General features: G+C 51.0%; 2 protein-coding genes and 1 pseudogene across 2 annotated transcripts; all 3 read right to left on the bottom strand.

The window, feature by feature from the left end:
- Window positions 1–15,727: 15,727 nt before the first annotated feature.
- LOC116908196 (immunoglobulin superfamily DCC subclass member 3-like) lies at window positions 15,728–29,699 on the bottom strand. The gene is made up of 5 exons (XM_032911478.1): window positions 29,617–29,699; window positions 29,409–29,578; window positions 26,347–26,652; window positions 16,318–16,377; window positions 15,728–15,832 (listed from the first exon to the last, which is right to left on the bottom strand). The coding sequence occupies exons 1-5, from the start codon at window positions 29,697–29,699 to the stop codon at window positions 15,741–15,743; spliced, it is 711 nt and encodes a 236-aa protein (XP_032767369.1). The 3' UTR covers window positions 15,728–15,740.
- On the bottom strand, window positions 20,854–21,259 carry LOC116907723 (annotated as a pseudogene).
- A 5,798-nt stretch (window positions 29,700–35,497) lies between the features above and the next one.
- On the bottom strand, window positions 35,498–68,817 carry Igdcc4 (immunoglobulin superfamily DCC subclass member 4). Its single transcript, XM_032909787.1, is given in 21 exon segments — window positions 35,498–35,923; window positions 36,367–36,531; window positions 37,079–37,307; window positions 37,787–37,892; window positions 39,378–39,515; window positions 39,658–39,828; window positions 39,972–40,099; window positions 40,689–40,872; window positions 42,538–42,639; window positions 42,714–42,950; window positions 44,498–44,671; window positions 46,023–46,160; window positions 46,660–46,824; window positions 47,261–47,674; window positions 48,507–48,662; window positions 49,416–49,556; window positions 50,987–51,123; window positions 56,616–56,757; window positions 57,391–57,481; window positions 57,483–57,745; window positions 68,711–68,817. Coding segments are annotated over 21 exon segments (3,762 nt in total). The 5' UTR covers window positions 68,775–68,817; the 3' UTR covers window positions 35,498–35,506.
- Between the last annotated feature and the right edge of the window lie 1,715 nt (window positions 68,818–70,532).

Below are 70,532 nucleotides of genomic sequence, written 5' to 3'. Positions count from 1 at the left end.
AGTTTATGTGAGTTCTGGGATCTGAGCAGACGTCTTCATGTTTTTGTGACAGACATTTTACCAACTGAGTCATCTCTTCAGCCTCTGTTGTATGTATTTTTACCAGAGGAAAAACACTGGGAAAAGGAGCTGAAGGGGTTTGCAACCCCACAATCACAACAATATTAACCACTCAGAGCTCCCAGGGACTAAACCACCATCCAGAGTACACATGGACAGACCCATGGCTCCAGCTGCATATGTAGCAGAGGATGGCCTTGTTGGGCACCAATGGGAGGAGAGGCCCTTGGTCCTGCCAGTGTAGGGGAATGTCAGTGTGGGGAGGTGGGAGGCAGTGGGTGGGTGGATGGGGGAACACCCTCATAGAAGCAGGGGAGGGGGGAGGGGATGGGGGTTTATGGACAGGAAACCAGGAAGGGGGATAACGTTTGAAATATAAATAAAAAATATAAAAAAAAATACCCACTGGGAAGGATAAATAATTGTTAGTTTAAAATAATTTCTTTTTTTTAAAAAAGATTTATTTATTTTTATGTGAGTATGTGAGTATACTGTCGCTGTCTCCAGACACACCAGAAGAGGGCGTCGGATCCCACTACAGACCATGTGGGTGCTGGGAATTGAACTCAGGACCTCTGGAAGAGCAGTCAGTGCTCTTAACCGCTGAGCCATCTCTCCAGCCCTTAAAATAATTTCTAAAATATTCATTATAAGTTGAAATGGTAATGGTTGGACCTTCAAACAGTCCACAAAACAATATAAAAATTCCATCGATAATTTAAAAATGCTGATAATGTTGACATGAAAACATGTGAGAAATATCAGGTAAAATACAATGTATTAAAATCAACTGCACGTTGGTCCAGCACTCAGTGGGAGGCTTTGGCAGGCAAAAACTCGCTGAGTTTGAGGCTAGCTTGATCTCCATATCAAGTTCCAGGCCAACCTGGGCTACATGAGATCCTGTCTCAAAAACGAAAAAATACAAAAATAAATGGCAACTCCACTTGTGTTTTGTTCTTACTGTTTTGTAAATGTGACTACTAGAGAATTTAGTCACCTGTGGCACTAAAATACTTCCACTAGACAATGAGGCTACTTGGTGCCCACACAAGAGTCCCAACATCTGAGGTTGGGGTTGTCCTATCTTCTTTTTTTTTTTTTTTCCCGGAGCTGGGGACTGAACCCAGGGCCTTGCACTTGCTAGGCAAGCGCTCTACCACTGAGCTAAATCCCCAACCCTGCTGTCCTATCTTCTAAAGGAAGTTTCAGCCCTCAAGCTGTCTGCACATTAAATTAGAATTAGGCCTGGAAGGTGACTCAACGTAGAGGTCCTTGCCACTGAGCCTGGCAACCTAATTCCCATTAGAGGGACCCATAGGGCAAAAGGGGAGAACTAACCCCTACGAATTGCCTTCTGACCTCCACGTGTGCCCCTAGAGCATGTGAGTCCTCACAACGTCATAAATAAATGTAAGAGAAATAAAGAAATAAATTCGATGTAAAAATGTAAATTCTGCTCCTTAAACTCAGTGGCACTTTTCAAATGCTCAACTGCCATGAGAGGGCCATTGGCTACACCACCGGGAAGCCCCGTAGAGCCTCAGCCATCGAGGAGTTCTCCCCAACAGTGTTCCTCTATGGGCAAGCAAGGCCTACTTCTTACTCTCTGCCTCCTTCTCACAGCTGTCCCCTCGAAAAGGACCCCCTTCTCTCCGTCTCCGTCTCTGTCTCTGACTTCGATTCCGTCCCTAACTTGCCCTGCTTCTCTGGCTTGCCCTCCTTTTGGCTGTAGGAACACAGAAACAGGAAGTCCATCCCTGGTCTGTAGACCTCTAGGCCGGCAGCTTCACGCAGCCAGATTCCTTCCTGTCCCAAGTTGGGAATGTTTGCTAAGAACGTTCTGCGTTAGCAGTGCAGACAACATTAAAGACTCTGGAGTCACACGGAACCCAGGTCAAAGTTCAACACTACGATTACATTCGCCCCAAGTTCAGCTCACTATTATGAACCCAAAGAACTTGGGCAAGTGATACAATCTGTCGGAACTGTTTTGTTGGGTTTTGTTGGTTTGTTTGTTTGAGACAGGGTCACACTAGGTATCTCTGATCGTCTGGAACTTACTTCCCAGTGGGAAGACTGGTCTCAAGCTCACAGAGCTAGCCTGCCTCTGCCTCCCATGTGCTGGGGTTAGAACTGTGAGTCACCACACTTGGTTCTTGGGACTTCTATTTTGTCACCTGTAAAACAGATACTCCCCTCACTAGGCTGGCTGCCGCCTGCTGTTGGAGGGAATCAGGAAAACCGAACTAAAAGAGAGCCCGAGGTTAGGAAAGAGCAAGACTGGGGTGAAAGACTCCATCAAGAGTCAAGCATCTTTCCCAGGAGAGGAGGCAAAAGCAGGCACCTCGGGTGCTCTGGAGTTGGTCTGGAGAGAATTTGCAAGAAAATGGTGGTGAGGGTGTGGGTCATTGGAGGTGAGGGACAACAAGGAATTAACCAGAGTGTGGTCTTCTGTCTGACTTATGCTTGGAGGTTTCATAGAGACAAGCTGTCAGTTGGAAGAGGCCGCTGGGTAATCGAGGCCTTGATTTCTCTAGTAAAATGTTTATGAAGCCCATAAACTCATGCCTTTATTGGCCGGGCTCATTCTGGCCTCTGGATGTGGCTCTCTGAGGTGTAGTTAAAACACCTGCCGAACCAGGCCCCCGATGGCGAGGCTGGCCTCCTTCCAGACCATTCATCAGAAGCAGTGGTGAGGCCTAGTGGGATTAGGCCAGTTGTGTTCCACCTCACATGGTCTCTAATCCCACGGGTACCTCTATAAACGTCACGTTCCAAAAAGACTAGGGGAAGGAGGGGGAGATGGTGAGGGTCCTGGGGCAGCTGGGGTATTGCCCACACTGCACTTTACCCATGGGTGGGAAGTACAGGCCTTTCAACCCAGTTCTCCGGCCCAGACTCACCATTCCTACACTCACATGTCCCCACCATCCAGAACCCCCTTAGCCCTTCACTTTGACTCTGTTAAGGGGCAACAGGTACTGGGCAGCGTGGTCACCCAGGGGTAAAAAGCACAGCTCAGTGGCTCTGTGTACTTCACTGTGGCTAAAGCTGGGCTTCTGAATCCCGAGTGCACTAGGAAGCAGGAAGGGGCTGTGAGGATGTTGGAGTAGCAGGAGGGTGGATGGAGCTGAAGCAGCTCCTTAAGACCGCGGTGCTTTAGAAGCTTTGCTGCCCAGCTCTTGCCAGGTGACCCTGCAGAAGCCTGTGCATCCTTCAAGTTGGCCTCCTCAGGCTCCTGACCTCTTCTTGGGCCCCTGAACCCCAGGCCCTCTCTCCCACCTCCTGGCTCCACCACCCGCTCACCAATCCCCCTACTCTGGCCCCAATTCCAACACAAAAGGCAACTTTGTCTTTCAAGTCCCCAGTCATAAATCCACAGCTCACCCCTCTGCAGCCACCTCTGACAAATGGGGGCCTGGAAAGGGGAGTGGTGTGGGATGGTTTGTGTGTGTGTGTGGGGGTGCGTTCCCTATAGGAAAGTCTGTGCTTCCGGCTATTGGCTCCTTCAAGACTGGGGAACCTCCAAACTTTGATACCACGGTAGGTCAAGGGCAGAACGGCGGGGAGACCGGGAGCTGGAGCTTCCAGAGCCCCTAGACTGGGCTTTTACAATCCCAGGAGAATAAAAGTCCTCAAAGCTCTACTTTTAATCACTTAGCCCGGATGTTTGGAGGCTCCAGTTCTTCCCCCGCACTCCTCCTCCGTTTCCAGCCTCCCGGGGAGAGTGTGAAGTGTGCCTGGAGTGAGTGTGCTCGCCTATTAGGTATGTGTGCCTAAGGGTGGATGTGACACATCGTGGTGGCCTCTGGAGCATTAGAGGGTGGAGGGGGAGGGGAGCAGAGGAAATGTAAGGAAGCCCCCTCCCCCACCCCTGCCCCATGTGGTCCTTTCACCGACCGACTAGGGTTTCAAAAGCAAGCCCAGTTTCAAGTACTTTGCCCTGTTTTCATGCTTCGTATCAGGTGAACATACGTTCTGGGGTTTGGTCCAGGAAGTACAGTCGCCTGTCCAGTCACACAGCAGACCTGCTGAACCCACCCTGAGCATTCATTCGACAGATCCACACTGAACAGGAGTGCCAGGATCAGACTCTCTGGCACCTCCGGAGCAAAGCTGCCCACCCCTGGGCACTGTCCTTAGATGTTCTCATTACACTCCGGAAAGAGCCTAGTGAAATCACCAGGCTCCTAGGTGCTATCACAATAACGTGTCTGTGAGGGCTGGCGGGATGGCTGCTCTTCCGGAGAACCCAGGTTTGATATCCAGCACCCGTTTATGGCTCACAATAGTCTCTAATTCCAGTGCCCTCTTCTGGCCTCTGAGGACACCAGACATCTATGTGGTACACAGACATGCATGCAGACAAAACACCCATACACGGAGAACAAAAGATTTAAAAATATGGCTCTAAAAAACAGGTCCATTGAGCTGGGGGTGGGGTGGGGTGGCACATTCCTTTAATCCCTGTACTGGGGAGGCAGAGGCAGGTTGAAACTCTGAGTTCAAGGCCAGTCTGGTCTACAGAACAAGTTCTGGGATAGCCAGAGCTACACAGAGAAACCCAGTCTTGGAACAACAAACAAGCAAACAAGAAAACAGGCCTACTGGAGCTGAAGGGTAGCTATTACACCGGCACAATAGCTACGAGAGGCAGGGACTGTCCACTTTTCTAGGGCTCAGAGAAGTTAAGAATTTGCTAAAGGTCACACAGATAACTGATGAAATTAATGTTTGAACTGAACATGGGCTGACTCCAAATCCAGAGCTCTTTCCCAACATCACAGCTGCCCTCAGTAAAAACCAAAACCAACCAACCAACCAACCAACCAAACAAACAAACCAACAAACCCCCACACATTCACAAGCTGCTCATATATGACTGACATGCCCACAGGAGGACACACCAGGTCTCTATATCTTAGATGCTCCAGCCATGATTCCCGACCCTTTTTTTTTTTTTTTAGAGACAGCCACACACAGCAAGTTCACTTTCATTTAATTGCCCCAGGGTTTGGTGGTTTTATAGAGTGGAACTAATGCAGGAAAGCACCACGATAAGGCAGTGTTATCACCACACTAATGGCCCCTAAATTCTATTAACACAGGTAAATAAATAGCCAAGATGTGCTTGTCCCAGGTGGCTCTTCTCTAAGCAAGTCCAGGGTCTTTCCAGAGTGGGGAGGCTCAGTGGGATCCCCTGTGGGATATACAAATGGAGAAGTATTTTTCCCTGGGGCTGGGAGGACAACTCGTGATGAAATGCCGTAGCTTCCATGGGGTAGCAGTGAGGCCAGGAACTTGGGCTAACTCCTTAAACAACTAGTTACACAATCGTGGTGACGTCAAAGACCTTCTCTGGACCTCAGTTTGGCTTTGTTTGTTTGTTTGTTTTGATTTCCCCCCTTGTGCAACAGGGGAGTTAAGGTTGTCGAGTTCAAAATATCGCCCAGATGTAACTAACCTTCAAGGCACCAAGTGTGGCACAGGTCGGGGTGGGAGTGGCCCTGAGAATAAATCTTTGATGGATTTGAAAATGCCCAGGTCCAGCAGAGCCGCCTCCCTATGCAGACTGTGTGTCTCTGTTAGTGTCAGGGTCACCAATCTTCCTATGTAAACCTGCCGGGTCCCACCATATCCTTAACTTCCGTTGTTCTGGTCTGGACACCGGATCTCTCTCACCTCCCGGAAGGGCATCTGGTTAGGGGGCCCAGGCTGGAGCTATTAAGTAAATTGCTTTCACATGACCACCAGGACAACTCAACAAAAACAGACACTTCCCCCAAATTTCCAGAGCCATATATTAGGATTCACAGGGATTGATGGAGTTAGGTACCAGAGAGGCAGCTGGATCAGGCTGACACAAGCCATGCATCTTTTCAGTTCCAACCTTGGTTTTACTCGTCTGTAAAATGGAAGTGGAGAAGGATAGAGAAATACCCAAGGTATGGACCTAAATATGAAGAAGACAATATCAAAGACTCTAAAATGAGACTGGGGATGGAGCTCTGTCTGCAGAGTGCCGGCCTAGCAAGCACAGAGCTCTAAGTTCCATCCCCGGCATCATGTACTTGCATTCCCTGCATGCAGGAGACAGGGAGGTTGGAAGTTCAAGGTCATTCTCAGCTACATATCAATGAGACCAGCCTGGACTATAAGAGACCTTGGTTTTTGTTTTGTTTTGTTTTCTTTTTTTCTTTTTTCTTTCTTTTTTTTTTTTTTTCCGGAGCTGGGGACCAAACCCAGGGCCTTGTGCTTCCTAGGCAAGCGCTCTACCACTGAGCTAAATCCCCAACCCCTGTTTTGTTTTCTTAAAGACTAGAGAGGTGGCTTTCTGGTTAAGAGCACATACTGATCTTGCAGAGGACCTGATTTTGTTTCCCAGCTTCGACACTGGGAAGCTCACCTGTATCTATAGATAGCTCGAGGGAGACCTCCATGGGCATCTGCATTCATGTGCGCGCACACACACACACACACACACACACACACACACACACACACACACACGCAATTAAAAATTGTAAAAGAATCTAGGACACTAGGTGTTGTCCCTTCCGGATCCAGGAAAGGACACTTCTGCATTGTGTTCTGCAAGCACGATGCTGCCTCCTGGAATCTCTTGTACCTCAACACCAAACCCCCACAGATGGAGACCTGTGGGTCCCCACCCCCAATCATTCTCTAGAACAAGCCTTATCTATTTCCAGGAGGCAGGAGGTCTGTAACTGTGGAGGACCACGGAGTTTCTTAGCTGGTATGGACAGTAGTTGGAGGTCTCCTAACACCTCAGAAACAAACCATCTGCAGAGGGTTTCAAAAGGTTTTCTAAAAAGTCACAGGAATCATGGGACCAGCTCAAATGAAGTCTCTTCTCCCCTGTACACTTCATTAACAGTCTCATTATGTGCCAGTAGACCAGGTTATATACAAAGGAATCACTGATCACCTTTCTCCCTCCATGGCTAATTGGTCCTGATTTACCTCCCTTTTCTTTCCTGCTGCTTTGGCTTAAGGTCCCATCACTTACGACTGTTACTGTAATCCCACGCCCACCTGGACCTTCCCCTTTTCAGTCTTATGTCCCTCCTCCCAAAAGTCACAAAGTTGCTTAGTGTCTCGTAAAGCTTCTCTCTCCCTCCCTCCCTCTTTTTTAGACAGTGACATCTTTTTTATTTTTTAAAGATTTATTTTGATTAATGTATCTGCATGTACACTTGCATGCCAGAGAGGGCATCGGATCCCATTACAGATGGTTGTGAGCCACCATGTGGTTGCTGGGAATTGAACTCAGGACCTCTGGAAGAGTAGCCAATGCCCTTAACAGGTGAGCCATCTCTTCCTCTCCGTCCCAGTTAGTGTCTATTTGTTGTGTTTTATGAGGAAACTCATTGGCATTCAGACATTCATGGTCTTCATTATTATAGAGTGATGAGTGTCTCATCTCTCTATGCTCAAAAGATAATTTCATGGTCACGTGATTTGTACTCGATCGTGTTAGTTTTCCTTCTCTGAATATACCGTGTTTGTTTTGCTTTTGTTTGTTTTGTTTTTCTTTCTTTCTTTCTTTCTTTTTTTTTTTTTTTTTTTTTTCAGAGCTGGGGACCAAACCCAGGGCCTTGCGCTTGCTAGGCAAGCGCTCTACCACTGAGCTAAATCCCCAACCCCTTGTTTTGTTTTTCTTGAGGCAAGGTTTCTCTGTGTAACCCTGACTGTCCTAGAACTCACTCTATATAGAGCAGCCTTGAACTCACAGAGATCCACCTGCCTCTGCCTCCCAAGAGTTTTGAGTTTTAAAAAAGATTTATCTTTACTTTTTATGTGTGTATTTATTTTATGTGCATGAGTGTTTTGCCTGCATGAATAGGCGACTTCAGAGGCTAGAACGGATCCCATGGAACTGGAGTTGAGAATGGTTAAGGTACTGGGAATCCTCTGCAAGAGCACCAAGTGATCTTAAGCACTAAGCCATCTCCCTAGCAACCCATTTTCTGCACCCAGCTCCCCACACTTTAAAAAGACATGGTCTCTCTGTGTAGATCTCAGAGAGATCCAACCCCTTGCTTCTGCCTCCTGAGTGCTGGTGTAAAAGGCGCAGCCCCAGGCCCAGGCTACACTATGGATGCTCCCATTTCTTTGCTTCTCCTCTCCATTTGGTCTGGAGCCCTTTCATGCTCTCCCCCTGCAAACACTTCCGCGTTCCACATCTCCCAAAAGAAACATTGCCTACGGCTCCCATTTAGCCCTTATCAAACCATCTTCCTGCCTCATCAAACTATCTTTCTTCCTATTCACCTGTGGACTGTGGTTCCCACAAGACTGGAGAGCAGACTAAGCTGCCTTCCTATTTCTAGCACCATGAATGGACACGAGGTAAATAATAAGTCCTCATAAACTGTGGTCTGTTCTGAATGGTCCAGAAGGCCAGTTGTTCCTACTTATTTTATTTTGAGACAGGGTCTCCTGCATGGCAGGCTGGCCTGAAACAATGTAGCAGAGGTCGACCTTGAACTTCTGATCCTTCGGGCTGCACCTCCCAATTGCTGGGATTACAGATAAGGGCTATGGCACCCAGTTGATGGAGTACTGGGATCAAACCCAGGGCTGCATGCACACCAGGCAGACACTCTACCAATTGAGCTAAGTGCCATGCCTTTCCTCATCTTGTCTTCTGCCCAAGTCCTCACCTTTGCACAACTTCCTCACCATTAGCCCAAGCTTCTTCAGTGAGAATTAAAAAGTCGGACAGAGCGCTGTTATGGGTTGGAACAACCTAGAGTTCTGCCTAACAATGCAAATGCCAGTGTCCCACTGTCAGAGACTCCTTGGTCTGGGGTGGATGAAGGAGGACAAGAATCTGTTTCTATTCCAGGAGACCACTCACATATTTAGCTAGCTTTGGGCACCTCTGGCCCCGTGCAGGTTCTTGAGAACAGCGACAGGGGCAGATTCTCAGCCCAGCCCCCCAACCTCTTCCTGGAGGCCGGCTGGTCCTAGTATTCCGACTCCAGTGCCCTAGGCGAGGCGAGGTGCGGAGGGCAGCAGGCGGTGGGAGAGCCTTCAGAGCGCAGCCCCCGCGGGGGCCCGGTAGAGGCATTCGGGGGGCGGGCGGGCAAGGTCAGGGCCCGAGCCAGGGGCCCTGAGAGCCTCGCTCGCTCAGCGGCAGGAGTAAGTGGGACCATCTGCTTCACTCCTCCGAGGTCATTGCTTTGTGTCAAGCTCCCCATCCCCCTCGCTCCCCTCCCTCCTTCCTCCCCCTTTGCCCTTTGACTCCCGGGACTCAAAGGGAGAGAAGCACTTGAGGTTCTGATGAAAGTGGGAATGTGATGGGGTGCGACACCAGCATCCGCGGCACCGCTCAACCGCAGCCCGGAATCTCCGCAGCCAGAGCGCAAGCCGCGCGGTGCATGATCTCGGTGCGCGGTGTAGGCGCGGGCGCCGGGCGCTCCCGCAGGAGGCAGGCCCGGTTCCCACAGCCCGCCGGGCCGGCCGGGCCCCTTTGAAGTGGCCGCAGCTGCACACCCCGCCCCGCGGCTAATCCCGGCCGACGCGGGCGTCCTCGTCCCCCCCGCATAGCAATAGTGTCCGCGCTGAATGGCACTGGCTAATTACCTCGCTCGCACCACCGCGGGTGAATGAGAGAATCCGACATTGTGCAAGGCGAATGGAGAAAATAAGACAGCCATTGTCCTCGCACGCCAAACGAGGGTTTGATGTCGCTGGGGCGAGCGAAGCACCATTTCCCGCCACCCTATCCCTCTCCAGTGGTTCGAATTCCCCAACTAGGCCTGGCCCCTTGCTCCCTCTCGTAAGGTGAAACTGAGACAGCAATTCCTGTCCCCCAAAGAGAAGATGGACGAGAGGGGAGCACCCGCTCCTGCTCCCACTACTCCTGGCTCCTCAACCAGCCTTCTCAGTTAGCAATCACCTCCTCTGGTCTCCCAGTGCCTGAGTCTGAAAGCCAGGAAAGGCCTGCATTCACCAGGCCCTAATTAGATTTCGTAAGAACACATGAAACCATTGGAGGAACAGTGAGGAAAATTGTCCGCTTTGGGGTCCACCTGTGGGTCACCAACTGCATGCACCAAAAAGTTTAGAGAATGCTTGGGAGAGATAGGGGAATGAGCCTGCAGGGCAGAACTCAGTAAAGCCTAGAAGAGACAGAAAAAAACCCTGCAGGATGACGTCTGGAAGGCCAGGAAGCAGGATTTGAATCAGGTGCACTGAAACCACAGTTTTGAGGCAAACAACCGTCTTCCCTAGTAGGTTGGTGGGTTGGTACCAGTGCAGTGTGGACTCCAGCTACAGATAGGAGAAGACAGACTCCCCATCAGAAAACCCTCGAGCCTAAGTCATTTCGTCCTCTATTAAGGTAGTCAGCTCAGCTAAGAAATCAATCAGAACCAAAGGAAACTGATACAGACAGGCAAACTGGTGGTCCTGCTGTGTAAGATGTTTCACGCTGCACCTTTTCTTCATCAATACTAAACAAGACAGGGATGGGTCTTCCAAGTAACACAGACAATCCAACTTCCATATCAGGGGTGACTTTCCTCCACCCTCTCTTCTGCCCGGTTTTAGTGAGCACCATCTTGTAATACACACCAGAGAATTCTCCCTGCATGTGCAGGAGTTTCTAATGCTCCTGTCATGGCAACATCGAAGGCCCCTTGCTGGCAGCCACAACCAACCCCTTAATCGGAGAAACCATCTACTTTGGGAAATAGCATTAAAGAATAGGGCTTGGGATGTAGCCCAGATAACAGTATGTACACACACAAGGCCCTGAGTTCAAATCCCAGTACTACCGAGCAGCCAGGAGGTGGGAGGATCAGAAGTTCAAGGTTATTCTCGGCTCCGTAGTGAGGCGCAGGCCAGCCTGGGCTGAATGAGACCCTGTCTCAGAAGAGGATGGAACAACATTGGAAAGAATGAGTGAGAGCCACCACACAGTCCCTTGTGTTTAACATCACCAAGTGCTGGCTGCAATCACAAGGGAAAGCACGCTTTCAAATTTTAAGGGAAGCTCATCGTTTTCCTTACTCGGTCCGAAGCGAAGTTTATTAGAACCCTGTGCCTAGCCCAGATGTGATCACAATGTCTTCCTTCATATCTCTAAGTAAATCTTTGTCATGGGACTCCTATTTCTTCTGCCTGAGGCTGTATCGGACCTTTTAAGCCTGCTGCTTGGCTTCATGACACCTGCTGCTGTGAACTACTCACTTACTTGAAAGGTCTGCCGGTTAGTCAATTTAGAGAGCAGCAGAACAAAACAAGGAGATAAAGCAGAGTCTCTGTGTATGGGGTAGAGGCGGGCGGTCTGGAGCTGCCCCCACCCGACCCATCCCCCACCCCCTTCTCCTGCCTCGAGTGAGTTCTTGAGCCCCTTCATAGAGCCACAAGACTCTAAGAGATGACGCTTAGCGCTGTTTCCTATAGAGAAAAAGAACTTATCCAAGGAAACAGCTATTAGTAGCAGATCAAAGACCATTTTTAATTTGATAGAGGCTACTACCTTCACATTGTGTATGTGTGCATGCATGTGTGTACATGTGTCTGTGTGTGCAGATGCATGTACAGGCTACCGGTTGAAGGTCAGGTGTCTTCCTCGATCGTTCTTCAACCTATTTTTATTGTTGTTATTGTATTTTTAGATTTTTATTTGTGTGTGTGTGTGTGTGTGTGTGTGTGTGTGTGTGTGTGTGAGAGAGAGAGAGAGAGAGAGAGAGAGAGAGAGAGAGAGAGGTGTATGCACATGCTATTGGAGGCCAGAGGAGTGTGTCAGATCCCCTGAAGCTGGGTTAAAGGCCGTTATGAGCTACTTGGCCAGGGGAAGTAGGTGCTAGGAACTGATCTGGGGTCCTCTGGAAGAGTATTAAGTGCTCCTAATGGCTGAGCCATTTCTCTAGACCCTGCCACATTCATTTTTTGCGACAGGCTCTCTGGCTTACCTAGAGCTCACCAACTTGGCTAACTGAAACATTGCCCAGAAATCCCCAGAGGGCCTCCTGTTTCTGCCTACCCAGCACATGGGTGCTGGAGATCAGAGCTCAGGTCCTTAAGCTTTCATGGCAAACACTGGGTAAGCCATCCCCCCAGCCTCTAACCTTTATCTTTCAAGACTCAAGTGCTCAATCAGAGACCACATTCATGTGCATATGTGTAGTTTGACCAGATTTCAGTGACAGTGCTGAACGCTCAATCCTCAGGTATAATTTGGAAGACGGTCCTCAATTCAGAAGCAACAGGAACCTCCAGCTCTGAGGACACTCTTTATTATCTGGTGCCAATTTCATCTCCTATCTTACCAACCCAAATAAGTGACTTGCAAGAAAACCCTCCACAGGCAAGCGCTCTGCGAGGAGGAAGACAAGGATAACGACCATTGCCACAGCAACACCCGCCCGTGGGATGCTTCAGCACCACTTTGGTTGTGATGTTTATAGGTGGCAGGAAGGCAGCGGCCATGTATATGCATGGTCCTTCCAAAGAGGAGGCCCAGGAACTGGAGGTAAGGGGAGCTTTTTAGCATAGAGTCTGTCCCGTTACTCCTTTTCAGGTTGAAGATAGTAGCCTGGCGTCCTGGAATGCCTCTGCTTCCCTAGGAGATAGTCTCCAGTGGCGGCACACAAGTGGATTCTCGCTAAGACTCTAGGTGACTAGCATGGGCATTAAGGGTAGAGTCGAATGAAGAGAGATAGATAAAACTCTTTGATCATCTTTGAGTCCCAATTCCACCCTCAAGTATCAACTCCAGACCATGCACAGAGGGCGGCTACAGGAAGGAAGGATGCTCTCCTCTAAGTGTCTGCAGATCAGAGGGAGAGCTGAGTCCTGTGCACCTGCCCCAGAGAGACTGAGGCTTCTGAAGCCTCCAAAGAGCAAATCAGTCCCCACAGATCCTCAGAATCCCCCTCAGAATGACGTGATAAAAGCAGCAGCAGGCTGTGCTGGGTGGTACATCCTTGTACCTCAGTGCCTGGAGTTGTCTCAAAAGTAAAGCTATCAGGGCCGGGGCAGTTGGTGGATTGCTTGCCAGCACAGAGGAGGTCCTGGGTTTGATCTCCAGCATTATATAAACCAGAAAGGTGGCACGTGTCTATAATCCCAGCGCTCTGGGATCAGAGGTTCATGGTTATCATTGGCTGCATGTCAAGTTCAAGGCTAGTCTGGGATGCATTAGACCCTCTCTTTAATAAAATAAATTAAAAGAATACATTCAATTAAAAAGCAGTATCATTTTATCTCATAAAGTCTTAATCCCAGAAGCAGCAGGCAACGTTGCTTGTTGTGATCTTAATTTTTGTCACAGTTTGATGAGAGAATGATTGACTTGGGACTCCAAGTCGGGAACAAAGGAAGGGGCAGGAATCCAAACAGGCGCAATGCTGGGCTTATTCCATATATTCCCATTACTGGGTGACCTGAGACAACAGAAACAGAACATCCTGCAGGGGAGACTACATGAGACAGGGCTTCTCTGGGCTGCTAGAGGAGTGTGACATCACTATCAGGGATCTCAAGAAAACCAAGGTGAATCGGATTGTTGTCGAGTGACATTCCATGCACGCTGGGATGTGAGAGGCATGGTGAGAATCCCCCAAAGGAAGGGAGAAAATAAGCCAAATTTGAAGGTGGCAGAAAAAGATGCAGGACTTGTTGTTTATCCCAGGGTTCCAACTCTCTAAGGTCCTATTCAACTCTGGCTCTGAAATTAAAACTCAAATCCCACTTGACCAATCAGCACATGGGAAAGAACATCTGGTCCCTTGCTATTCCCCGTCACAGCTGTACATTCAGGACGCGGGACAAGGTTCTCTCATTTCCAGGGCAGTGATATGAGGGACAGACTAGTCGGGAGTCTGAGAAGCGGGCAGGCAGGGGCGGTGTGAGTCGGACCTGCGACCTTCCGTTCTGATGTACTCTGGCAACATCACTGTCACGATGACATGCTCCCCCACATTTGAGTCTGCTCTCCTACAGCCTCTGAGATTTCTGCTTCTTCCCTCCCAATTTCAAACTGCAAATAGATCGTCTGGCCCAGCCCCTTGGTCAGAAATCCTTGGCCAAGCACAGTGGGAAGAATGGAGCTGGGAGCCCAAGGCCTTATCTCTCCTCCACTTTCTCCTGTAGTTCCAGATTCCCAGACTGCGTGGAGGTTAAGTTTTTAGAGTTAACAAAGGCAAAGTGTCCCTGCTGAAAATGACCACTGCCAACTACAGGAATAGGGACCCTGAGACACTGGGTCCTGGATCTCCAGAGCCAAGGAAGGAAACATACACAACAGCGCACACATACGTTGCATCTGCACAGACCCTTACTATTGCAAGGGTGACTTGGCTGCAAGGGGCTAATCATCTACAGAGATGGGAAGATGGAAGTTGGGAGGAGCACAAAGGACTGCACATGGCCAGCAGAGTCACAAGTACTGGGCCCACGAAACCTCACACTCGCACAGGTGACTTCAGACTGAACACTGGGCAGAACCAGAAGTAAGGGGTCTTTCTGCCCAGTGCTCAGTTTGAAGTCACGTGTCTAGGAAGACTGGAGCCCCGAGCACAATGGATGTCAGTCATGGCTCCCCGCTCTTACTTCCCACTCAAGAGACACAGTGACGGATCTGTTTTGGAGCCTGTCAGCCACAGCTCCTCATCACTGATAAGGATCTCTGCCCTGTGCCCTTCCAGCAGTTAGATACCTACTGCCCTTCCCTATGAGTAGGATGCGGCATTCTTCAATGGGGCTAAGAGGGCAGAGGGACCACCACAGACTTCCCTCCAGATGAGTGGGAGGGGATGTTCATCTGGCCTCCACAGCGGGCTGGGGGAGACTATAACCTTGGACAGAGGTAGGCCGCTAACTCCTGGAATCCTTGGGCCATCAAGCCCCCAGGATTGTAGTTACTGCCTTGGCCAGGGGACAGCACAAGGACAATCAGCGGCTTCCTCCAGGCTGATTATGGCTTCTTCCCTGACACCCTCCTTCCCCTCCCCCTCCTGCCAGGACCCCTGGGGAGAAGGAGCCATCACAAACCAAGCCAGTTCCTCTCCTGTGATTTGTTCTGAATTTTCAAACAAAGAGTAATTATGACAGATGCCGAGCAATCAGCATCATTATGCGTGGGGAACAAGAAAGTGAAAGGGAGTCCAGGGAATCCTGTTTGGGGGGGAGGGGAATTTGTCTTCGCTCCTCAGGAACTGGCAACTCCCACCTCTACCTCCAGCAGCCCCAGCAAACCTCCTAACTTCCTTCCTCCATGCACTGCCGGGCCCCTCCACGAAGGTAACCAACGTTCAGGCCTACCTGGGAGTTCCCAGCAGAGGCTCAGAGCAGGGGAAGAGGAATGACCTTGGCTGGGGCTCTAAGCTGTTGTTCTCTGGTTCATGGCCCTCTACCCACGCTATGGGTGTCTGCTGTGTTCCAGTGGACACTGTAGCAGGCTAACCTGGCTTTGACTCTCAGTTTCCCCACTTCCTCTGTACCCTCTAGTAAGAAAATCAATCATTTTGGACCCCCCGATTTCTGATCTATAACCAAGCACTAGAAATACTAATGTAATTCTTGTGGGAATTAAGTAAATGAGCCCAGAGAGGGTTTATTACAGAGCAGTAGCCTCCATGACCACGACTACATTTTTTTTTATTAATTATTATTAGCTGTTTCACTTGAATGCCAACTCACGGCCAGGCTCCTGTATCCAGTGTGCTTTGGGAACTCATGAAGGAAACCCTCTGCAATACACCACGGGTGTCAGCAGCCCTCATCAGAACTGCAACCATGACGAAAGCAAAATAGAGACATACACGGCCCCGTTTGTCCTAGGGGAGGGGCACAGGGACCTCCCACCCTCTTTTGGAAGTAGGGGCCAATAAGGTTCTTGGAGAAAGCCAGAATTCAGCCTGGTGTCCCATAAATATCTGACATGGAGGAGGCTGGGAAAGACCTGAAGAACAGGGCAGAAAGATGGGGTATGGGAACCTACGTACAGACTGTCCTGGTTCAGGCCAGAACAGTTTGCTGAAAGACTGGGAGGCCCTTGGGTGCCCTAGACACCTCAGCTTTTTTAAAAAAAAAAAATGTTTTAAAAATGTTAATGTGTCTGCCTGTGCATCTGTATGAGTGTATGCCACGTGGGTAGGTGGCCCACAGAGGCCAGAAGAGAATACTGGGTCCCCTGGGACTAGGATGTGAGCAGCCAGATGTGGGGCTAGGAACCCAGTGCAGGTCCTCTGGGAGAGCAGCTAGCGCCCTTACCTTTCCAGTCTCGGTTTTTAAAGTCTGTAAGCCCTAGTGTGGTGATGCTTGCATGTAATCCTAGGAAGACAGAGAAGAAGGCCATGAACTCAAGGTCAGCCTGGGCTGCCTAGGAAGACGCTGTACAACCACAACAGAGAAAGCGAAGCTAGACTCACTCTCTAGTTACGTCTGGTTTTTCTTGGAGACTAGGAAGACCACTCAGGTTACTTTAGGGTCCTTTTCTGTAGCATGCCGTCCAGTGAAAGAGCTACGACTTGGTTCTCTTTCATGGTGGTCTGCCCCTCACCTGCCCCTCCTCTGCTTTTAGGTGGTCTGGTCTCCATCTGCCCACCCCAAGTCCCCAGGGCCTCTTGGTAGTCTCCACTCCCCCACATTCCAGTGGCCTTGGGGGCAGCAGCCAGACCTGAAAGTCCAGTTTCTGCCCATTATCAACTGCTAGCATCTCTTTGCAACCCAACACCAGCATTCCAGAGGGCAGCCCAGGGCTGCCCCACCTCACAGTCAGGGTCAGTGTCCAGCGAGGGGGCAGCCAGGTTCTCAGATTCCTCCCAGTGAGGACTGACCTCTGGGGAGGGCCTGGCTTGTGGAGGAATCTGTGAAGCCCTTCTTTTGGGGTCCTCTTTGAACTGTCCCCTCTTTGGTTCTCTGCAGAGGGGATCTGTTCCCACAGCAGAGGGTTCCCTGAAAGCAAAGAAGGCTAGAGAAATCACTGTGGAGGAAGGTAGGCGGAATGGCAGACCAGGGAAGGGGGAAGGAAGGGCTGAGGAGAAGCCAGGGGGAACTGGCCCTGGGGTTTATTAAAGGCAAACACATCAAAGTCACCTCAGAGGGAGGCAGAGGTGGAGAGTGGATGGAACTTCTAAGCAGCAGAGACAGAGGTGGTGCTGGGAGGTTGGTGGGAGCCAAGTCTCTAACCAGACTCTCCCCTGCATGAACAAGGCCGGCCTGTGCCTAGCGGCAGTCCACCTGCCCCTCAGGGCCCTCTACGGGCCTTTTCCTATCTTCTTAGCACTGGGCTTCAGGTGCCCAGGAGTCCCTCCTTGGTCAGTACACAGGTGAGAGTAGCAAACATCAGAGTTTTAGCAAGTCTAGGGACAGGGCTCACAAAGGAGGGAGAGGTTCCTTGGGAAGAGTTAGCATTTGTCCATAGGCACACTTGGGACGGCAGACAGATTTGGGGACCCACTTAATGAATGAAAACTAGGAGCTCGATGTCCGGGGGAACTATGGCCATGCCCATCAGCTCACAGTCTAAGACCTCGTCCTCTAAAGCAATGACCCATGGCTCACCCACTTCTCCCCACCCACAAGGCCGCAGCTAGAGAAATATAGGGTGTCATAGGTAAACTGTGCACAGGGTGGACATTTTTGGTGGAATTACAAATTCCAGGAGGAGCTGTCTGCTGTCTAGTTTGCCATCCTGAATACCTTTCTGTTCCATTCCACTTTTATTAAGGGGGTGTAAAATAGCCTTCAAGCTACTGTGCGAAAGTCTCTCTTCACACACACACACACACACACACACACACACACACACACACACACACTCACACACACACACACACTCCAGCCTGCAGGAGCTCTGGAGAGGAGAGAGAAAGGCGATACAAGCAGGCCAGGAGTGAAAAAGTCCTTTCTCCCTAGGGGTGGGAAGGGGGCAGAGGGTTAAGGGGGGCTGGGGGCCTGTTTCATTTGCAGGCTGCAAATGCCTCTCCTATTCACGGGCCCACATTCCCAGCCCAGGCGCCTGGCCACTGACAATGAGGGGGCAGGAACAGAGAAGATTTGCACATTGTGTTTAAGGGGCCAGCTGGCTGCCTGCGACAGTGGAGCCAAGGTGTGGGAACCAGAAGCACTCAACTTCCACACTCGAGTCCTGCGGGTGGGGTGAGGGGCAGCCTTGGGCCCTGCACAGACCGGAGGCCTCCCTCCCAACAGGCCGAAGTGCCTGGGGCTGCAGGACACGTCAGGTTAGAGAAGAAGGTCCAAAGCAGGACATCCAAGGCCCTTCTCAGAGGAGCATCGGGCAATTGAGTGGGAGTCACACCCCATCTGGTGGGGTCCTCCGAGCTTCAGTTCCTCTAGAGACGAGCAGCACCCCACGATCCTGCCCTGTATGAACACAAGGCAGATCCAGTCTTCACGTTCATGGCCTCTGTCCCTTGGAACTGTGCTACCAACCCAACAATTTCAGAAATGAAGGAGAGAGAGAGAGAGAGAGAGAGAGAGAGAGAGAGAGAGAGAGAAGAGAAAGAACACACTTTGAGCCCAGAAGAGCACATGTTCGTTTAGTTTTTGCCAAGCTCCCCAGGCAGGGGATGTGAGAAATACAAAAACTGAGAAGTCCCCCCCCCCGCCTCCGCCCCCAGCTTAAAGTCTAGCTGAAGAGACAGATGGGGTGAGTAGCTGTAAAGCAGTTACTTAACGGTCCGAGCACTGCCAAGGCTCTAACCTGAAGCCACAGACCACGACTGTTCCCAGCACAGGAGAAGAAGAAAGGTCTGTAAGTTAAAGGACTGGGGAGGAACCGGGTGTGCCAAGGGCAAGAACAGACAGGGGAAAGGTGCCTCGGAGGCAGCTCTGCCCTGAGAACCTTACACAGAGCGAGGCCTGCACCACTGCCTCAGTGAGCTGTTCACATGCACAGGGCTCCTGGGGTCCCAAGAGGGCCTTTCCACTCCCCTTCTCTTTCTATCACCCCTCGAAACTCACTCAAGAGTGCCAAACAACGATCTACATGTGGGCTTGGGAGACAGTCTAGTCAGTAAAGTACTTGCCTTGCAAGCATGAGGACCTGAGTTCAATTCCCAGAACCTGCTTGTAGAAAAAAATAGACACATCAGTTCTAGTGCTAGGGAGGTGGATACAGGCAGAATCCTGGAGCTCTCTGCCCAGCCAGCCTGCCCTACCTTGAGAGCTCCAGGTCAGAGAGAGACTGTCTCACTACAACAAAGTGGGCTGGGTGTGGTAAGCCACATTTTGAATTCCGACACTAGAGAGGCAGAGGCAGGTGGATCTCAGTGAGTTAGAGGCCAATCTGTTTTACACAGTAAGTTCCAGACCAGTCAAGAACACACAATCTTGTCTTTAAAAAAACAAAACAAAACAGAAAATCTCAAAGTGGATGGCACCTCAGAATGATACCCAAGACTGTCCTTCTACACTCATATGTGCACACACATGCTCACGCACATGCACATACGCGCGTGCGCACACACACACACACACACACACACACACACACACACACACATGATTGGCAGGCAAGTAAAAGGGACTGACCTGCACCCATTTATCACATCATGACAGAGGTGAACTCCCAGTATGTCTATGTGTGGACACTCACCCACCAGTTGACACTTCAGCTTCAATGCCTGTTTCTTGCCCTGACAGTAACCAGATATGTGTGTGAAAAGCAGCGAGGACATTTCCTTGGGTCCCCTCACTGAGTTGCCTTTCAAGGAGAGTAGGAAAGCGTTAGTTTCACACCTGAGCTGGACAATCAATTTCCAGGGGATGAAGACCTTCACAGAGCTCCAGAGCCAAGACCCACTTCCACACCACCCATCCTTTACTCAGGGCCTTGTAAGTACATGGAGTCTCCCACCAAGTGTCGTCCCCAGTAGCTCCTGCCCATACTTCTCCTGGCCCCACCCACACATAGTTCCAGACTAAGCAATCATCAATCATGTGGAGAGAGGATGAGAGTTGGCCTGCCTTCTCTCCCTCAAGCCATCTTGAGAATGATTCAGCTCTTGCAAGTTCCAATGGGTCTGAACTCTGGGTTCCTTCCTAGGAATCACACCACAGCCAAGACTGGAGGCACAGCTCAGAATAGTAATAGTTCGTGTTTCTGGTTCCTCATCAACAGTCTAGAGCCCGAGCTGTGGCCTGGGCTGAGCTCTTCATACGCATATCCTAAGGAATCTGGGGCTCCACGAGCTTAAGTGACTTGCACAAGGTCCCAAAGCCAGTGGGTAGTGTGGGGCAAGGCCCACAGCCACCAAGCCCAGATCTGTTTGCTCTATCAGCCTACATCTGAACTCACAGTTAGGCCTGCCCAGCCTGGCTGGACTGTGGGCATAATGTTTTTGTAGACTGTATAAAGTTTACCCTTGTGCTATTCAAATGCTGATTTCTCTGCCCTCAGATCTTGTTTCCGTCTGGACTCGACATTGTAATGTGTATACCAAGAATCTCTTGCCTTAGGTTTGTTTAAACAGTTCTTACCATTTATTCTCTGCCTTGTCAATAAATGCTGATCACCCAATGGCTGGGCAGAATAGAGGATAGGCCGGGACATCTGTCAGCCAGAGGAAGGAGAATGGGGAGAGAGGGACATTCAGATGAGCCAGGAGAATGGAGGATTTGAAGCCATGAAGAAGGGGTCCAGAGAGGTCACAGAAACACACCTGAAGCCCAAAGAGCCAGATCAATAATAATATGTGAATCTCATGGGATGGGGCTGGGAGGAGACAGATTAGCATAGGAGATTGAGGCACAGTTTTTTTTTTTTCAGTCTTTCACGTGATTTTATTTTCTCCCTTCAACCATAATAATATGATATCTAAATTTTGTCTTAACTGGTGGGTCTGTAAACACAGGCTTATCAATCCCACTTACAGGCAAGGCAAAGGCTGCTTCTTGAAATGGCCCCACCATGGATCCTCTGGTCATCCAACCCAAGTCACCCCCTTGTCTGACTTTATCTTGTGTGGCCACTTCACTGAATCTCATCCCAGACTTTTAACTTTTCCATGGCTTCCATGATTTTCCTATGTTTTTCACATAGAATGCGTCTGACCTTTACTGCATTGCCACCACCTTTAGGACCCTGAGACTTCTTGTCAGCACTGTCACTCCCAGAGGCTGCACCTCCTTTCCCTCCTTTTCCAGAACCACTTTTCCTCTTCGGCAGCATCTTGTAAGCTTGCCGACGAACCTGAGGTACAGTTCTAAATATATCTTAGTTTTTCTGTGTGGTTATTGGGGACCAGCATAAGGTAAATAACTATAGCTGCTGGATTTCTAACTGCTAATATTTCTATTAAAGATAATTCACTGACACCTGATAAGTATGCATCTGACATAGTGGACAACACATACCACTATCCAAGATACTTGTTTTCCTAGGCATCAAGCCCTTTATTCTACCACCTCAAAGAGTGTTCCCAGAGCCTAGATACAGTGAGGGGAGGGATTATGGCTTTTGTCCAAATGGGTATACAGTGACTCAAAAGGGTTAAGCAACCTTTGCTCAGGGCCTCTGGTGAGTGAGTGGCAAAGTTGGTTCAAGCCTGCCCAGCCTCTGCCCTTGAAGCCCTGGCTCTATGGCCTTCACTAGGCCACCTGCAGTTTCTCAAAACTAGAGAGTATGCTGTGAGATTATGATGTCCACTGTGGGTCAGCAGCATTGACATCACTTGGGCTCTTATTAGATGCAGAAACTCAAGCCTCGTCTAGATGCTTAGATTCAAAATCATACCTTACCAATACCCTCCCCCTGCTCCCTGGGGGCTTGTCAGGAAGGGTTCAACTTGGGGAATCCTGCACGTGATCACAGGTTGTCTCTCTTTTATTTCCTCATGTGATCGGAACCAAGAATCAAGAGGCAGGATGGAGAGCTTCTACTGGAGGGCAGAGAGCTAGGAACAGATAGATCCCTGACTACCTCTTAAGACTGGCCTGCATCCCGCCTTTTTAAACTCTTATCTTATATGTACAAATGTTTTGCCTGCCTGCATGTCCCTGTAGCACATCTGTGCCTAAGGAAGCCGGAAGAAGCATTATGTTCTCTGGGACTGGAGTTGACGAGCTCCCGTTCGTCAGGCAGAGTTTAGGACGCACTGGTCCTTGTGGCTCTCCTTCATAGTGGGATGATATGTATGCATGTGTCATGGTACAGGAGATTCAGCCAAGGGAACACAAACTCCACATCAGCAACTCTCAGTTTTCAACCCTCATGCCGTTAGCCTGTGGGACAGCAAGGCAGAGAGTCCAAGACTCCTGAGATCATGAACTTGGGAGCTTAGAACCTGATCCCCAACTGAAGTTCCAGGGGCAAACCAGCTTACAGCAGAGCCCAGCCTTGGGCAGAAGTGCACAGAGTGCCCTCTGTCCTGAGCTTGGCTGCCTCAGCAGTCCTGCCTGTAAGCAGTGCAAACAAGCTTACTCCTTCTACCCAGCCAAACCCCCTGGAGTTCACAGGAGAAGCCGGGGTCCTAGAGGCCACTCACATCTTTCATGAAGCCACCGCACCCCTCTCCCCCCACATCATACTACATCTGCAGTGCCAGCAGGCAGGGCCAGGGTATGGAGGAAACCCAGACTGACAGTCAGCTTTGGAGCTTTGCGGGGACATCAGCCTGTGAAGTAAAAAGATGGGACTGGGGGCCAAAGCAAGTCCCCACGGGGCACAAATTTAGAAGGGAGAGGAAGAGTATATATCAGACCCACACTCAGAGTCGACTCCCTTAGCTTTTCTGGGACCCCAAAAAATTAGCCTCAGAATTGAAAGAAACAAAACTTTTTTTTTTTTTTTTTTTTTTTGAGACAAGGTCTCTTTAATTAGCCTTGGGTGTCCTGGAACTTACTATATAGACCAGACTGAATTCACTAATATAGACCAGGCTGGCCTTGAACTCACAGAGGTCTATCAAAAAGGTCAGAAAGGTGTGAACTACCATGCCCAGGTCAAACAAAATATCTTAGAGTAACATCACCCACAGGAAAACACATTTAGTAGTAGGGAAATGGCTCTCACTGGTCACACTGGTGAGGACCTGAGGTCAGCTCTCCAGGGCCAATGTAAAAAGCTGGACCAGGGCTGGGGAGGTGGAGGCAGCAGGATCCCTGGGGCTTGCTGGCCAGTGGTCTAGCTAAATCCCCGAGCTCTGAGTTCAACGAGAGACACTATTTTAAACAGTAAGGCCCATAGTGATTGAGGAGAACATGACATCAACTTCTGTCCTCCACACATATTCACATCCCCTCATATGTGTACATACATGAACATGCACACTCATAACATACACACAATGAGGTTAACCTAGTATGTCTAAATCCTTGCATTTTATTCCCAACATTAAAAAAAGAAAAAACACATCCTCCACCTCCCCCACCCCCACCCCCCACACACAGCTCCTTTCTTTCCTGAGCCTTTACCTCCCAGGATCCTTTGTGGTGATGCAAATACCCAACGGGCCTCTACTTTTCTGCACTAAAACAGTTGATGACATTGTGGAAGGACTCATGACCTTCCAGGCCATCACTGCCATCCAGAAGACAGTGGATGGCCACTCTGGAAGCTGTGGTGTGATGTTTGTAGGGCTGCCCATAACATCATCCCTGTGCCCACCGGCACTGCCAAGGCTGTGGGCAAGGTTATCTCAGACCTGAATGGGAAGCTCACTTTCATGACTTTCTATGTTTCTACCCCCAGTGTGTCTATTGTGAATCTGACATGCCACATGGAGAGAGTTGCCAAGTACGATGAAAAATCAAGGTGGTAAAGGGGGCTGGAGAGATGGCTCAGTGGTTAAGAGCACTGACTGCTCTTCCAGAGGTCCTGAGTTCAAATCCCAGCAACCACATGGTGGCTCACAGCCATCTGTAATGGGATCCTGTGCTCTCCTCTGGTGTGTCTGAAGATAGCTACAGTGTACTCATACATGTAAAGGGAATAAATAATTCTTTAAAAAAAAAAAAAGGAAGGTGGTAAAGCAGGCATCCAAGGGCTCACTAAAGGACATCCTTCACTACACCAAGGGCCAGGTTGTTCTCTAAGCCTTTAATAGAGCCACCCACCCTTCCACCTTTGATGGTAGGGCTGGCATTGTTCTCAAGGATAGCATTATAATCTCATTTCCTGGTATGAAAATGGATACGGCTACAGCAACAGAGTGGTGGACTTCATGATGGACCTCATGGCCTACACATGGCCTCCAAGAAGTAAGAAGCCTGGGACTGGGGTTGGGGATTTAGCCCAGTGGTAGAGCGCTTGCCTAGCAAGCGCAAGGCCCTGGGTTCGGTCCCCAGCCCCGAAAAAAAGAAAAAAAAAAAAAAAAAAAAAAAAGAAGCCTGGGACTACACACTCCTACAAGAATAGGGAGAAAGAGAGAGGCCCTTGGATGCTAAGGAGTTCCTGTCCAAACTCAGCCCCCACCAAATAAAAAAAATCCTGAGCACCCATTCGAGACCCATAGAAGAATTGGGGGGCTTAGAGAGCCCTACTTCTTGAATACCATCAATAAAATTCGATGTACCCAATGAATGATTGATTGATTGAATGAATGAATGAATGAATGAATGAATGAGTGAAACAGGCCATGGAGGTAGGCAGTTTTCCTCCCCGGGAAGTTTCATTCCTCCCATCCCCAGACTCCACTCACACATCCTGCCATCTGCTCAGAGGCCGCATCAGTCTCCCTAGCCTGGTGGAGAGGGCCAGCACCAGGGGTGGCTGAGCCAGAGTGATTCCCATCTCCAAGTCCAGGGCTGCTTCCCAGCAAGCTCCATATGGGGGCCTGGATCAGTCTTCCTCAGAACAAAGGGGGCATCCTCGGCCCGGCATGAGGGCTCCTGCCCGGAACAATTCATCACTCACCAGCCTGTTCAAAGTAACAGTGCAAATGTCCCCTGAGTCAGGAAGGGACTTGTCAGCGTTCAGAGGGAAGGAGGCAGCATGCCATAGCTTAAGTGGGAGGGTACAGAGTTCAGGTTGCCCGGGCTGCAGTCTGGCTCTTCTGCCTCCCAGAATGTCACCACTGAATCCCACCCTCCTCCAGGCCCAGATGTCTCTTCTCTAAAAGGAGAATGTTACCACATGTCTCCCTCAGTCATTGTGAAGATTCAATGAAATAAGTCGCATAAAGCATTCTGGGTACCCTGTATACAGCAAGTACTAAATAAATCTTGGCTAACGTTATTACCAAAGCCAAAGCAGCTTTTTAAGGAAGAGCCCTCTCCCTGAAGTACAGAGATCTAGGACAGAGAACACTGGTCACTGGCCTCAACTCTTGCTGTTTTTCAAGAAGTGTCCCTCCCTCCCTCCCTCCTTCCCTTCTTTCCTTCCTTTCTTCCTTCCTACTTTCTTCCTGCTCATCCAATAAATCTCTTCCTGACATGTGTCTGTCTGTCTAATGTCTGTCTATTTATTCAGTGTATGCTTAAGAGGGACATGCATGAGTATGTGTGTGTTTGTGTGTGTGCACATGAGTATATGTGTGTGCATGTGCGTGTATGTGGAGACCAGAGGTCAATTTCAGGTGTCTTCCTCAGCAACAATGACATCTTGTTTCTCTCCTTGGCACCTAAGGCTTGCTAATTCAACTGCGCTGGCTGGACAGTGGGCTTCAGGAATCCTCCTGTCTCCAGTTCCCTAGCACTAGGACTCAGGCCGTTACTACCACAGCCAGCTTTTTATAAGGGTTCTAGGGATTAGACTCAGGCCCTCAAGCTTGTGCCGTATTTTGCCAACTAAGCTGTTTCCCAAGCACCCACTGTATGTTTTTGCTGTTTTGTTTTTAAAGAAAATTTTTGACCAGTTTGAGGATCCATTACTGGCATAGTGAAGTCTTATCCTACTCAGAATCTTTCAAAGTTAACCTATAATTAAAATTTTCATGTCATTAAAATGCCCCTTCAAAAATCTAAGTGCCCCCACAGAATAAGGCAAACGTTTCTATGTTTAAACACCAGAACCATATTCAGTGGACCAGGACGTTTGTGTACGACATACTCGGGAAAACTTTCATAAGCTGAACGACGACACGGATGAGGCCCTGCCTCTGGCCTGTGAGCCTTTGGCTTCATTCTTGTCAGTTTACATTCCAGCCACGGAAAAAGAGCACATGACATATCTGTGCCATCCAAAATCACCACTGTGCCACCTGTCAACTGAGCCAATCTACAAAGTTTGTTCATTTCAGCTTTAGAAAATGAGGCTCCTCCCTGGCCCTCGAGATGCAGGCTGACCTTGGTCACCAGTCTGGGTTGTAGAGAGGGAAAAGAGAGACAGGTACTTACTTGCAACCTGGATACGAGCCTTCCGACTGACCAGCAGCCCAAAGCGGTTCTGAGCCACACATTCATAGTCGCCCTCATCTGAAGGGCTCTCTCCCTGCTCCAGCCTGAAGTCGTGGATCAGCAAGGAGCCATTGGCCAGTAGGGTGGTGTGGGTGTCCTCAGGCAGCTCCGCTCCATTCTTCCTCCAGGAGACCTGCACTGGAGGGGTGCCCTCTACTTTGCAGCCCAGCATGATGGGCTGTCCAAGGTTTGCAATATCATCATTTGGCTCCACGGAAAATGCCAGCTCAGCAGAATGGCCCAGACCTGGGTTAGGGAAGGGGAAATGGAAAGAAAAGACATGAGCATGGAGAGTACATACAACCAGGAAGAACTCCATACCCAGAGATGTCCAGTTCATGGTCCCATGCACCCGCCGCGTGCCTGTGGTGCATCTGTCAGCTTAGTACAAGTCCCTATTGTACAAGGAAACTTCATGTGTTACAAACGCCATCTTGTGCAGTGTTTTGCTTAAATCCATCCACTGCAGGTGAGTGAATACTGTTTACACCACTCGCTCTTTCACAAATAAGAAAACCGAAACCTGGTGATGATGTTTGGTGACTTGCCCAGGACTTCACAATTGGTCTTTGGAAATCTGAGTCTTGGAGGACTGGAGAGATGGCTCAATGGTTACAAATACTGCTGCTCTTCCAGAGGACTCAGGTTCAATTTCCAGCACCGCCATGGGGACACAGCACCTATCTGTATCCAGTCTTGAGGATCTGATGCCCTCTACTGGCCCCCATGGGAGCCAGGCACTGGCCGGTGAGGAAGAAAAACACCCATGAAGGTAAAATGAACTAAATGTTTTTTGTTTTTTTAAATCAGAGTCTCAAAAGCAAGACTGATTCCAACACTCTGCTTCCACTCTCACGATCACCCTGCAGACTCACAGACTTTCGGAATGTAGTCTTAAAAATTCAGTGCAATCCCAGCTTCCCCTCATCAACTATTTAAATGAAGGAACAGCAATGTGGCTTGTGTCATACGGTTGCTTGACATGATTAACAAGAGAGCACTGCAGAAAATTAAAATCCCTAAGCAACGCGAAGGGCTGAGATGTAGCTCATTTGGTAGCATGTTTGCCTCACATGCATAAAACCCTGGTTTCCTTCCCCAGCACTGAAACCAAACATGGTTGCAAGGGTGGGGCGGAGGTACGAGGACCAAGAATTAAAGCGGGTGGCATCGTGGCTTTTCACAAACAATGGAGACAAAGATGTCCCCTCACTGTGAATTAAAAAGAAAAAAAATAATTAAGTCTTGTGTGGGGCATACACTTTTAATCTCGGGACTCGGGAGGCAGAGGCAGGTGGATCTCTGAGTCCCAAGCCAGCCTGGGTTACAGAGGAAATTCCAGACAGCCTCACAAAGAAACCCTGTCTCAAAAACCAACCAACCAACCAAACAAACAAACAAACAAAAACCTAAAAAGTGGAGTGAGATAGAAATAAATCAGGTTTCCATTTGCTGGTAAAACTATCAGCGACTTGGTCCAATGCCTGCCAAGGAGCCCCAGGTATGGACCCAGTATTCAGGCTGTGTGTGGCCGGTCCCCCTAACCCCAGGCTCTGGGTGTCGCTCTTTTGGCCTTTGTTAAACGGAGTGTTGGAGAATAGTAAACATCAATTTACATTTCCCAAATTTAGCAGAAAGCTCGTGTATACCTAGACTCTACACTCCCAGGTAACCTCAGAATAAAAATGAGCGGGCGGGAGGCGGGTGTGGGAGGGATGGCTCAGGGCCCATCTACAGTGGTTGGATTTAAGGGAAACACTGCACAGGATGGCATTTGATGAAGGAATAGGCACTCATGCCAGAGGTGACAGCAAGTCTCTCCAGCAAGCAATTTATCTGATCGGTTATGCTTTCACTCCAAGAGGAATGAGCCCTCCTGGTCTAAAGGGGCGGGCACTGAGCCCCCTCCTCCCATTTCCAGGGAATTAGTGATCCTGGCCCAGGCTCCTCCCTCGCAGACTCAAACCCTTCCCCGCTGGGTGAGACCTAGTCGGGTGGAGGGTCTAGGCATCGCTACCACTGTAGGATAAGGACAGTTTAAGACGTTTGAGGCTCACACTCTTTCAAAGCCTTCGCATCCTCCACAAATCCTAAGTTTGAGCCGCCTCCTCCCCCAATCCAACCCCGCTGTAGCTACAGGGGATAAAGTTTCTCTCGGGTGTACATGCAATATTTTGCTTTTGGAGAAGGAAGGGAGGAAAACGAATAGTCCAAATGTGTGTTGCCTGCGAAGGACTTGAGAAAGAGGAGGGCTTAGATCCACACCCGTCTTGGGTGAGATGAATCTTTTACAGTCCAAGAGGAAGCGACCGGTGGCAGGCGAACCAGGACAGGGACTCTTAGCTCCCTCGGGGAAGGGCGGGGTCTTGGATAGCAGCGCTGGCAGGCGCTTGCCCTAGGCTACAACACCTCTCCTCCAGCTCTCCCACCTCTTGCCAGGGTCGTCCATTCCGCCCACCCGGAATCATTCCTTCCTCCTCGTTGGATTCCCTCGAACCCAGTCCTAGCTCTAAACCCTGGGGGAATGCCTTCTCTGCTCAACGCAGGCGAACCCCGATCCTGGGACCCTGATCTGCTGCTTCCGGCTTCGTTCGCCTCGGGCTACTCGGGGTCCCCAGCCGGGCTCTGCGCACCCGGGATCGCCTTCCCCGGTTGGGACTCGTCCGCTTTTTCTCCTCGGGCTTGTTTCCTCCAATCCGCAATGCCAGCCTTCCCAACTCCCGCTTTGCCCCGCTCCCAGCTCCTCTTGTCCAGAACCGGGGTCCTGCCCTGAACCTATCCTGAGCCCCGGAGGCGCAGAGAACCGAGCCCCGGCCCTCTCCCGGGATTCTCCCCCCGAATCTCCCGCAGTCCTTCAAACTACTGGCAGCCCAGGCGGAGTGGGTTTCCCGGTGCCCGCAGCGCGCTGTCCCGCCAGGTCCCTCCAGCACGCGCTCCTAGCACAGGTCCCCGCGATGTCCCGGGGTCCGCCCCTCTCGCCTACGTCCTGAGTCCCGGCTCACCCAGGCTTGGCACAGGTAGCGGCAACAGTAGCAGCAGCAGCAGCGGCAGCAGCGGCGGCAGCAAAGGCGGCAGAAGCCGGGGCCGGCGCAGCGCGGGCGGGCGGCGCGGGGACGCGGTGCGCGGCTCAGCCATCGGTCTCTCGGTCCGCTGGGCTCGGCTACGCGCGGCGCTGCTCGGGCGGGGGTCGGGGGAGTCTCACGGGCTCACAGGGTCCCGCGGGGCCGGCGCCGGGGCCGGGGCCGGGGCTCTGGCCGGGGCCGAGCCCGAGCGGCGGGAGGCTGGGGCCGCATGCCGGCCTTAGCGGGGATCGGGTATCACGGAGAGCGCCGCTTGCGCCATCTTGCACCCACCGCGGCGATCTGTCAGCCGCGCCCGGGGTGCGCGCTCCGCACTCCGCCCGCGCCCGCACCGCCCTCCTCCTCTGCCCGCCGCCCCCCCTCTCCTCCCCTCCCCCCAGCCCCCTCTCCCCGGAGGCCGGGTCTGGGGAACAAAAGAGCCGGCGAGCGCTTTAAGCGGCCGGACATTCCCGGCTGCGCAGCGGACGCGCCCCCTGCGCTTTGAACTGCAGCGGGAGCTGCCGCGGCGACCCGGGCTGCAGTAGGGTATCCGCTCCTCGTGGTCCGTCCGGACTTGAGGATCTGGGAAAGTAAAGACTGTGAAAGAGGGTCCCGGCTGCGGAAAAACAAGCAAAGCTGAGGGGTTTTCTTTCCTCGTTCTCTCTGCGGTGCCCTTTTCATTAGGTCCAACTCTCTGTTTTAAAGACAATTCTCTTAAAACTGCTCAAAGTTGTCAGAGATTCGGTATTCTCTAGGTTTCCTGTCCTATTCAAGGGATAGGTCGTGTAGCTTCAAGACTAGCCTCTCAAGATTGAATAAGTTAGGGCACTCCAGTAGGTGATCTGGGAAGAGCAACCCTAACACGACAATAAGAATCCCATAGAAGCCCGAGACCTTACTCAGTTCTGCCTGCTGTCCAGCCCAGTTAATTTCACTGAGTTGGTCTGAAACCTGAAGACAACACTAGCTTCCCTCAACTTTGCAGATCTTTAAAAGCAAAGGTCCAGGCAAATGATCTGGTAGCCGGGTATGCACACTGGAAGTTACAGTCGCCATCTCTGTCTGATGTCTCACCTGTGGGAAGACAGCTGTTCAGAGAGACATATATGTCTCCCAAAGAGATGTTGAGTCTTGTCTTTTTGCTACTGTATGCAGCCATGTATTGGGTCTAACTTGATGGGTGAGTCCATTAAAATTACAGAGCACCCACTTAATCCTGGTGGGATTGGGAGGTAGGAGTGTAACAGTTCTCACCTCTCATGTCCCAGCCTGGCCTTGAATTAACTTTGTAGTAGAGGGTGACCTTAGACTCTTTAATCCTCCTGCCTCCACCTTCCAAGTTTGAGGATTACAAGTATTTGTTACCATGCTCTGGTACAGGTAAGTAAAGAAGACTTCAGGCTAACGAGATGGTTCAGCAGGGAAAGGAACCTGCAGCCAAGCCTGATTCACCAGCTGAGTCCCATCCCATGAAGGATGACTCCCATAGCAAATTGTTCTCTGACAGCCAGCCACAATGCTTCATGGCACATGTACGTACACACACACACACACACACACACACACACACACACACACACACAAATGTCCTACAATTCTCTAATTTAAAAAAACATTAAGAAGAGCCGAGGGTAATGACACACATCTTGGGAAGTAGAGGCAGGTGGATCTCTGTGAGTTCAAGGCCACCCTGATCTACATAGAGTTTTAGGGCAGTCACGGCTACATAGTGAAACCATGTCTAAAACAACAACAAGAACCAAAACAAAACAAAAAGCCAGGCAGTGGTGGCGCACAGCTCAGTCCCAGCACTAAGGAGGCAGAGGCAGAGGATCACTGTGAATTTGAGGCCTGGTCTTTAGAGCTACTTCCAGGACAGCTAGAGAAACCCAGTCTGAAAAACCAAAAGTAAATAAGTAAATAAATAAAAAAAATCAAAACAGAAAACCATCAGACCTGTAGAGTGCAGACGTCTGTCCACAGACAGATCTGCGTTAGTATAAGCCTGAGAAGATAACCCGTGAACACTGACGAGATTCCAGCGCAGAGACCCCAGCCTGCCACAGTCATAAAAGGAGTCATTGAGGAAGGGCCAGAGAGAGGCCTCTACAGACAACAGGGAAGGTAGTACTGAAGAAGGGGCCCCCTTGGGGCTGAAAGTCCTGGAAGGCCCTCCTGCAGGCCTTGAATCATCAACCACCCCTTATTGGCATGTTCTGGGCTCCGGAGAGGTCAAACTGGTGTCCTGAATTGCTGTCATTTTAAATTCATCTTGACAAGTGTTTAATTCTTCTTTATCACAACCTTGGTCTGAGAGTGATATGCAAATAATGGCTATTCTGCTGCGTGCAAAATGTGCAGTATCTCTCTGTATGATCTGTCAATTAACTCGGAGCCTGGCCCACCAGTCACTTTGGGGGTGGTCCTGGGTATGACAGCCTCTGCTGGCCTGTGATTCCTCCCACTGAAGAGGCACTTTCTAGGCTCCTTAGAGATCTCAGCTGTGATTCTGAGATGTGTGGAGTACGGGTCTGAGCGTGGAAAGTTCTGAGACCGTACGCACTTGAGGGTATTTGTGAAGGAGTGCACACTTGCAGAGTGAGCGTAAGGGTGCACCGGTAGCCGGCGTATCCCAGGTCAGCCGTGATGTGGCTCAACACATCCACGGACCACAATTTCAAAGGGTTGGCAGGGATCTGATACAGTCCTCCAACTTAGGAAGCATTCACGTGGTGTGCGTGTGTGTGTGTGTGTGTGTGTGTGTGTGTGTGTGTGTGTGTGTGTGTGTAGGCAAACACTCAGTACACATGCTAGGAAAGTTTTCAACTGCACAATGACATTTGCAGCCCCCTTTTAACTTACAAATTTTTAAAAATTTTTATTAATATTTTTATGAGTACAACTACACTGTTGCTGTCTTCAGAAGAAGGCATTAGATCCCATTACAGATGGTTGTGAGCCACCATGTGGTTGCTGGGAATTGAACTCAGGACCTCTGGAAGAGCAGCCATCTCTCCAGTCCTGAATTTTTTTTTGTAAATATGTGTGTATCCGTGTGGGGAGAGTGTGTGCTTATGTTCATGCTTGTTTCCTACATGCTTACTGAGTGGGAAAGAGGAGGCAGGGGTTTTTTGGTTTTCTTTTCTTTTTCTTCAAGTCAAGCTTTCTCTGTGTAGCCCTGGCTGTCCCAGAACTCTCTGTAGACCAGGCTAGCCTTTGCAAACTCAGAGGTGCACCTGCATCTGCCTCGTGAGTGCTGGGATTAAAGATAAGCGCCACCACACCCAGCTGAGGCTTTAGGTTTTTTCTTGGGCCCATCTTCTCTACTCTCAGATTTTTTCTGTTGCCCATCCTGGCAGGAAATAAACCTCTTGGGTAGGAAGACTGAGGAAACTCTAGTCAGTTGGTTCCTAGTACACATCTTGAGGCTGCGGGATGCCTCAGTGGTTGCCAGTGTTTATTGCTTTTGCGGAGGACCCTGGTTTGGTTCTCAGTGCCCATCCTGGATGGTTCACAGCAACTGGAAAAATCCAGTTCCAGAGGATCAGAAGTGCTCTGGCCTCTGTGCAAAGCAACATGCAAAAGAAATCTTTAAAGTTAAAAGAGAGAGCAACATGTCTGGAAAATAGTTTATTAATTCATTACAGGGACAGATACATGATCAATGCCTTAGTGTAACACTAAAGAATATCATATTTGTAAGGAGGAAGCATGATGCTGGAAAGTGTGAGGAAATAAACCAGCACGAAGGAGGGACAGGTAAATGAGTGAGCAAGTAAGTATCAAGTGCACTCGTCATGCTTCGAGAAAAGAGAGGTTCTTAAATGAGACTCAAAAGAACTTAAGGCATCCATGGTAAGCGACAAAGGGATTAATACCCTGTAAAAGGCCAATAGACTCTTTCCTAATAAAACCTGCTGCTACAAAGTCACAAATCTAACACTCCCCAGTTACTCAGAACCCAAATCATATATAACGCTAGTGAGTACTGGCTACTTTCTTATCAACTGTGAGTTATAGGCAGATACCAGATTTATTACTTATTTGCTTTTGAGAAACAATTTTCCACCCAGCCTAATGGGTTATAAATTGTCTCATTTGCAGCTGTTTAATTTAAACCAGAACCTCAGTGCTTGTTAAACAAGAACATGAGGAATGACTATGTGGTGTGATGCTAAGAGCCTACTGTTAAAACGGTTATTTCATTCAAGGCAAGGGGGGTTGGGGGTGGGGAATCTAACCAGGAAAACAAAATGAGACTTTTGACCTTCAGAGCAATGAAAAAACATCCGGTGGTGTTGGCCATGGCCACTCTGAATGCTGCAGAAGTAGTTCAAGTGACAATCCTGTCTTTAACGAGATACGAAACCAGCATTAATAATCTTTAGTGTTATCATAGGCTGGCTGAAGGGGGGGGAGGAAATGTAGGTGGAGTCATACATGAGTGACACATGAGGCTTATAAACACAGATGTTTCAGGAGCTGCAACTCCACTGAAAGACAAAAAAAAAAAAAAAAAAAAAAGAAAGAAAGAGAAAGGAAGGAAGGAAGGAAGGAAGGAAGATATAGAGAGATAGACTGGTTATTTCTAATTTGGCCCAGAAGCCAGAGTTAACGGTTGGTGTGCCAGCCGGTAAAATAGAAAGATGTGCAGTGAGAGAGCACAGATCCCACATTCGATGATCCTGGAACACGGCTGAAGTGAGAAATCAAGGAGATGGTATGGCTTCTGTGACTCAGGAAATACCAATCAGGCTTGGCCCTGTGTGGTAAGATGATTTCCGGATTCAGTGTAAAGAAAGATAAAACAAAATGGGCCAGCCGCCCTTTTCCTGTGCAGAGACTTCCCTTCTAGCATCTTGGAGGAAACTCTTGGCCACCCTGAATCCAGTCAGGTTCAAGGCTCCAAGGTCAGGGAGCTGAGTCACTGCAGCTCTGGTAACTACCTTCTCCTCACCCCTTCAGCTTCGGCCAGGACTGCATGGCAAAGCATGCACCCATTTCTCTGTGCAGATGGGGGGCAGTCATTTTACTAAGCCTTTTGGTATCAGTGCCTACCCCTTCTCAGGGCTTCCCTGGTGTGGCCTGGATTCATCTTCCATAGAAAACCTTCGCATCTCAATACCAAGGAGACGGCAGCCAGGGAAGCTACAAAGTCTTCTCCAGATCTACCTGGAGTGGGTCATCTGCCCAGGAAGGCGGTTGGCAGGGGAGCTGTGGGGACCCAGCGGTCACACTATGGTCTGAGGCAGACATGAGGTAGTCATGTTGTTAGGGAAGGGTGCATAGGTTGAACTCAGGGACGAGAAACACACAACACAAAGACAAGCGTGGGAGACAGAAATGGAAACAGCCGTGAGGAAATAAGGGGCATCATGGGAAAGAGAAGGGCCCCAGGATTAGGGAGCAAGATGACATGAGACAGACCACCAGAACAATGAAGGGGCAACGAGGGATGGGGGATGGGGGTGGGGCGAAAGAAGATTTCCCAAACCAGGCACTTCCCAGATTACAAAATTAGGTACAGAGCTGCTCAAAGGAGAGCTGGGTTCACCCAGCCGTCTGGACCTTAGGAGGCCAGGGGGATGACGGCCGTGCTGTTGCCGTGTCGTAGGCCTGCGGTTGACTGGCACTCCGCTCAGCACAGCTGATCGAAGAGGGGCTGGCACCTCTTTGTAGACACAGCACTGGAGACACTCTCAGAGTGTAATAAAAGGCTAGGTGACAAGGCTAAAGCTCAAAGACCTGGCACTGATCACTGGTACACCGTCCTGCTATGGAGGGTCAATCAGACCCCAGTGACTGCTTCATAGGGAGAGGTTTCCCAGCTCAACCAGCACACACACACGTGACTTCACACCTGTCCATCACATGCAGCTGTGTCTCAAGTCCCTCCTGTATCACATATGTGATGCAAAATATAGGGGAGAGAATAAAGTTCTCCCTCACCCAGGCCAAAGGATCCTAGAGGCTCCAAAGGGCTTGTTGATATCTCTGATACACACATGTGTGGCCATGCATGTCATGTATCAGCCTTCTGCTCAGGGGACCTGAGCAGAGGAGACAGGGGCTCTGGGAAGGCTTGGGCTGATTTCTAGAGGACACAGGGCTTTGGGCTGGCAGCCTTTCCCAGGGGCCTCCTCTACAGCACTGCTGGGCTGGAGGTCTGAGCAGGAGCAGGAGGCACTGGCTGCTTCTGGCAAGCAGGTGAGCCTCTCTGGCCCAGTGGTTGCTGGTTGGCACTCTCCCAGCTCCCTGCCCAGCCAGTCTGCTCCTTGGGACAGATCCACAACCCCGGCGGTGGGAGGCAGAACCTCTGCAGGCAGGGCCTCCTCGGGCTCCAGGTCTTGGAGGTGGAGGTCAGGACATCCTTTGGATGCACCGAAATCGGAGTGGACAATGACTTCAGCCTCCACCTGATTCCTGCAGGCTGGGGACGGCTTCTTTCTCCCGTTGCTCTGGCAGAGTGGGGAACAGAAGGTGAGCATCTCTGAGGATGGTCTTCAGAGAAATGATCAAACACGTGTAGGGTGGGGAGAGGCTGACTCCCCATTGGACAACACAAGCACAGTTCCACCTGAGATGCTCAGGGTCTTGTAGAGGCGAGAAGTACAGGATGCCACGTTCGCCCTCACTCAGGCTACCAGAAAGTACTAGGCACAGGACCTCCATAAAGAGCAGCAGGGGCTGACCGTATCTGAGGGGTTAGGGCTACCTTCAGATACTCTGTAAGTCTACTATAAGCCATTAGGTCCAGGTAAAGAAGGGACCGCTCCAAACTGGCTTCCTGTCACCCGCTCCCCTTTGGAAGCTACAAGGTCTTCCAAATACCTTTCTGTCCCTGGAAATGCATAGGGCTTTCCCCTCCTGCCTCCCTCTTCCTCTCACAACACTGACCAACCTTTATGGCATCATACACCAGGGCCTGCAGCAGCAGTGTCTGCCCAGTTCCGGCTGGAGGCAGCAGAGCCCGGGTTAGAGCCGGCCGTGGACCACTCCCCTGGGGCAGCTCACAGCCTGCCCAGGAGCCTGCCCAGTTCGGTCCCCCTGCCTGAGCCCAGGAGATCTGCAGAGAAAGAAGAAGATAGTATGGTATGCAGGGTCCAGACCTGTGGGCCCCTGTTATCTCCAGATAGGTTCTGCGCTAAAGCCCTTCCTCCAGGCAGGGGTAAGAACTGAGGTTGGGAGGATAGGAAGGGCGGAGTCATAAGCCTAATAACACTTGATGTGCAAAATCGCAAAATCGGAAGCTCCCAAACCTGGTGGACTCTTCCTTATTGCAGAGGAAAGTGGAGAGATGGGAGGACTGACTGTCCATTTGGTCAGGGTGTGCCACCAGGGAACCTGGCCTACGGTATCTCACCTTATCCTGGGGCCAGCCCTATTTGGCCACAGCAAAGGGACCAGCTTCTTTTCTCCATATTAGGTTAGTGAGGAGAAGTATGGGTGCTCGCAGCTCTGGTGCCCTTCCAGGTGGGGCAGACAGACTTTCTCTAGATAGCTCAGGGCCTGGTGTGAGTCTCGCCGTCAGAAGTTGTGCTCTGGCGCCCCCTAGTGTTTGATTTGGGAATGGGTCCGTGTGAGTTTAGGACCTACCGAGACTCCAGCCTCACCTTTCTCTTGGAGTGGCCTCGGCAATCTGAAACGCTGCCACCCATAAGGCTGTGCACTTTAGCCTTGTCTTCCACATCCGAGGGCGGTGGGGACCAGTCCTGGGGACGAGGATGCACGAGGGACTCCAACTCATGGGCAGCGGGGACACTGGGGGGCCCGAGCCGAGCTCTTGAGTAGAGTGCTGGGTTCCCAGCGGTGGCTGTGGAGGACAGTCCGGGGAGGGCTTCCCTGTGAGCAACAGGAACAAAGCTATGGGTCAGACAAGAGTAGAGGATTTGGCTTCCTGGTGTGGTGTGATCAACCGGAAAGGAAGGAATACAGTCCATCCGGCCCCACCCCTCAAATGGCACCCTTCTTTGAATGGCGACGTGGAGCTTTTCCATCTAAGCTTCCAGCAGGGAAGCTATGAGAAAAGCCCACAGGTAGCTCAGCCTGCTCTGAGGTGAGGGGAGGCGGGTACGGGGGGGGGGGAGGCTCCCCTTGGTTTATTCTACAGTCTCATGTGATCAACGCCTCCAATCCTTCATCTCAAAATGCTAATAAATAAATTATCGACTTGTTATTGTCCTGACGATGGAGCCCAGGGCCTCGCATGAGGGCAAAAGTAGCACTGAACTCCACTCCATCTCCATAGCTCTAACTATATCGGGGCTTCAGAGGCAGCCCTTCCTGGTAACTCTCTTAGTCTCAATGGTTCCCTCGTTCACCTGTGCGAGCTTCGTCGCAGGCCAGCACACATGCAGGCCAGGAGACAGAGAAGTCCCAGGCAGACGCCCACGATGATGCCTGTGACAGAGTGCACATCCAAGGAGTCTGGTGGGGAGGAGAACAGTGTAATTCAAAGACAGTACGGCACAGTGCTCATAAACCAGAGGTGAGGGCTTCTATGGAACACTGCTAGCCTTAGTCTCTTCAGGGTGCTCACGCTTCTCTCTCTCTCTCTCTCTCTCTCTCTCTCTCTCTCTCTCTCTCTCTCTCTCGTTTGTTTGTTAGTTAGTTAGTTTGTTTTGAGACAGGGATTCTCTTATAGCTCTGGCTGTCCTGGAACTCACTCTGTAGACCAGGCTGGCTTTGAACGCAGAGATTTGTCTGCCTCTGCCTCCCAAGTGCTGGGATCGAAGTTCTGTGCCACCACACCTGGCTTGGAAGCTCACTGCCTTCTGACTGAAGTACAGAAAGCCACAGGACCTTACTATAGTATAGGCCTCATATTGAGTCCACCATGGTCTTCTCTGCTATGCACCACCTGCCTCTCTTCACAAAACTGGACTCTGTAGAATCAGATTTTCGGTGAAGAAGTCTTCCACTTGGCAACAAGGGCTTCGTGGCGTATATATGTTTAATCTAGATGGGCTCTAGGTGTGGTGTGTAGTTACGTGTGTGTGTGTGTGATGTCTGCATATGTTCATGTGGGGAGGCACACAAGGGAATGTATGTGTGGTGTGGAGGTCAGAGGTCCACCTCGAGTGACTATTTCAGCCCCAGAGATATCCTGTCTTTGCTTCCTCGGCAAGGATTACAGCATACACAGCCACATCCAACTTTTACATGGATGCTGGGCATTTGAACTCAGGCCCTCATGCTCCATGATCCTATGTGTGGTTGGTGCCCCGTTGGCCCATCTTCATATCTTCAATAATTTTTCAATAAGGGGCCCTGGGTTCTCATTTTGTATCTTTTTTTAAAAAAATATTTATTTAATTATTTATTTTACATATATGAGCACACTGTTACTGTCTTCAGACACGCCAGAAGAGGGCATCAGATCCCATTACAGATGGTAACCACCATGTGGTTGCTGGGAATTGAACTCAGGACCTTTACAAGAGCAGTCAGTCCTCTTAACTGCTGAGTCATCTCTCCAGCCCTCATTTAGTATCTTAATTGAACCCTGTGAGTGTCTGTCCAGCCTGCTGTCCACTTCTTCACGGAACTCAGGAGCTCACCAATGCTCCAGGCAAAGAGAGATCCGTATGAAACCAACTCTCTGATGTCTCTGACGTTCACATATGAACTGTGCCAAACACACACACACACACACACACACACACACACACACACACACACAGAGAGAGAGAGAGAGAGAGAGAGAGAGAGAGAGAGAGAGAGAGGATGAAATAATAAAAGACCCCTCAAAGCTGACAGTCCCTCTATCAAGCTGTCACTGCTCCCCATCCCCCACTCCCAAGGGCTCCAAAGTAAAAGAAATGCCATTTCCAGAAGGCAGGGCCTTGGGAGCCAATCCAGGGCTCTTGGGACCTCAGGCTGCCCAAGGCCCTCCTCCCTCCTGCCTGGTACCTGAGAATGTCTCCTGTAGAGTGATCACATCTTGCAAGCGGGAAAAGGGCCCAGGCCCCACCTCGGTCCGGGCTCCCATCTTGAAGAAATACCGAGTGTCACTCTCTAGGCCATGTACCTCTGCACTGAAGATGTTTCCTGTGGTAGGGTGGCAGGTAGAACGTAGGCAGGAGGCCAGAGCGCCATGGGCAAGCCAACTCTGCACCAGACAGTAGCTGCAGCCTCCGCTCTCGGGAGCCCTCAGAACAAGAGGGAAGGAAGCAGGGATGAGCGTCCTTACCCTCTGTGGTGAGCAGTGTCCACTGGTGCTCCGGCTGGGTGTGGTTGTTGCTGTAGAGAATTAGATACTCCACGATCTCGCCGTTGGGCTCCGTGGGGGGACACCAGTGTAATCGAACAGTGGATGGTGTCAGGGGGCTCAGACGCAGGTCAGAAGGAGGTGTTGAGGGCCCTGCAGCGCAGGGGAGGGGGTGAAGAGTCAGAGGCACGGCCCCTACTAAGGGTTAGGGGCTGAGGGCACAGCCTCCTCTTCTTCCTCTTTCATTGGACCCAGACAATGGTGACACAGGCGGGAAGAGGGCAGTGGATACTCACGGTCAGGCAGGGTGGAGCGTTCTACGACAGAGCCAAAAGGCCCATCCATATCCACACCATGGGACTGTACTGCAAACTCGTACTTGGTAAATGGTTTCAGCCCGCCAATGAGGATGTCTTCTCCAGAGCTTCCAGGAGAAGGGATAGGACTAGTGCCCTCAGACAGGCCTCAAGCCAGGCAGAACCCCAGACATAAGCCCCTGCCTCCAGCCAGGCCCCACCCTGCTACTCAGGGTGCTACTACTCAGGGACACTAACCTCCCCTCCCACACACAGCCAGGCAAACGACAGAGAGGTCGGACATATGCTATTCCATATCTAATCTCCAAAGCAGACCCTTCTCTCCTCGGGGATGCCTTCCTGAATTAATCTAAGTTATTCTTTACTGGGGGGACCAGTCACTTCTGAGGTATCTACCTATCCTTGGCTTAGTTTATCTCTCTTGGCTTTCACAGGGCGTCTTCTCAATCAGACCAGCAGCTCCTTAAGCTATCTTCTCCATGATGGGAGGGCAGGGTCCCAGCCAGTGGATGGCATCCCACTCACACCAAAGGGTGACCACACACTCGGTCATTAGGGGTGGGACCAGACAAGTCTCCCTCGTTGTTACCCCCTGGTCAGCAGTCCTAAAGAGACTTCTGTGTAGATTCTGGGTGTGCCCTAGCCATAGCTGAGCCCGCTAGTTTACTATTCCAGTTGCCCTCCCCTTGCTGATACCTGGTATAGTAGGTGACCAGGGAGGCATTCCTGAGCCCCCAGGGGCCGAAGCGCACAGTGTAGTTGACAATCTTGACTGTGGTAAAGTCTGGCTTCTTCCACCGAAGCCAAATGGAGGTGGAGCTGTTTGATTCCGCGTGGACATGGGCCGGAGGCAACGGTGGCCCCCTCTGGATAGGCAGATCTAGAGGGGAAAATCCAAGTGTAAGGAGAGTGGGCAGATGTTCATTATGTAGTAGCCCAGGCTAGCTCTTGCCTCTGATCCTCTAGCACAGGGGTTACAGCTGTGGGATACCATAGCTGGCACCGGGCCTCTATTTTGATCCTGTAAGTTGGGTGACGTTATTCCTGCTGCAACTGAGGCTCCCAGGAGTTGAAGTGAATTTTTGCTAAGGTCACACATAGAGTGACTGTGACACATCCCATCACTGATGAAAATGTGACAGAGAAAGCATGCCATGACTCTGGAGCGAGGCTCCTTTGGTTGAAACTCCTTCTCTGTCACTTACTGGCTATGTGGCTTTGGAGAAGTTGTGGGATTTCTCTGTAGCTCTGTTCTATATTCTTATATGGATCTGACGACAGCACCTACATCTCGAGCTGCTGCTGCTTCTTCTTCTTCTTCTTCTTCTTCTTCTTCTTCTTCTTCTTCTTCTTCTTCTTCTTCTTCTTCTTCTTCTCCTCCTCCCCCACCTCCTCCTCCTCCTCTCCCTCCTCCTCCTCCTTCTTTTTTTACATTTGTTTCTTTAAAATTCTCAATCACTGTGTCTTCTCGATCACACATGTATTTGTTGTGTGGAGGGAAGGGAATGAGCGCTACTCTATGCATGTGGGGGTCAGAGGACAATTTGGGGAGTGCCGGGAAACAAGCTCAGGTCATCTGGCTTGTACCAAGCACCCTTCACTTGCTGAACCATCTCACTGGTCCCCTCATGAGGGTTCTTAGGAGGTTGGATTAGTTAATACTTACAGCGTGGGTAGAAAACTGTCTGGGATACTATTTGGTGATGACAAATGTTTATTAGATAAGCATGAAACAAATTCCCAGAGAACAGATATCTTATTCATGCTGCTCATTGCTAATTTTCCAGAACAGAGCTGGCACGTGGTAGATACTTAGTAAAACACTTGCTGAGTGAGAATATCACCTAGCTGGAATTAGAACCCAGGGTTTTGGCTTCTGACTGTCAGAATGGATCATCAAGGTGACAAACCGCTGTGTACTTAAGAATTATGGGATGGGGTTGGAGAGATGACTCAGTGGTTGAGAGCACTGACTGCTCTTCCAGAGGTCCTGAGTTCAAATCCCAGCAACCACATGGTGGCTCACAACCATCTGTAGTGAGATCCTATGCCCTTTCCTGGTGTGTCCAAAGACAAGTACAGTGTACTCTGGTATATAAAATAAATAAATAGGGGTTGGGGATTTAGCTCAGTGGTAGAGCACTTGCCTAGGAAGCGCAAGGCCCTGGGTTCGGTCCCCAGCTCCGAAAAAAAGAACCAAAAAAAAATAAAAAAATAAATAAATAAATAAATAAATAAATAAATAAATAAATCTTAAAAGAAAACTATGGGACAATCTGATGAATCGTGTGGTATAAGTGGATGTGATCTTAAAAACTGTCTAAAGATTAAAATTAGAGCCAGGAATCACGCATCAGACATGGAGTTTCTCTTTCCAAACTTTCCCTATTTGCTCTGCTCAGCTTGAGAATGAGGGGCATGTCTAGGACAGGAAAACTCCTGCCCAGGAGGGTGTGCTGGGTGGCTGTGGCATGCACACTGTCTGCTGGCTGGTAAAGAAAAGAGAAAAGGAGACTCTGAGACCCCTACTGCCCCACCCCCTCACCTGGTGTGGGCGCCTTCTCCGTCTTCCCCTTCCATACAGCAGCGTAGCCGTCCTCGTGCTTGTTGAAAGCTACTAGCTTCACCTCGTACAGCCTGCCAGGGACTGGGGAAGGCCATGGGGGTCACTCTCCCTGTTTTTAGCTTGCCCATGGCCCTCCCAAGCCCAGGCCTACTCACCTAACTGGGTCAGCTCATACTGCTTGACTTTCTTCTTCAGCCGCACCGGCCCGACATCCCAAGCCTGATCTCCACGGCCCCCTGGGGGGCGGTCACCATCTGCCTCCTCCTCTGTTCCCACCTCTCGCCAGTAGAGTTTATATCCAGAGATCTGGGTGGGGTGAGGGGGCGGCTGCCATGACACCACCAGGGACTCCATCTTTGCCCTCACCTTCAATTCTGCAGGGGCAAAGGGGACTGGGGACAGAGGAAGATGATGGGGACAAGGGGAAGAGAATGACGAGTGAAGTGGTGGAGTGGTCAGGCCTGGGCTTCCCTACTGCTCCACTCTGCCACCTCCCGGTGGACTTGAGCTCTGCACGTTAGCTGCGCAGGCGCGTCTGCCGGGCATGCAGAAGAGACAGCAGGGGGCGCCTCTGCGCAGGCCCGCGGTTAGGGAACAGAGGGGTTTCTGTAGGTCTCTTGAAGGACAGGTAAGGGGCTGTTGAGATCATGAGGGAGGTTTGGGACCATTAGCGTGATGAGCAATCCTCTGAGCCCAAGAGTAGAGAGTTGGCTGTATGCTGGACTCTGTTTCAAACATTTTGTATATGTATTTAAATTTTTTTTAATTACTTAATTTATGTGTGTGCATGTGGCAGTCAGAGGTCAGAGTCCGCAGGTTGTGGACTCATTTCTTTCACCGTATACATTCTGGGGGAGACAATAGGAGTCAGATCCCCAGAAAAGGGAGCCAGTCCCTTTGTTAGCTGGGCCATCTTGGCAGCCTTTGTGTATTTTTACTTCCTTCTTATAAGTCTATAATTTTAAAAGCTATAGATTGTCTAATGTCTGAATATGGTAGCCAACTTTATTTATTTATTTATTTATTTGGTTCTTTTTTTTCCGGAGCTGGGGACCGAACCCAGGGCCTTGCGCTTCCTAGGCAAGCGCTCTACCACTGAGCTAAATCCCCAACCCCAGTAGCCAACTTTATAATCTTTTTTTTTTTTTTTTTTTTTTTCTTTTTTTTTTTTTCGGAGCTGGGGACCGAACCCAGGGCCTTGCGCTTGCTAGGCAAGTGCTCTACCACTGAGCTAAATCCCCAACTCCTCTTTTTTTCTTTTTCGAGACAGGGTTTCTCCATGTAACCTTGGCTCTCCTGGAACTTGCTCTGTAGACCAGGCTGTCTTTGAATTCAGAGATCTGCCTGCCTCTGCCTCTGGAATGCTAGGATTAAAGGCATGAACCTCCACTACCACTCTCCTGGAGACTTTGTGGCCATTTAACGAGTGTGCTATTCAGCCTCTTGGCAAAGCCAGCTACTTTTTTTAAGTGGGTTTCTTCTTTTCTCTGAAACAGAGTTTCATGCCTCCTAGGCTGGTCCCAAACTCACTATGTAGGTGAGACAGACCTTGAATTTCTGGCACGCTGGGGTTCATGCAGCCATGGGGCTTGAACCTAGGGCTCTGTGCATGCTAGGCAAGCACTCTGCCAAGTGAGCCATGGTCTCAGCCCAAGGAGCTCCTATTCTGTGCCAACAACCACTTTGTGTATAACTATATCACTAATCCTGCTGCCACCCCTTGGTAGGAACGAAGCTTTAGAGATGTGAGTGGCTTGTCAAAGTCACAGAGTGAACAGGGAGATATTTGAGACCAGACCTTTACTCCTACACCCAGGCCGCCCTGGTGCATCAAGTGCTTGTGTATGTGTGGGGGCAACAACAGGTCTGTGCAGGGGGGTGGCCCTGGTTCCAAGGCCATAGAGCACCTGTGCCCCAGTCTGCCCACGCAGCTCCATACCATGGCTTTGGTTGTGTGCACCAGGTGTCCTGTGCTGCATCCACTGAGAAGGGACTCCGTAGCCAGCCCCAGTGCCAGCTGAAATCCGGACTCGGTATACCTTGTTTGGCTGGAGCGAGTTTAACGTAAGTTGAGTCTCATTTCCCGGCACCTCAGTGGAGAAAACCTGATCTTCTGGGACAAAAAGGATAGGCTGCTGGGGCCTTCACTGGGACACCATTGATCTCTAAAAGGACACTGATGCTTCCATTTCAGGTCCCCGGGTCCTCTGGGCACTAAGCCCTCAGCACGGAGGCAGGGTTCGTGCCTCCAGGTTGATTCTGAGCCTTCTATCTATAGTTGTTGAAACCCATTGGCCTTGGTTCAACATGGAAACACCACGGCTATGGTCTCCTCCCCTGTGAACCAATAGCAGCAGCCAGTCCACACCCCTTGTACAGGCTTGATGATTAGCTAAGAGCACTAAGCAGTACCTGGTGTCAGGAGCCCCGACTGCTGCCTTGGGTCAGCCTCCTGCTTCTCTCTTTATCTTTACCCTGACCCTCCTCACTTTTCTTTTCCACACTCTCCATTCCTTTCCAAACCACATCGCCTTCCTCAGACCAGCATCATCTCCCCAGTAGGACCAGCCCATGCCCCATGTGCACTCCTGCAGCCTCCCCCCTCTTCTCTGGTTTTAAACTAGAAGGTTTCTGGGGCAGGAGAGATGGCTCAATTGTTAGGGGCACTGGCTGCTCTTCCAAAGGTCCTGAGCTCAATCCCCAGAAACCACACCATGGCTCACAACCATCTGTAATGGGGTCTGATGCCCTCTTCTGGCCTGCAGTGTGCATGCAGATAGAGCGCTCATATACATAAAATAAATAAATCTTAAAAGACAAACAAATGCAAAAACCTAGAAGGGTTCAAAGGATGGGACACTGAGTCCAAGGTTCCAGTGATTATGCTTCTTACCCATGCCCAAGCTACCGACCCTCTTTGTCTTCCCTTTTCTTCAACTGCCCCCAAACACTGTTTCTGTGTGTGTGTCCATGAGTGTGAGTGTTCACATATGTGCAGGTACATGTGTGTGCGCACACATGTAGAGGTCAGATGGTAACCTCTTGTCATTTCTTTGGTATTCTGCACAGGGTCTCTCACTGGTTTGGAACTCTGGCTTTAGCCCAATGACCTCCAGGTGTCCTCTTGTCTCCACCTCCCCTGCACTGGGATTACAAACAGGCACTACCACTGTGACAGCCCTCCCCTCCCACCTTTAAAACATGAAGTCTGAGATTGAACTCAGTCTTTCGGGCTTGCACCAACCTATCTATCTGTCTCTCGGCGCTCTTTTTCCAGAGCTTTTCCATACTCCCATTAGGCCCCATTCCCACTGACAACTCCCCCCACCTAGGGGAGGACCCCCATTCCCACTGACAACTCCCCCCACCTAGGGGAGGACCCCCATTCCCACTGACAACTCCCCCCACCTAGGGGAGGACCCCCACTCCCACAAACATCTCTGCACTGCCCCAGCCCCACTCACCTTCCTTCCCCGAACCGTACTCTATCTTGTACTTCACCACCTGTCCATTGCTCAGGCTGGAGGGCAGGGGCAGCCATGCCACCTTGATGTCCGAAGGGTTGGGGCTGGACAGGGAGAGCTGGGGTGCTGCGCTGGGGACTGAGACAGAAGAACATTGGCATGAGCTCCTCTCCACCGACAGGGAAACAAGGTCAGGAGTGGTCAGAGCCTTGTCCAGGTCACACAGCAAGTCAGAAGTAGGCCCGGGCCCGGGATCAGAGGGAGGAAAGGGAGCCTTTTGGGGGAGCCCTAGGCTAGAGGGTGAGGAGACATCCATTCTATCCCAAGGCTAGTGAACAGTGTGGCCCAGAAGCTTTGGAGCCAATGGCTGGATGGTACATGAGCATTAGGAAGAAGGGCTGCACTGTAGAGGGACTGGAGAGCTGGGCTCAAGCCCCAGCTGTCCTGCTGAGCTTGGCAAGTCATTTCATTTTCTGAGCCTCAGTTTCCCCATTTTTACACTGGGAAGAAGAACCTCTGCCCACTGCTTTATAGGGCACAACAGACATCACAAGGCAGGGAAGAGGGCCTTGGGCCACACTGTCCCTGGGTGGGAGTGTCTCTGGGTCCCAGGTCACTGCAGATTCTGAGGTCCTACCATCGTCCAGTGTATGCACCAGGGCTGGGCTGGAGGTCCGGCTGGCCCCTAGCTGGGAGTAGGCCACCACGTAGAATTCGTAATCCGTGTTGGGTTCCAGGTCCCGAACCTGCAGCTCTGTGGTGTCATTGTTTACTGCAAACTGGTACTCCACATTGTCCACTCCTGAGGTGGTAGCACGGGGGACAAAGGGACTGTCACAGCCCACTCCATATCTGACCAGCTGGAGACTGGGGATTCTACTGGTCTATGTATAGCTACATCGTCACAGACAATCTAGGGTGGAGGATATAAATGCCTCTACCCATTGTACTAATTCCAGAATAGGCCAGGAAGTTCCCCGTGCTGTCTAAGTGACTCCTCCTGCAGTTAGTTAGCTAGGGTGGACAACAGCTCCTTTAACCCTGTAAATAAAGCATTCTCTCCGGGAAGGAGTGTGTGTGTGTACACTCTATAATCTAATCCTAGACTGAAGACCACTTCCCTGAAGGATTGCTCTCCATCCCTTCCCCTCATCTGCAGAGGTCACCATTAGGCAATTCTTTAATTATCCATTCCGTACTTGCCCTAACTGGGGTCCCGTGGTCAAGAGTAGACATACCCCTTGCCTTTTGGTAGTGAAGAGAGAAGCCAATGATTTGCTCGCTGTGCAATTCAGGCCGCTCCCAGGCCACTAGCACAGAGGAGCTGCTCAGCGGCGTCGCCGTGACTCGAGTCGGGGCACTGGGCAGCCCCTCGCGCACTACCACCGCCAGGGGCGCAGCCGCACAGGCGGTTCCCGCGCTGTTCTCCGCTACGCACTGGTAGTAACCAGCGTCCTGCAGGCCGATCTGAGTGATGACCAAGCTGCCGCCACCTCCCTGCACCTTGACGCGCCCGTTGGGTCGCAACGGGGCGCCGTCGTGCAACCAGTGCAGCGTAGGTCGTGGCTCCCCGGACGCGCGGCACACGAAGCGCGCAGTGCTGGCCCTCGTCCGCGACAGCGCCTCGGGCGCCTGCGAGATGGCTGGGGCAGCTGGAGGCAGGAGGGAGACTCTGACAAGAGGGCCTACCCCTCCCCGAATGTCCCAACACCGCGCCCCCAGCTTCACTCTAAGGTCCTCTCCCCTGGTCACCCGGACCCAGCTCTGGTCCACCCGCCTGCCCACTCGGCCACAGCCCCTCTTTCTCCCAGCGCCCAGCAGATTTCCAGCTCCAAAGCTCTAGGCTGTAACTTCACTCCCTCCTCCCCATTGCCTCCTATATCCAGCAGTTACTCCAGCTTTCAGCAAGCCTGGCCCCCAGTTTTTTGTTGTATTGAGAAATATCTTTTGTAGCCCAAGTTGGCCTTGAATTTCTGATCTGTCCACCTCAGCACCACTCCAGCTGATTTGTTTGTTTGTTTGTTTGTTTGTTTGATTGATTGATTGATAAGTCTGTTTTGAGATAGGCTTTTCACTCTGTAGCTGTAGGTCAGGTTGGCATAGAACTCACATTACTGCTACAGCTTTCCAAATGCTACCACGTACAGATTCTGACCCCTGAGCTTCATACCCTCTCAGAAACCATTCCACTATCTCCTCCCATAATCCCACCCCACTCCTGCTCTCCCACGCTTTCACTAGTCATGACAGAAGCCAGACTTTAAATACCCCTTTCCTCCATTCTTCTCTCAATTCGCCCCATCCACCTCCCACCCCCCCACCCCCGCTCCCGCCAGCTACCGAATCAGTCCTCCAACAATCACCATCAATCAGCAAATTCAGACTCCTCCCATGTCGTGCCCCTCAAGTTTAGTCTTCCAGGATCGCCCCTTCTCTCTCTAACACACACACTTGTCCTTAATGTCCCACAGCGCCAGCCCTTACCAAGCACTCGGAGCTCAGCAGCGGCAGTGGCGAAGTCTCGGGTGCGGGGCTTGTTGGCCCGGCAGACATAGACTCCAGAGTGCCGAGGCTGCGCGCTGGCGATGAGTAGATTGGTCCGGCCCAGAACGATGACATCCGTGGAAATAGGCTTCCCATCTGGTGACAGAGAAGGAGTAGGCTAGAGGGGGACGCTGGAACTGTCCCCCTACACCCTCTCCAACTACAAAGATCCTACTACACCACCACCCCCGAACCCCGCAAAGCTGCACCACAGTCGCTGGCTTGAATCCAGTTCCTTCTAACTCTGATCCCTAGGTGGAAAGGCAGATGGGAGGTGGGTAAACAACGGCTAAATGGCCTATGGTGGGCGGGGTAGATATTTAATACAACTCTCTCCCTCTCCCCTCCCTCCCCTCCTCCCCACTGTCTGTCTCTATCTGTCTCTGTCTCTCTCTCTCTGTCTCTCTCTGTCTCTGTCTCTGTGTGTGTGTGTGTGTCTGTCTGTCTGTCTCTGTCTGTCTCTCTCTGTGTGTGTGTGTGTGTGTCTGTCTGTCTGTCTCTGTCTCTCTCTCCCTGCCCCTGCCCTCTAATTTTTCGAGGCAGTGTTTCTCTGAGTAGTCCCGGCTGCCCTGAAACTCAGAGATCCGCCTGCCTCTGCCTCCTGAGTGCTGGGATAGGATGTGCGCCTCCACCCCTGGGCTTAACACAACCTTCTTTAGACTTTATTACTGCATGAATGTGTGCACATGTGCGCTTGTTTGCGTGTGCTTATGGAAGCCAGAGGACAACTTTGTGGAGTCGATTCTCTCCTTCCATCTTTAGGTAGAAGCTCCTGACTGGGAGCCCGTGAGATACTGTGCCACCTTGCCCCCTCCCCCAATCTCCTCCTCCTCCTTCCTCAGCACTCACCCTGTCGGACCCAGGACACAAAAGGGGTGGGGTCGGCGGAGGCCACACACTCCAACACTACACTCTGTCCAGACACCACCGTGGTGTTCTCTGGGGCTGCCACTATGACCACATCCTGGCCCCTGGTAGCCTCCAAGGACCCTGTAGAGAAGATAGGAGGACAGGGTCAGCTTGCCACCCTCTGTTTCTGAATGACCAAAGCAGGGGTCAGGGGCGTCTTGGTTCTTTCTGTCAGAAGGGGAAAGCAGCTGTCAAGTAGAGCTAGAGTGGGCCTCAGAGCTCTTTCTCTTGGAGCAAGAAGAATGCTCCCCAATGCAAGCGAACCCCACAAATTATTGGGTAGACCACACCTCCCTCATATTTCCTGCCCAAATCCAGCCCACACAGCATCTGCCTTAGACTAAGCACCCAGTTCTAGATCTAAGCCTGCCTATGAAGCATTGTGTAGTTAGGTAGATCTGTTTCCAAAGTGCCTCCAGGTTCTACAAACAAAAGGTGGGCTGTAGTTTTTAGCAAGGAAACTGTGTTTCTGTGTTTCTGTGTCCAATTCTCTCTCTCCCCCTGCGGCAGAATGGTAAACACCTGGTTTGTCCAGCAGGGGGAAGCATAGACCTAGTGCCTAAGAGCACAAGGCCAGCCCGGAGCCGCAGAGGCCCAGGGACAAGGGGATGGAACCAGTGAGCGGCCTTGGGGGAGGCTTGCAATGAGCAGTGCTGAGCTGCTGAATGCCAAGCACTTTCCATTCCCATCTCAGGGTCACACAGATGGTGAAGAGAATCAGGATTTAAAACAGGTCTTCGTGACTCCCAAGCCAGTGCCCTTGCTACTACCTTACCCTGGCAGGAGCTTTTCAAAGAAAGGCAGAAAAGAGACTTACAAAACAGCTAAAGGTGCTTGCCACCAAATCTGATGACTCCCAGGAACCCACTAAGTGGAAGAAGACAACTGACTTCCACGAATCCTTCTCTGTTCATGAGTGCTATGGAACTTGTGCATGGTCATACAAAATAAATGTTTAAAAAAAAAGAAAAAATGAAGGGAGGAAGAAGAAGAAGAAAGAAAGGAAGGAAGAAAGAAAGACAGACAGAAAGAAAGAAAGACAGGCAGAAAGAAAAAAAGAGAAAGAAAGACAGACAGAAAGACAGACAGACAGAAAGACAGACAGACAGAAAGACAGACAGAAAGAAAGACAGACAGACAGAAGAGGACCAGAGTACGGGTGGCAAGGAGCCAGACTGGCATGTGTAAGGAGACTGGGCGGACCTCCTGCCCAGAGCCCTTAAGCCACCTGGAAGGGCAGAAGGAACCAGAGGCTGCAGGCCATTGACACCTCTCTTTTGATACCTTGCCTGCTCACCAGTCCTTGTCCAACTGTAGGAAACACAGACACCCTATAAGAAGGAACAACCCCCCCATGCCCTGCCACTGCCGGGTGAAGTCCCAAACCTCAGATTTATCCCATGTAGAACTACTACCCAGTCTGCTTTCTGAAGATCCGGGTCTACTCCCTTTCATTTCCAAGATAACTGTCCCCTGGAATCCCCAGGTTTCCTGTCTGCCTGTCCCCTTACCTCTGAGGGCCACACTGAGTAAAGCCTCCTGGCTGAATCGCTGGCGGGCTGAATTGGTGGCCACACATCGGTAGGAACCTGCGTCACTGTCCTGGACATCCAGGATCTGAAGGACGCCATTGGGAAGAGTGATGAGCCTTGGGAAGGAGCAGAGGGAACCTGTGAGATGGGGGACGGTGATAGAAGAGGTGGCCCCTAGGGACAGAAATGCAAATCCAAACTTTAAGATACAGCCTCACCTAACAGACTGGCAAAGATCGCAAGGTTTAACAAGAGCTCAGGTGAGTGAGAAAATTCACCCTGCAGGCGGTCACCTAGTACACTCTTTTCTGGACAAGCTGGTAGCATGAGTCAACATCAAGGAGCTGTGTAGCCCTGGCACTTCTGGGACTCTCTACCACGGTCAGTCTCAGACACATTCAGCAAATGTCTGTGTTTACTGCAGCCCTGTCCACAGAGGCTACAAACTCTTGGGTGTATCCTGGCTTCACCGGTGTGGGGACTTCCATGCGATATGGTCCAGGAGCCATCCGCACAGTGTGCTTTGGTGCCACAGGATAGCATGAGTGGAGACCCAAATTCTTACTGGTTTGTATATGTACTGAATGTCCTCATAAAAGGAACTTGTTTCTGAGGAGGGGACTTGGTAGTCTGGAAGCTGAAGGTGTGAGAAACAACTTTTTATCACACACATATACCCTTTCAAGAATTTGGATGTTTTAAACCTCCTTTTTTTTCCACCTGAAGATGGAAAAACAACAACAAAAACAGTGTTTGTGTTAGTGCAGGTGCCTGCAAAGTCGAGAAAGGGGCTGGAATTACAGATGGAGCTGTAGTTGCTGGCAGTTGTGGGCAGCCTGACATGGAGCTGGGAGCTATCCCTCTAGAGGAGCAGTTCACATTCTTAGCTGCTGAGCCACCATCTGTCTGCCTCCCCCTCTTATTAACCTCTTACCTGTGTTTCCTCTTCCTCTTCCTAACAAAAATTCCCTTATTCCCTTATCGCCTTTGCACCAGACCCTGGCTCCGATCTTCAGCACTGTATAAACCAGCAATGCTCCACGCCTGTAATGTCAGCATTAGGGAGGTGGAGGCAGGAGGACCGGACCTCAAAGTCATCCTGTGCCACAGTGGGATTGAGGCCGCTGTAGATGATGTGACACTATGCTACAAAGACATCTTGAGCCCAGGTCTCCTGTTCCTAGAGGCCATGTTCAGCCCCCTACTCATAGCTAGATATGGCTGTGGGAGGGGATGGGCGTGGTTTCCAATGGTTTCCACCCAGCAATCTACATAGCAATTTAGAGGGCCAGGAAGATGGGGACCTTGTTACCTGACCTATAGGATAGAGGGTTAAGGAGGCCAGGAGACCTTGCTCCTGAGAAATTTGGGGCAGGGAGGTTGGGGGGATGGTGGGCACTGAGTATGTTCAACCAAGCAGGAGGTGATGAGGCCTTCGATGGGGTCAGTTCCAGGTGGCGTACAGACTGGGTGGAACCAGAGGGCGACAGGGCAGTTGTGTGCTGGAGGGAAGGCCCTTTGCTCCTGGAGAAGCAAGGGCTAGGGAGACCTAAATATGGGAGCAGTGTAATGGCCAAGGGACAAAAGAAGACTATAGTGAGATATTCAAGGCAAGCGCTTGGGAATATGACTGGACCAGTCTTTCCTTCATCCTCCCAGGGACCCTTTCCTTTGTCCCAGACCCAGCCTCTCGCCTCAGCTCCCCATCCACTCACAGGTGTGCTAAGGTGGGGGCAGTGAAGCAGCTGAACATGCAGGGAAATGTCTGGGCTAGTACCTAATCTACTGCCACGAGAAATCAGATGGGAAAGAACAAGTGGACCCCTCCTGACACCCCTCATGGCTGACTCTACCTCACGTCTGTGACTTTTCCTTTCCCTCCATCCTCCAGTCTCACCTTCCCCTGGCAGATTACCTCCACTTTCTAATCCTAAGGGTCCCTCTCTGGGCTTGCCAGGAAAAGGGAGCAGCAGGTGCCAAGAGCGAAGCTGATCCTTGAACAATGGCATTTCCTTAGCTTTGTGTTAGGAGTGGATCTGCTGCTTCCTCGGGCCCAGAGCTGTAGCTGCGGTCAGAGGCAGGGTGCTGCGCTGCCTCCTCAGGGCTGTCTAAACCTGTTCTGGTGTTGTTACAATGTGGTTTTGGAAGCTCTGGCTTCTGAAAGATGTCTGAGATGCATTGGTTAGTAGGGCAGAAGTTACAAAATAGCGCTTAAGAAGCAATTCTGGTTTGGGGAAACAAATGACAGGTCAGGGCACATGAAGAAAAGGCTCTGGTTGGTTGGCAAAGCTTCTGTAGTGCACTTTTTTTTTTTTTTTTTTTTTTTTTGAGATAGGCTTGTCTGAAACAGGGCTGAGGATGAGTTTGAACTCCTGATCCTTCTGATCTTCCAAATGTTGGAATAGGAACATTTCTTTTTTGGGGTGGTGGGGTGGGATGAGTGGGGTGTGGTTGAGACAGGGTTTTCCCTGTGTAGCCCTGGTTGTCCTGAAACTTGCTCTGTAAAGAGGCTGGCCCTGAACTCTGAGATCTGCCCGCCTCTGCTTAAAACAGGGTCTCCCTCCGCCACCACCCCCCTGGGCAGGAAATTTCCAAATGTGAAAAGGTACACGCCTTTCCATACTTTCTTTTGCAACCATGGGCTTCAACACAGAAGCAGCAGTGGCGTGGGCTGAGAGAGTGAGTTCTAATGTGTCTGACTGTGGCGAGAGACATGACATGTCTGGGTAACAGTTTTCTCTTCCAAAGAGAGGTCCAGTGATTCCCGCCCTGCACACTTCACAGCCCTAACCCTTTATCCTAGGGCTCACATTCCTTAAGGGACATAGATACTGTAAGTCACAAAGCCTAAACACATGTGCACAGGTGTGCACCATGCATGTATTTCAAAGGACATAGAATACTCAAAACGGTAAGGCCTGCATTGAGTCAGTAGGGGACTTCCCCCTTCATTCTATAAGGTTGTGCGTTTTGCCTTTTTAATACAAATTCATTTTTCAGTCTTATTCATGACTGGCTCCCATGGGAGGAAAAGTATCCCCTATTATTAGAGATTAGTGGGGCTGGGGTGTAGCTCGGGTGGGAGAGTGACTGTCTAGCATACACAGAACCCTGGACACTCTGGGCTCTAGTCTCAGCACCTCATGGACAAGGCATGGTGGCACATGCCTATGTTGAGCTCTTGGGAAGTAGAAGCAGGAGAATTAGGGACTCAAAGCCAGCCTAGGCCACATGAGACTCTGCCTTGAAATAGACGGATAGGTGAATAGGTGGATGGATGGATGGATGGGTGGATGGGTGGATGGGTGGATGGATAGATGGATGGATGGATGGATGGATAGATGGATGGATAGATGGATGGATAGATGGATGGATGGATAGGTAGGTAGATCATAAATACCAGGGAACTGCCTTCTGTTTAGCCTTTATCATTTGCTACAGAAACATGTGCCTTTCCGCTGACAGTGTCTTTGTGCTGCAAATGCTCAGAGCCAACCCTAAGGAGTACAATCTCCAGTGACCACTCCAGTGAGCCGAGTTTACCGCTAACATAAACATATAGCTGGGCACGTGCAAAAATACACACCTTGGCCATAGTCAAGTTGCTGTTTTAGACATTTCTTTCTTCCCTGACACAATGTGCTGGGACATGTGAGCCTGGACTATTTATAGGCCGGGATCAATTTTCAGAGGACTTGGTGGCAAGCACCGGGGCCTGGGAGCTGGCAGCCCCACCTTATGGGTGAGGTTTGTGGTTCCATGAGATGATGCCTGAATTAGATGCTGGGAGTGGAAGTCCCATTGCCACTGTTTTGAGGAGGACAGCCTGGTCTATATAGTGAGGTCTAAACAAGACTGGGGTTCACAGGGAGCGCCTGTTTAAAACAAAACAAACACCTAACAATGAGAGAAAAGCAAAAACACAATTAATAAATGAGGCCAGGGATGTTGGCACAGACCTATAATTCCAGGACTGCAGAATCTGAGGCAGAAGGCCAGCCTGGGCTACCTAGCAAGACCCTGTGTTGGGAAACAAACAATTGACCACTCCCTCTAAATAACAGTGGTTGGACAATGAGAATTTTTCCCTTTTTTGTTTATATGAATTTAAAAAAATTTTTTTTGGACTGGGGATGTAGCTCAGTAGCTAAAATACTTGCTTAGGAGGTCTAAAGCCCTGGGTTCCATCCCCAGTACCGCCTAAATCATTATTTTAGTAACAAGCAGAGAGGAAGATCAGGAGTTCAGGTTCATCCTTGGCTAACATTGGGAGTTGGAGGCTAGCCTGAGCTACAGTGAGACCCTGTCTAAAACAAAACATACAAACAACATGGTACAAAGACCACATTTGGGAAATTGTGACTTAATCGAATGTCCTACACATTTCATTCCACAGATATAGGGAGACAAGAACTGAATGGGATGTGTCAAGGACGAGTGAAGACCAAGCTACACACGTCGACAAGGATTTTTATCTGTTGACTTTATCTGATCAGTGTTCTTTCACTTTTCTTTTCTTTTTTTTTTTTTTTTTTGGTTTTTTTTTTTTTTTTTTTTCGAGCTGGGGACCGAACCCAGGGGCCTTGCGCTTCCTAGGTAAGCGCTCTACCACTGAGCTAAATCCCCAGCCCCTACTTTCACTTTTCTACACCTTCCACTCCGGCTGCTGGGTCAAAAGTCAGCCATGATGAGGCAGCCCAACAGTTAAGAAGGAGCTGGATGTATATGGGAGTGTTTTGCAGGCCAACATTTCTAAGTGTGTGTGTGTGTGTGTGTGTGTGTGTGTGTGTGTGTGTGTGTGTGTGTGGGGTCCCAGGGCCTTGCACTTCCTAGGCAAGCGCTCTACCACTGAGCTAAATCCCCAACCCGGGATCCCACTTTCATGCTGCAGAGGGTTGCAGAACGCCTGGGAGAGACCTTTGGAGTCACATTCCCCACAGATGTGTCAGGATCCATGGGGTAAGGTGTGAAGCAAGCCAACCCAGAGGCCACAGAGGCAGTGAACTTCTGGGTTCTGCTCTGCTGTGCCTGCATCAGGACATTTTAAGAGGTCACATCAGGGGGCAAAAATCCTGGTTGTCCTCTACTTGGCTTTCATCCTAGAACCTTCCCTGGGATTGTTTCACCAAGCCACTGTCTTTATAAAAAGAGACGTGAATGGACCAAGACAGACCCTGCAGCCTGCTGATCGATGCCTGTCCCTGACAGGGTACAGCAGAGAGAGGGAGAGAAGTAGGTGTCCAGGGAGAAACTTCAGAGGAGCCTTGGAAAGAGCAGAGCAGAGCCCAGTCTTCTGCCAGTGGCTCCTGTTGTGGTGTAAATAGATCATAGCTACTGTCAGGCTCTTAGAGCCCTCGATAAAGCAAGTGGTGGACCAGGACTGCTTAGAGAGCTCTAGGCTGTCCCCTAGGGCTATGCACCCCAGCCAGGTGGCTAGCTTCTCTTCCAGAGAGGAAACCTTCTCACTGGGCTAGAAGTCAGGCTAGTGATTGGCTCTTGGGTGAGCTTAGGTGAAAGGAGCCATCTTGCCTGTAAGAATTCTAGTTCTAAGCATGTCCCAGAACCCTCTGCCCTGCACACTGGGGCAGACTCCCTGAGGGGCACTCACCGGGGCTCCTCAGTTACGGTCACCTGATCCTTTTCCCAAGTAATGATGGGGGCTGGCAGCCCCTCGGTGTGGCATTCAAAGCGTGCTGTCCCATTCTCCTCCACGGTCTGGGACTCGGGGTGCAGAGAGAAGTCTTCGAGTGCTGGCAATGAGCATAGTGAGGAGAGAGAGTGAGAGAGCGATCGCTGTCAGCACAGTGCCACAGAACACCAGAACACAGAGTCACAGAAACACAGCCAAGCAAACCCAGAAGGAGGGAGACACGGTTGGAGAGCAGAGTGGTGACCAAGGGCTAAGAGATGATTATTGGTCAGATGGTGCTGACAGCATGTAATCCGAAGGTACCATCACAGTCACACTATAGGGAGATGAGTGTTTCCTGGTACCCTGTGTCTCTAGAGAGCCCTGAGGAGCCAGTGCCAGGAGGGTAGGGCTTGGTTAGATCCCCGTCCACTGTGGTGTGTGGGTAGGAACAAGAAGAGACACCTTCGGGTCTCTGGTCTCTTCCTGACAGACAAGCCAACCCTAGACACTAGAACTCAAAGGGTGCAGAAGGAGGGTGCTGGACTGAAGACCCAGCTGATGGAGCACTGAACAGCAAGAAGAGATAATAGCAGGAGGGGACCCAGTGAGTGTGACAGGACAGGGGGCAGGGGACCTGGGCTGGGCTCCCAGTTGCTTCCATGCAGGTAACTAACTTTAGATCCTTCTCCCCATCCCTTCCGTTCCCTTAGGTCTCCAAATCTCCACCCTCATTCCCGATGCAAGCACTTACTGGCAAGCTTGACCACAGCAACCTGGCTGGCCACTACTCCCAGTGGGCCATGGGCCAGACAGGAATAGCTGCCCTCAATGACCTTCCAGACGCCTAAGAGCTTCCTCATCATCACTGTCTTCTGGCTCTAGGGGTGAGGACAGCCGCAGGGAGCCATTGGGTAGCAGGTGCAGGTTGTCACGCTCCAGCACAGCATCTCCATCCTTGCTCCACGTCACCCTGGTTGGCGGTCCAGCGGCAGCAGCCCCCAAAGTGCAGTCCAGCACCACAGCCTGCTCAGGGCCCAGGACCACTCGCAGGGGTCCCTCATCACAGCTCAGCTGGACAGTTGTCTCCTGGGGCAATGGCAGCTCCCCTGTGAGGAGGAAGAGACACCAGGGCTGCGGTTGTGTGGCCTCCTGGTCCCTTGATTCACTACCCAGTGCCAATCACTTAAGGAGAGACCCTGCGTTATCTGCACCAGTTCTCCCTGCCAGCTGCCCCTTACTTCTCGAGCCCCATCTCCCAATGGTTTGACTTCTTTGCCCACAAAAGACCCAGCACACAGCAGCCAATTACAACAGCCAGAAGGTAGACTTGACCCAAATGTTTGCTCTTCAACTGATAAGTGACTAATATTTTACTCAGTCAGCAGAAGGGACGAAGTGTTCCACACGCTAGTGCACAGAAAAACCCTGAAACTTCACGCCAAGAAAAGCCACCAGCCACCAGCCACCAGCCACTAGATGCCTCCTACTTTGTGTGATCCTGTTTCTGTAAAATGTCCATAAGTCAGAAAATAGATTAATGGTTACCAAGAAGCTTGAGCAGAGCGGAATGGGGAGCGACCACTAAGGAGCTTGAGGTTTCTTTTTGAGGAAAATGTTCTAGAATTAGACAGGGGCCAGGCAACACAACCTTATTAGTATATTCAAAACCACAGGATGGGGTTGGGGGAGGAGTTATAGCTCAGTTGGTAGAACTTGCATGTCTGAGGCCTGGGTCTAGCCTCTAACACCACATAAACCGAGGGGGGTACACACCTATAATCCCAACACTACAGACAGGAGGATCAATAATTCAGGGTTATCCTCATTCTCAGCTATGTAGAAATTTGGAAGCTAGTCTAGACTACGTGAAAATCTGTCTCAAAAAAAAAATTATCTGTCCACGTGGTAAATTCTATATAAATTGTCAGTTCTATCTTGGTCTTAAAAATTCAGAGCAATTCTTTCCTTTTAGGGCTGTCATGAACGTCCGCTGGGTGATGTGTACACGATGTAGCATTGCCTGGCACTGTGTGGTGGCTCAGTGGTTTTAGTCCCTCCAGTGTCTCATCTCCACCACTGTTACTCATACCACAAGCTAGGAAAATGCTGTAGTTGGAAAACTCTGAGAAATGTACTGAGTGCACGTGAGAGTTCGTACATGCGTGCGTGCGTGCGTGCATGCATGTGTGTGTGTGTATGTGTGTGTGTGCATGTGTTGTGTGTGTGTGCATGTGTTGTGTGCGTGCATGTGTGTGTGTGTGCATGTGTGTATGTGTGTGTGTGCATGTGTTGTGTGTATACTTACATGCTGCCCGTAGACCCTAACGCTGTCCCTGACATCCTGCCAGGAAGGGAAGAGAAGGAGGATTAGAATAGAGTGTACACTATGCTGTATCAGTGCAAAAGTCACAAAGGGAAATATTTCTTATCATAAGCAATACTTCAACAGGGCCTGTTCATCATTGTCACGGAGCAATGGCTCCCCATGGGGGGACTTCAACACAGTTGACCTGTTGTCTCCCTTTCCCATAAGAACTGAGTCACCCAAGCCAAGGTCTCTTCTCATGTCTGGTTTGTCTCACGACGAGGCGTAATGGCACATCTGAAAGTCGACCAAGGATGGAGGTGACATCCTCATAAATGTGGCAAAGCTGGAGGGACAGAGTAGGAAGGCTAGACCATCAGGAAGACGTATGGCCTTGGGCCAGGCACTTCTTCTGGGTCTCACTGATACAAAAATATCTGTTCCAGAGCAAACAGCAGCATCCCACGAATACTCCACAGTGTTCCAACTATGTTCCCCGACATACACGTTCCTCTGTGTGCTACACTGGTCAATACCTAGACCCCTCTGTGTATCCATGTTTCCTCCTACAGCATTCGAAGCAGAATAAGACAGCCCAGGGACTGGAGGGATGAGTCAGTGGTTAAGAGCACCAGCTGTCTGTTCAGAGGACTGGGATTCGGGCCCAGCACCCCTATCAGCTCACAACCATCCATGACTCTATTCCAGGGGCTCTGATCCCCTCTTATGGCCGCTGCAGGCAGCAGGCACACACATGGTACATACAGGCAAAATACTTATACACATAAAATTATTATTATTATTATTATTATTATTATTAACAATAATAATAGTAAGGAAAAGAAGTCCTAGCTGGCCAAGGCAAGGGTACCTGGGAAGAAATGTGAAGGATGAAGGGTCAGAAAGAACCTGACCAGACCACCACCCTCCCACTCCTTCAGCAAATCTCTGCTGGACAGGTCTGGCTGCAAGGCTGGCCTAAGTGACAGGCAGGGCTAAGGGAGAAGGCAGCCCCCTCCCAGTTAACGTTCTAGTGGCTGGAAAGATGGCCCAGGTGGAAAAGTGTTTTCCGCACAAGTGTGCCGATCTGAGTTTGGATCCTCGGGCTTACACACACCTGCAATCCCAGTGCTGGGAAGGTGAAGACGGGGACCCAGGAGCCAGTTTCACCAATGAGCCCTAAGTTCAGTTAGAGACCCTGTCTCTGAAGCTAAGGCGGGGGCTGGACAAGTGGCTCAGCCATTGAGGAAGGGTATGTGCTACTCTTACAGAGTACTGGGGTTCAATTCTCAGCACCCGCATGGTGGGGTTCACAATCACTCGTAACTCTAGTTCTGAATGAGAGATCTGAGGCACACTCACCTGCACACACATATCCACAAGCAAAACACCCATACGCGTCAAGTCAAATAAATAAATTTAAAATAACTTTCCTTTACTTATTTTAATATATTTATTATTAAAATATAATTTATTGTAATTATGATAATATAACTTATTGTATTATTACTGCGACGTTGCTTTAATGGCGATATCTGTACAAGAGACGTCAGGACGAGACAGCAAATGCACAGTCGCCGTGGTTAGCAGAGGGGCTCTGAGTGAGTAAAGACCACCTTGCTCCAATACTGTAGCTGTTGAGGCAGCTCGAGGCCTCTTCCTCCTCCTCAAAGTCTCCCTCCTCCCCAGCTGTAGGGAACCAGTACTGCTGTATGCAGGGCACCCGGTGTTTCATGTTGCTGTTAGCCTCAGAGAACTCCATCTCATCCATGCCCTCACCTTAAAAAAAGGACGATGACCTCTGACCTATTCATGCACACCACCCTTGGAGACACACACACACACACACACACACACACACATGCACACACACACACATGCACGCACACACACATGCAGACACACACACGCGCGCGCGCGCACGCCCGCGCACACACACGCACACACGCACACATCAAGGCCCCAGTCTTGCCACTGCACCTGCCGGCTGTGACAGCCAGGTATCCTCTCTGGTTTCCACATATCTAAAATGAAGATGCTACTGAGCCTGTGAGGCTCACCCAAGTGTTGTGTGTGTCAGGGTTCAGGCCACAGCCGGGTGGATATCACTCAAATAGAGGAGCTCGACCTCTTTTGGTTCGGTTCTGGGAATGGGACCAAAGGTTTTGTGCAGGTCAGACGAAAGCTCACTACCCAGCTATGCCCAAAGCCCCGTTCTGTAAGACCCTGGGCACACGGTAAGCAGCTACACAAACGCTCTTTGCTGCCCTTAGCATTCAGCCCTTTCTCTTCTAAAGCCCCAGATTCCATGATTCAAATTCAGAGTTGTGGAAGGCAAGCCTGGGCTCCCAGCCCAGCAGTTTCAAATGCTCTGGTCCAGAGGCAGAACTGGAGGCTTGGATTTCAGGGGAGAAAAACCCCACATAACACGAATCCTCGAGTCCTCTGGCAGCCTCCCCACCCCCTAAAGCATGTCCGGGGCTTGAAAAATCCCCTGCCGTGCTGAACAAACAATGTGAACAGTTGGGGCCCGAGCAGCTGCTGGGTATGTCAGCAGCCTGGGCTCTGGCGGGCAGGACAGCCGCCAGAGGGGCTGGTGGCTGGCAGGGGGGCCCCAGGAGCTCCAGTTCCCTTCCTGAATATTCATGGATCAGCAGATGTCTAACTTCACCACCTCGGAGGAGTCCAACAAGGCGGAATCAGGGAAAGCCACAGGGACGAAGCCGCAGAAAGAGCAGGAATCCGCCTCAGAGAGCAGCAGGACTGCTCCACTAGCCCTAGCAGACCCATTTCAGTGGCAACTCCCGGAAGCACAAGGTCCATTCTACCGACGAAGAGACTAAGGACGGGAGTGAGGGATGGTGGTGGGGGATCTAACTTTTAGGAGGTGAACCTGCAACTGGGAGGTGAAGAGGGGGGCAATTGCTCCTGAAAAAGGTTTTCCAGGAAACTTTGCCGGGACACCAGCCTTCCTTCAGGAGACTTCTCTGCCTTTTTCCAGGGAAACTTTTCAAATTCCATTTGGAACTCTCCTAAGAATTCTTCCTCTCACCTAGAGGTGAAACGAGCTTTGTGCCTCTCCGCCATCATTGTCCCCTTCGCCAGGATTCTAGGTCCAGTCGTTTCTTGCACAATCTTGGGTTAGCTCCTCCCCCAACCTCTTCTGTCTCAGTTTCCTCAACCTTAAACATAGGAATTCCCAGATGCAAACATTTGCATCAAACTTCTTTTTGGCCTAGGGCTGTGGCTCAAGCTAGCAGGCCCTGGGTTTGATTCTCTAGCTCTGGATAATTAGTGCTTAGCGGTGCACCCTGAAAAAGGGAAATATCAGCACTAGGCAGGAGGAGGCAGGAGGACCAGAAGTTCAAGAGCTCGGTGAGAAGAGTGCTTACCTGCATGTTTGAACCCCTAAGTTCAATTCCCAGCACTACACATGCCAAGTTCCAGGTCATCCTCCTCAATATAGGGAGTTCAAGTCCAGCCTGGACCACATGAAACCTTGTTTCAAAAAAACCAAACCAGGGGCTGGAGATGACTCAGCAGTTAAGGACACTGGCTGCTTTCCCAGAGGTCTTGAGTTCAATTCCCAGCAACCACAGGTTCACCATGCGACCACACACACACCCACACCCACACCCACACAAATATAAAGAAACCCAAACTAAAATTGTTTCATTAACAGACAGCCTAAAGTGTTATTTAATTTTTAAAAAACATTCATTCTTATGAGTTTTGCCGAATGTATGTCTGTGCACCACATGCGTGCCTGATGCCTCTGGAGGTCAAAAAAAAGACTTCAGATCCCCTGGATCTCAAACTTCCACACTGGGAGCTAAAGTGGGGTCCTCTGCAAGAACAACGCATACATTTAACCATCACGCTATCTCCCTAACCTCTACTTTTACTTTTAAACTTCTTTGTCCTCGGCTCCACAAAAGAGCAATGTTTACTGTAAAACGTGTAAGGTCTCTCCACTGCCAAGCCTGGAATAGTGATATCTGAAAGAGTGTAGACCTTTCTTGTCTGAGGCCTCTTGCTCCCCCAATCCACTGCACGGCTGACTCCCAAAGTCCTTTGCACAAGCGTTTTCACTCTTCCTAAGACTGGTGCAGAGGGGAGCGCACAGCAGGTACCGGGACACTTACTGATTACCAGTCCATGTCTCAGTTCTCTTCTCTTTTTCTTTTTTTTTTTTTTTTGGTTCTTTTTTTCGGAGCTGGGGACTGAACCCAGGGCCTTGCGCTTCCTAGGCAAGTGCTCTACCGCTGAGCTAAATCCCCAACCCCCTGTTCTCTTCTTCTTTTTCTTTTTTCTTTCCTTTTTGGTGAGAGTCCATCAGAGATGCAGAACTTCTGTTTTTGGGCTCTCCCAGCCATCTCTCAATCTTTTCTTTTCTTTTTGAGACAGGGTCTTTCTACATAGCCCAGTCTGTCCTAGAACTCAATATGTAGACCAGGCTGGCCTTGAACTCACAAACAGCCCCCCTACTTTGCCCTGAGTACTGAGATTAAAGGCTTCTGTCACTGGGCTTGGTCCTTGACCTTATTTTTCAAAACAGATTTCTTTTCTTTCTTCTTTCCTTTTTCTTTCCGTTCCTTGAGACATGGTCTCCCTCTACAGCTCAGGCCGTTTGTTCTTGATGCTCCTGCCTCTGCTTCTCTTACAGGTTTGTGCCACCATGGGCTATGAGAAGCCCTTGTGCTCAAGTAAGAGGATAAATTAGATTTTATGAAACCTAAGAGAACCTAGTCAGAAAGGCGATTTGCCAGAGACTTCCAGGGTCTCCTTGGAGCTATTTGGTGACGTTATCAGCAGCCTGAGTTTGGTTCCATTTTCAAGGGAATGTGCAGGAAGGACAGGATATGTAGGTGGGGGAGGGGAGCAAGGCCAAGGACTTGCCACGAACAGCAGAGCTTCCTCACTCTCTGCGGATCTATGGCTTGTTCTCAGTGAAGGGCGATCCTCCCTGACACCATAGGCCACACTTCTTTCTTTCTCAAGAGACACAAGTCAGTTTCTTCTAGAACCTTGGCCACCTTCCTTACCACACACTAAGTCCCTCCCTCCAACAGCTGGAAGGAGAGTCCGGATGGCTGCCAAGGACACGAGGAGAGCCTCAACCCTCCCTCTATCTGCAATGCTGAGAAGGAGGCTCAGTGTCCTCTAGGGTCACAGCAAAGCCACATGCAACATGGCCTGCTTCCATCTGGTCCCCTTGCCCACCTACCCATCCCTAAAAAGTCACCGAGTCTCTGAGAGGGCCTTGTGGGCCCCCTTGCTACTCCTTAGAAAGGCTTTGAAGTAGTCTGATTTAGACACTTGTCCCTCCTCTTCCTGCCACGAGGACCCTGGATGTTAGATTGCTGCAGTGGCCAATCTAGACTGTTTTTTGAGGCAAGGTTCCATGTAACCCAGGCTGGACTTGAACTCTATGTGTAGCTGAGAATGACCTTGAATTTCAGTTTCCTTTCCCTCTAAGTCCCAAGTGCTAGGATTGCAGGCTGAGCCATAGGGCCATACTTGCATGCTACCCTCTACCAAGTGAGCTACGACCCTGGCCCTGTTTTTGGTTTGTCCTTAACAGCCTCTTAGGATTATATCCTAGTTGGCCTTTAGGCTTTAGCATCTAAAACAGCATGTTGTGTAGGATAGATGTCCAACACAAACTCCCCAAATGGCTGTGTAGACATGTAGACCCTCTCAAATGATATCACAGAATCCCCTATGCCTTCCCAAGCCTCCCCTTTGCTCTAGGGCTAAGAGCAATCTGAATAACGCAGGAAGAAACGGCATGGCATGCTATGCAGCCTCCACTAGACACCTAATATCATGCTGTGATACACGGAGAGTGGGAAGTCAGGATGGCTCAGGTGGTCGTATGCTTACCCAGCGTGTATGAAATCCTGGTTTTGGTTCCCAGCACTGCACAAACTGTGTGATGGGGAATCCTGTGATCCCAACACTTAGAGGGTAGAGGCAGAAGGATCAAAGTTCAAGACTATATAGTGAGTTCAAGGCTAGCCTGGGCTACACTGGACCAGTTCGAAACAAGCAAACAAAAAGCACACTCGAGTCAGAACGGCAAATTCATACTGACACTGTGTCTACACATCCTAAGGGCGGGGAGCCCTTTACCCTGTGAGTTCTGCTATACAGTTCATACCTTTAAAAGTAACTCTCTTCAGAGCTCACCTGTGTCTCGGATGTGTCAGAGCTCTGCCCTTAAAACTACATAACAAGGTCGAGATAAAGTAAGAAGTTTCCTATTGAGTGATGGAGAGTACTGATTTGCACCCAGAGGAAAGCTCATTGGCCCTTGGCTTCCTTGACTCCAATGTCCCCAATGTCCCCAATGTCCTTCCACATCCACAGGCTGGAGTCCTTGCCAGGAGATAGCTACAACTGGCCTGGCCCAGAAGAGAGCGTGCTGGACTTCAGGACGTCCTTTCTGGTTTCCCTTCCTCAAACCTCATTTTCCACCCCCCTGATCAAGCCAGGATCTTCTCCACAGATCCTTCCCCTGCGCTCCTGGGAGCCCCAGGCCCGTCTGGCAGTGACATCTGTTCTGCATCTGGAATTCCGAGTCTACTTGCTGTACCTCAGAGCCTTTGGAGCAAGTAGGAGGTAGGTGAAAACGGATTCCATGTCCTTGGACCAACCAGAGAGAAGACCCAGGCCTGGAGCTGCTAACCTCTCTCACGGGAGGCAGAAGACAGAGACAATGAACTTGCTGCGTGTGCACCAAATGCCTGCGAAGAGTGGCTGGTTTGCCTTGCAAAGAAGAGTCCAGCTCCAGATCAGCTCCTGATTGCACAACGCTAGGCAAGTGCTCAGGTTTCTCATCTGTAAAATGGACTCATAGCAAATTTCTTTCTCCCTTTTTGAAGGGAATAAGTTGAGTTACTATACAGCTTAGGCTGGCACTGATCTCATAGCAATCCTTCTGCCTCAGTCTTTCAAGCATTGGAGTTAAGAGATAGGCATCATGAGGCCTAGCTTCAAAGGTGCCTATATTATTATGATGCTATAATCATGAGATTCCTTAGCTTGAAGAAGGTACCTTCAGGAAAAAAAATTATATATAAATATATGCTTAGTGAGGTCATGAAAATACACACAGGCTCACAGGTCTAGGTAAATTACAGCAAGAGTCACTATTAAAGCCAGGTGGTGGTGGCACATTTTTAGCACTCAGGAGGCAGAGGCAGAAGGATCTCTGAGTTCCAGGACAGCCTGTTCTACAGAGTGAGTTCCAGGACAGCCAGGACTACACAGAGAAACCCTGTTTTGAGCCCCCTCCCCCAAAATGAGTCCCTATTAACAGGTCACAGAGCTGGTCATATGGCTTGGAGGTTGATTAAGAGCACTGACTGCTCTTCCAGAGGACCAGGGTTCAATTCTCAGCATCCACATTGCAGTATACAACTGCCTGTAACTCCAGTTCCGGGGGATCTGACACCTTCACCCAGATATACAGGCAAACACCAATGCACATGATATATAGTCCAGAAAGGAAGTCCACTGGCTGCCACCACTGTCCTGTATCGCCACCTCTTCCCCAGGACTGGGTAGCTTCCTGCCTTGCCCTGAACTATCTATTCTTCAGACTGGCTGCAGTGAGCTGAAAGCTAGTCAGAAAGCCTGCCCACAGTGGGGCAGGCGGGTCTCAGGCCAGAAACTTGGGTGAGACCCGCACTGCACTTAGTGAGCTGGGCCTTGCTTCCTCCTTAGCCACCTCTCTTGACAGGAGGCCGACACCCCGCCCCCAACTCCCACCCCCATATTCTAAACTCCAGCCAGATCTAGCTTGATGCAATGATGTGGAGTAAATCGCCTCCCAGCGTTGGCACCCCCTGCTTGATCTGGAAGGCTCCTTCCTCTGCAGGGCTGGCTTTTCCTCTCTCCATCATTTTCTTCAGAACCTTTCCTGGTGCTCCAGTTTGGCTCAGAAGCCTCTCTTCTGCAGTACCTTGCCAGTCCTGGCCCCTTAGCCTGACCCTAAGACTGGCAGCCTGAGTCTAGGACCTTATTCACAACATTCTGGGCGTCAGGCACATGTTAGCCTATAGAGTGCTCAGCACATACTGTGAAAAGAATGGCTGGCCTCCACTCTGTAGGGGTGCACACTGCAGAGGTTTACACACTCAAAGGAGGTTAAGCCAGGGCAAGGACAGTAGTTGCTGTAGCCATTCAGTTGGCAGCCAGGGAGAATCCCAATGTGTGTTCCTCACAGTCTGCACTGGGGAGAAGAGTCCAGTCTCTCAACTCTCTCCCCGGTGTCCCGGCCTGAAGCCTCAGAAGCATTTAATAAAGCGCGGGTGCGGTTGCCAGCCAGGATCCCGCGTTCCTGGAGCTTTGGGAAGAACAGGAGGAGGAGGGGAGGTGCAACTATTCCTTAATCCTTTGGGCTCCGCGAAGACAGACACCTCTCTGACATTTCCCCGAGCCACGTTCACCTGACAACTCCGGGGCCTCCCGCCTCTGCGGCCCAGCCCCGCGCATCGAGCTTCTACCGGCTTCCAGCCGGGTCCACGGTCTCCGAGGGAAAGGGGCGTGTCTTGCAGGGCGAGCTAGGGTCCGAGCTGTTTCCAGCACTCTCCCACCCGCTGTTTTCCTGGAGATGGGCCTGGGGTTGGCCCAGTGGAGGCTCCTTTTCCCCCCCACCCCCGCCGCCCTCCCTGCCTCCCTCCCACGTGGCCTGGCCCAGTCTCTCTGGAAAGCCGCAGCAGCTGGAGAAAAAAAACCCCTCCCCACCCCCACTGCCAAGTCCCTCCCCGACTCGCCCCGGACACATCCTTAACTCCCCCCTCGTCAGGGAAGGCAAGAAGTAATCGAACAAAGCGGGCAGCCCATCCCCCTCCAGGCCCTAGCACCTAACCTCCCTTGGGCTGTCCCCCAAACGCTCACCCCACTGAGAGTGAGAGAGCTGGGGGTGGTAGAAACAGCTTTGGCATACACGCTTAGATACTTCGGTCCCCCTCTCAGCCCTTTCTTCGGTGTGGACAATTGTGATCCTTACCCGTGACCCTACCCCACACTAGGACCCGGGGACTGGAGGGGGCCTTGCTGACCTCGTCCACGCTTCCCTGGTCCGCCCTTGGGGGTGGGGCAGGAGTGACACGCGTCCCATCCAGAGAGCGAGTGTTAGACGCGTTCAGCAAAGCAACTGGTTTCCTGCCCTTCCCCCAGCTCCCCTCCGAACCCCGAGTTTGGGTCCACAGCACCCCCACATTCCCCCACCTCCCTAACTGGCCCCAGGGGCCACACCCATTGGGCAAAGTTGAGTGTGGTTTTTCTCACCGCCGCCCCCACCAAGAGCAAGGACACTCCCCAAAAGCCAAGGCCAAATATTAGCTCAGTCCCATCCAGTTACACACGCACCCGACACAAATGGAGGTGCAAGCGTACACTCCCGCCCCGCCCGCTCTCTCAGGCACACTCGCGACCGCGAGACGCGTGCGGGCAGGGCAGAGGCATGCCCCGCTTGGAGCCACCCGCGCCGCAGCCACCCGCGCGCTGGCGATGCCACCCGGCGCCTTAGGCACGCGCTGTGGACACGTTCTCCTGCAGGACACCCCCACCCGGAGACACACACACACGCACACCTCACAAGCACAAGGGCCACGCGCAGGGGGACACGCACGGTGCCAGGTTGTGCACAGCAAGGACACACACCCCCTGAGGGCAAGTCCCCGCAGCCCCCGGCGCGCAAGCATCGCGGGCGCCGGGGACGCCCACTCGCGACTGCGGCCACCCGGGCCCTTACCGCGCGCGGACAGCAGGCAGAAGGTCAGCGCCAGGAGCCCGCGGCCCGTGTCCGCCCGCGCCATAGGGCCGGGCTCGGGCCGCTGCCGCCGCGTCCGGGCGCCTGGGCTGCCGCCGGGGGGCGCGCCGGGCGTCAGTGGCTCCAGGGAGGCGCGGCGCCGCAGGCGGGGGCGCGGCCTCCGGGGCCCCGGGGCGAGCAGGGGGCCGGCGCAGGGGCCGGGGCCGCGGCCAGCTCGCCCGCCCCTCCATCGCCATCTTGGGCTGGCCCACGCGGGGGCGCCCGCCAGTGTGGTCACCCTGCACCACGGAGGACACGTGCCCGCGCGCCACCAGCCTGTTCCTGCGGCTCACTCAGCACGCGGGAGCCTCCCGCTCTCCGGGTCACCTCGGACTCTTTTCTGTTCATCTTTTCACCTGAGCCTCTGAATCTCTGTTTCCTGCCCTGGTCATGACCCTACCCTCGGGGTCTCCTCCACCTCTGCTCCAGGCTCAGTGGAGGCCAGTTCACCGAGCCCTGGCCTTTTCCAGCTCACGTCCTGACCTGAATCCTGCTTAGCTTCTCCACAGGCTACACCAACAGATCCACTGAGGACACCACAGTCCCTTGTCCCCACTGCCTCTTCCATGCCAAGCTGAGGGATCCTCTTGGCTTCCTTCCTTCCTCCTCAGTAGCCAACCCTCTGTACTGTGTTCCACCTCTGTGAGGGTGGGAAAAAGACTTGGCTTACCACTGTTTTACATACCTGAAGACTGGGAACATTGGGGTTTGGGTCGTTCTAAGGACAGGAGGCTTAAAGCAGCAGGTGCAGGGCCTGCTAATGGTGTTGGGCCCTCCACCTTCTCACTTCCAAGACGGCCTCTTTTCCAACTCAGCCAGCCAGGTTAGTTGCCTCAGTGTCTAAAGCTGGGGAACCAATTGTCAGGCTGGGTTTGGGAGAGGAATATACACCAAACCGCTGTTTTAAATGGTTGTGTTTGGGCCTGGAGAGACGGCTCAGCAGTTAGAGTGCTTATTGCATTTGCAGAGAACCTAGGTTTGGGTTCCAGCACCACTCAGGCGACTCACGTCAGTCTGTAACTCTAGCTCCAGGAGGTCTGATGCCACTGGCCTCTGTGGCACCTGCACCTACAAGCAGACACGCAATTAGATATAATTTAAAATAATAAAAATGAACACACACATATTATATCAGTGCATTGGAGGCTATAGAAGTGGTCCCGTGGCTGCTAGAGTGCTTCCTGCTCTTACAAAGGACCTGGGTTCTGGTCCTGGCACCCATATGGTAGCCATGACCATCTGTAACCAAAGTTCCAATGAATCTGATGCCGTCCTCTGGTCTTTGTAGGCGCTTTCATGCACATAGTGCACATAAACTCATGCAAGTGCACACACACACACACACACACACACACATTTTCTTTTAAAGGAAAATGCTACATTCTTCCTTTTCTTGTATCTATTGGTAGTCCCACGATTTAGACCCATCTAGAGTCTGGCTCATATGCTGCCAGTTAGCTTTGTATCTTTTGGGGGAGGGAGAGGTTAAGGCAGAGGTTCCTGTACCCTCAAACACATTACGTAGTCCAAGATGACCTTGAGCCTCTGATCCTCTTACCTCTACTGCAGTGCTGGGCTAACAGGTGTGCATCAACAAGCACCATGCCTTGTTGGTGACAGCCGGGGACTGAACCTAGGGCTCCTCACACGTTGAGCACACACTCAGCCCCACTATGTCTGTATTTAGCAGATCTCAGGGTCCTACTTCAGCCTCATTTTATTCTAGAGCCATCATTAGCACTTCATTCTATTGCTCCTTCCTTGA

This window comes from Rattus rattus, chromosome 8 (assembly GCF_011064425.1).
Source record: "Rattus rattus isolate New Zealand chromosome 8, Rrattus_CSIRO_v1, whole genome shotgun sequence".
Taxonomy (NCBI): domain Eukaryota; kingdom Metazoa; phylum Chordata; class Mammalia; order Rodentia; family Muridae; genus Rattus; species Rattus rattus.
The sequence above is the reverse complement of the archived record's forward strand: the minus strand, read 5'-3'. Positions and strand labels throughout refer to the sequence as shown.

Coding starts and splice junctions, on each gene's coding strand:
- LOC116908196 (XM_032911478.1), bottom strand. CDS start 29,699: ATGCGGCCCCAGCCTCCCGCCGCTCGGGCTCGGCCCCGGCCAGAGCCC. Junction 29,579..29,616: donor CGCCGGCCCCGCGGGACCCT/GTGAGCCCGTGA, acceptor CCGCCCGAGCAG/CGCCGCGCGTAGCCGAGCCC. Junction 15,833..16,317: donor TAAAAACCGAGACTGGAAAG/GTAAGGGCGCTA, acceptor TCATGGTTGCAG/TTCTGATGAGGGCTGCTGAC.